The following is a 71,413-nucleotide window of genomic DNA, read 5'->3' as shown; positions in this document are numbered from 1 at the left end:
AGGATCCGTCGTCCATCTCGCCGTCCCGCCGGTTCAGCCGCCCCGTCCTCCACCTCCAAGGAGCTACTCCGATGATCGCCTCGTCTATCGCGGCTGCTCCATCCCCATAGCGCTGCCTTAACCTGCTCCACCGGAACCGCAGCATCCTCACCGACTCCTCGGACGAAGCCTAGGCCTACTCGGCGCCACCAAAGAGGTTGTACACTCATCGCATCGCACCTTCTCCTTAACTCGACCTCCCGGCGCCGACGGTGCTCCATCCCGCACCCCCATGGAGCGGCTACCTTGAAGTCAGCACCGCGGGCGACATCTCCACGGCGGCTCTCCCCCAGTGCGAGGCCCCTTCGGCGGCGGCGGCCATACCAGCCGGATCTGCTGCTGCTGCTCCGGCTCTTGCTCGCTCGCTCGCGCTGCTGCTGCTGCTCCCGCTCTCGCTCGATCGCTCGCTCGCCCAGCTGCTGCTGCTGTTGCTCTCCCCCTCGCTCGTGCTGCTGCTCTGCTCCGATTAAGCCACATTTCAGTCGACTGAATCGACTTTTGGGTCAGTCAATTTTCAGGGGTTGGGGGGCTCGCCAGAGTTAAGGAAGAACCACCCGCAGTGGGGACGGGGGCTCGCCGGAGAGGTACCCCACTATCTATCTTAGGGTTCAGGGTGGGGGCGGGGGGCCTAGAAGGTTGGCCGGGGCGGCGGTGGCGAGTTGTTTCGGGGCGGCGAGGCGGCGCTGGGGCCGGCAGTTCGGCCGGTGGTGGCTGGCGGCTCAGAGAGGTGCAGGTTGAAGATGAACTGCAGGCCCTCCCTAAACTACATGTCAAGTGCCTCTCTGCTACCATTGCGTTCAGTTTCGACAGTAGCATTCAGATTCCACAATAAATTTCAGTTTTGACAGTTAAGTTCAGAGTCAACAGTTTTTACCTCATCTGTTGTAGCCAGGTGGTTTTTGGTGATGTTAATTTTACATCCATTTTACATCATCTATTGGAGATGCTATTAGAATCCCACTTTAGATTGACGATATCTGTCTTGTGCTGCTTCAGCCTTGACGTCTTACGGCTCACTGGAGCTGCTCCAACGACAAAACGATCCATCACAACAGAGCAGTGCCCTGGACGCCGTCTACAGATTCCTCAGATCTTCCTCCACACCTCCGACAGCCACCTCTGCCTTAACTGCTTCAGCGACCAACCCAATGATGCTGAGGTCGACACGGCTACGGCAAAGAGGTTGTACACTTGTTGCATCACTTATTACTATACATTCACGTCGATCCATTAGGGCTATTTTGGTTCAACGGAAAAATGTCGATCCACTGGTTGTTACCATCACTCTAAATTTCTGCATGCTCTCCTTACATAATCTCACCATATTTTTTTTGTATGCATGTCAGATATTGTACACATTCATGCTGAACATGTAGAGAAAAACAGAGGAGTTTTGCGCGGCAATACAATGTCATGCAGACATAGCTCCATGGTGGGTTCAATGGCAAACCCTCCCCACCCCTCTCCAGATTGTAATCCAGAGGAAGATATCTATTCTGAGGCAGATTTAGACGCCGCTGACCACTCCTATTTACCCCCCAAGGTGTTTGCTCTACCTTGGCATGATGATGTTAGTCATATCATGCATATGTTGCCTTGCAGTGCCTACTTTTGACATCATATATGTCATCTGCTTAGTTTAGACATGTTCTGTAATGCCACCTGTTTAGTTTCTATATCATATATGGGAATTATGCAGTCTCATGTCTTTTAGCCAGCCATAATATATGTGAAATGTGCAATGCCATCCTGTTTAACCAGGCATCATATATTTGAATGATATCTTCCCCATCCTTTTCTTCATTACATTTCCATTTGTCGACAATGTTTGTACATTAAACTACTCTTCCTGTGAATCAGCCATTTGGGTGGGAGATGGAAAAAATCTGGAGTGAAAACAAGGCCTTCAGAGCAGACAGTGCTACCTGTCGAAGAAGATCTCTTGTTGGGTCACGATAGCTCCTCAGAGATGGATTCAGAGACAGATGACCAGTCCTATTCCCCCACTGAGGTGTATGCTCTAACTTGGCACAGTTATACTGCTCATATCATGCATACGGTGTCTTGCATTGCATAGTTTAGACATCATATACACAATATTCAACACCATGTTCTTAGTTCAGACATCATATCGAATGCCCTCTGTTTAGCATATAAATCACATATGTGAATTAAATGATGTGATCCTGATTACTTAGATAACATGTAGGTGAATTATGTCATGCGATCCTGTTTAGTTATTCATCATATCTTTGAATTATGTTATGCTATGCTATCCAGTTTAGATAGACATCATATATGTGAAATTATGTCATGCTATCCGTTTTAGTTAAACAATATACATGTCATGCCCTCTTTTTTCCACACTATCTATTGCATCTGTCTCTCATACAATGTCTGTACATTCAGCTATGTTTCCTGTTTATCAGCCATTTGAATTGGAGCGGGTGATGCCAGTATCTAGCGGACTAAAAACACGGTCTTCAAATAAAATAGTGCTACCTCTTGGTGGAGATAGCACCCCGGTTGTACATGCACAAGAACCAGCCCTACCACACATAACCCAAACTCTCGCAGATTGTACCACTACTGCGATGGACAGAGAACCAGCTTCACCCAATCTAACCCCAGCCGATAGTAACCCAGTTCCTGTTGACACAGCACCATCTCCACCACAGAGCTCCCAAACAAGAGCAGTTAGTAAGGCAGCTCCAGTTCCCAAAGGGCCAGTACTATCACGGCGAACCCCAACTCCACCAGTTAGTACGCCTATTCCTGTGGAGGAAGCACAACCAGCTAGTCGTAGTTTAGCATCTATCGCATTTGATGTTGTTAAATCGTATGTGCGTATCTTCCCATCTTGGAAATATTATACTGAAGATGAAGGAAAATGCCAGTTGCAGGTGTTTGTCCAAGAGTTATGTGTAAGTAATGTTATTCATGGCAATTACTTTGCTTCGTCCCATACATCCTACCTCCATGATGGTTATAATACAACAATTTTTTCCATTTTTCTCTATAGAGAAGGACCGATTTGGAAACTCGGGATGAGGTAACCTGTGCTAATACCTCTGCTATCTTCAAGAATGCTTGGTGGCAGTATCGGAATTACCTGAAGAAAACGTACTTCACCGGCAAAGAAACTCATCAAATTCCCTTACGTTCTCCTGAGACACATTTACTGGACGATGACTGGGAACGCCTTGTTCTGTACTGGTCCCGAACCAAGAATGTGGTAAGGTCTATGAGCTCATTTTCTATTTTTAAGTATTATATTCTTGCGTCTTACTGTACTCTGTTCATGTAGAACAAGTGCCTAAACCTGAAGAACAACTGTTCTAATTTAAGATTCCATTGCTATTATAGTTCAAAAAAGCGCTAGGCGTTAATTGTGCGTTTTGCCAATGCCTTGTGCTTTACTGACCAAAGCGCATGCTTATGCGCAGTTATGCACAGATTATGCATAGTTATGTGCAATGCGTTTTGCCAACGCCTAGAGCCTAGGCGCGCTTAAGCGCTCGCTTAGGCGCGCCTTTTTTAACTATGATTGCTTTGCTCTTGTATCATTGTATTTACTCATACAAACTTATTTTTAAATTGAAGGATCCAATCGAAACTCCAATGGCACAGCAGGTATGTTCACGCATGTTTCTTTAATAGGTTTGCTCTTATCAATAGCTCTGTTGATTTCAATTTCAATTGTGTATACAGTTGACTTTCATATCATGCACATTACTAGCATGACAACAGAGCCAATAGTGTTGTTGTACATGTAGACCCGTGGTACCCATCTGAAATCTTGTTGTGCCGTGTAGTTTCCCACGCTTTGTATTCTTTCACTGCTGCTTTGTCTTGAACTGATATGATTTGAACCGTGTCTCTATTTTGATTTGGCAAGACAATGCAGTGACCATAGGACATAGATATATGTTTGTTTGATGCTTTTATTATGTACTAGTACTTGGCAATAGAAGACTTGGTAGTTTAATCCTGTCCACCTTACTAATGAACTGGTTCACCGAAATGAGTTTCATATACTAGTACATGCTAAACTTGTTATGTGTCTGCTTGTTTCTTCTTTTAGAATGCTGACAGAATATTGGGGAAGAGTGCCTTATTAAGCAATGGTAAAGGAAGTAATGCAGATAAGGTTCAGGATAGTGACACATCCTTGTTGGTCTCCAACAAAGCTGATAAAACAGCTTAGGAAGACTATCTTGAAGACAGCGAGACAACCCCAAAGTCCTATCTTGGTTTAGTGTTCGAGTTACTGGCCACTACCGCTTGCACAAGCTATTCAAACTCACTGTCTGAATCAGTTCGGTTTCTTGAGTCTCAACTACAAGCTGAAAGACATCGATTAGCTGTGCTGCGACAAGAAACGGAAGGACTGCGGAAGTCCCTGGAGCATTCAGATGCATACTTTCTGGTGCAACAGCAAGCGTTGGAGGATTTTAGCGCCAAACAGGACAAAGCTAATCAGCTTGCTAAGCTTATTGCCAGCATGGTGGATACCCAGGATAACGTTTCTTGAGCTCTTCTGAAGTTGTTTCAGTTATGCTCTTGTTTTGCTGCCGCGTTTATTTGCACTGGTGGCCAATTTTGACGGCCAGTGTATGTAATGTGCTGCTTCGTTCCCTATATTTGCACTGGTGGCGAACTTTGATGCCCAGTGGATGTAATATGTGTAATAGCGGTAATAGGCTAGCGTTAATTGCTTGCTTATTTATTTCCTTATTGTCTTGTTTAGTTGTTTGCTTGTAGTCACTGCAGTTCTTTTTCTGTTTTTTTCTAGTGGCCACAATAGCCTATTTTTGGTAACTAGGCCAAAATAATCATGGCAACACACGGACTGTTGTAACCATGGGCCTCCTGCAGGCCGTATGATCCATGGGCCTTCGTCCGGCCGTAGGATCCATCGGCCTTCTATACGGGCCTTAGGGTCCATGGGCCTTCTACGGGCTGTAGGGCCCATGGGCCTTCTACGGGCCGTACGATCCATGGGCCTTCTACGGGCTGTACTATCCATGGGCCTCATACGGGCCGTAGGATCCATGGGCCTTCTACGGGGCGTATCATCATTTCGCCAATCATGGGCCGTACTATTCGTGGACCATAACGGGGCGTTAATAGACCATATTTGATAACTCTATGAAAACAGCCCAACGGGTTTTTTTGACATGAAAACTGCCCAACGTATTAACGGTCCGCAAATGGGCCAACTGTAACGACGGGCTGAATTTGGCCCACAAGCAGAAAATGACAGTAACGGGCTGTATGTAACCGAATTCTGCAAATGAGCCCAAGAATCAATGGGCCCTGAGAAGGCCGAAAGATAACTTGGGCTGGAAACGATCCAATGGAATAACGGGCCGTTAATGGGTATAAAGTGATACACTGTTCATTACGGGCCAGTTTCACCACAGGCCGTTAATGGGCCAAGAGTTACAAAGGTCCTCATATGGGCCGAAAGAAGTCATGGGCCACACATGGGCCGGAAGTTAAAACGGGCTGAATCATATTGGACGGCCTAGATGACGCTAATGGGCCTAACTCGGATAGGGCGTAACGGGCCCTGGGTTAGCGGGCTGTAAATGGGCTATATGCGAACAAGCCGTTAACAGGCTTTCCGTGGGCCGGCCCGCCACCTTTTGACCAAGTCAAATGGGCCGGCCTTTTCACCGGAATGGGCCTCTGTTGGGCCGTGCCACGTGTCGCCGTATCATAGGCGCCTTTGGTCCAATGAGCGGATGACATCTGTCCCAACGGTGAGCTGACACGTGTTTCCTCCAGCCAATGATGATTTTCGCGTGGAAAATCCCCATTGGTCGGGGCTGTTAACGGGTTATCGGATCCAAAACCCGACCCGATAGCTTAACGGCGTTCCGTTACGGTGGATGCCACGTGTCGGTCACCCTTGATGAAAGCACTTCTGTGACGCGCGATTTATCGTCATGGAAGTGGACACTTCCGTGATGATAATTTTGGTAATGTCATGGAACACTTCTACGACAGCACAGGTATGACTATCTTGATTCTGTCATAAAATCGTCATGGATGTACATGCATGACAAAAAACGCGACCTACTGTGACAAACACGTATCATCACGGAAGTGTATTTTTTTGTAGTGGGAGGTAGAGCCGATTGGATGCATGACACGCGGTGTTGATGGCTTCGGCCCAAAAGTTGTAAGGAGACTTGAACTCCGCCATCATGGTCCTTGCCGCATCCATCAACGTCTGGTTCTTCCTCTCCGCTACACCATTTTGTTGAGGGGTGTATGGTGCGGAATATTGATGCTTGATCCCCTCATCACTAAGAAACTCATCCAGGGTGTAGTTCTTGAACTCGGTGCCATTGTCGCTTCTTATAGTTAAGATCTTTGCATTGTATTGACGTTGGGATTCATTTGCAAAGTCAATGACGGTTTGTTGGGTCTCACTCTTCCTCTTGAAGAAATATACCCAAGTGTATCTTGAGTAGTCATCCACAATCACCAAGCAATACTTTCTACCCCAAGACTATCAAAGGATGGAGGCCCAAAGAGATCCAAGTGAAGGAGCTCCAAAGGCCTCTTCGAGTAAATGATAGTCGTGGGTGGGTGAGCCTTCTCATGTAGCTTTCCTTCAATACAAGCACGATCTTTAGCAAAACTAACATTTTTTAGTCCATGAACATGGTCCCCCTTGAGAAGACTTTGCAAAGATCTCATATTGACATGGGCTAAATGGCGATGCCAAAGCCATCCCACGTCAACTTTAGCCATTAGGCATGTCGCGGTCTTAGTGGGTTGCTCCAAAAAGTTAATCACATATAGACCGTTCTCGACATGCCCAACAAAGGCTACTTTAAGAGTCTTGATCCACAAGAGGGCCACGGTATCAATATCAAAGAAAGTGGCAAAGCCCATGATTGCAAGTCGACGAACGGAAAGTAAATTGTATGCAAGGGACTCAACAAGCATGACCTTCTCGATCGTGAGATCATGAGAAATGACAACCTTGCCAAGTCCCAATACCTTAGAAGACGAGGCATCACCCCACTCGACGTTGGTGGGCATAGATGGAATCTTGTGCACGTCCACCACCAAGTCCTTGCTTCCGGTCATATGATTTGTAGCTCCACTATCGAGCAACCATGATCCCCCACCGGAAGCAAACACCTACAAGAGATCAATGCTTGATTTTAGGTACCCATTTTGTAATGGGTCCTTTGATGTTAGTAACAAGGGTCTTCGGAACCCAAATAGACCATTCAATGTACTCATAAGGAGAACCAACAAATTTGGCAAAAACATGTCCATCACTAGCACGACACGACACGTAAGAAGGGTTAAAGTCGCCGGCTTTGTTGAGAATGGAAGCGTTCCCCATCTTGGCATCACCACCCTTCACGGTGTTCTTCTTCTTCTCCTTAGTAGCACCCTCTACCTCCTTCACAAAGGTTTGCTTAAGAGGGGGAGGTCGTTTGGCCTTGTCATTCTTCTTTTTGATCTTGGACTTGGGTGCGTACCCAACCCCTTCCTTGTCCACAGCTTCCTTTTGATTGCTCAAAAGGTCATTGAGGTTCTTCTCGCCTTGTATGTAAGACACAAGACCCTTCTCAAGCTGCTCCTTTAACTTAGCATTCTCCTCAACAAGATGCACATGCTCACAACATGGGTTAGTAGCATTTGCATTATCAATTAACACCATATGAGGAAATGTGGCTTTCTCCTTGGTTAGCTTTACTTGGAGTTGATCATGAGACTCCTTGAGGCTAGCATGAACACCCTTCAAGACTTTGTGAGCCTTGTCGAGAATGTCAAACTCCTCTTTGAGTCTAGCAAGATCAACCCCAAGCTTGGCCTTCTCGGAGTTTAGCACACGAGAAACAACAAGAGCATGATCAAGATCTTTCTTTAACTTAGCATGATCATCGTTGTGTGACTCCTCAAGAGCCAAACGAAGACCACGCTCTTCCTCAAGAGCATTGGAAAGATCCGAAATCTCATCGGCATAGTCACGACTATGCCCCTCCATCTTAGAGATGGTATCTTCATGAGCCTCGATCATGTCATTGGCTTCACCAAGTTGTTCCAAGAGAGCAACGAAGTGCTTCTTGGATTTACCCTTGAGTTTACCCATAAAGGTCTCAAAATCATTCTCCTCCACATTTGTTCCCTCATGTTCATCAATGCTATCCGTCTAAGAAGGATGATTAATGATGGTAGTTTTGATGTTGGGGGTTACCTTGTTGGTGGCTTTAGCCATGAGGCACTTGGTGGTGATGCTCTCATTGGGTGAGTCGAAGAGAGACACTCGTGGAGTCGTCGCAATGGCAACGGAGTCCATGGAAACCGACTCACCATCTTCATCATCGTCATCATCCTCATTGTACTCTTCTTGTACCATCAATGCCTTGGGAGGAGTCTTCTTGATGAAGTTGCTCTTGTTGGGGAACGACTTGGCCTTGTCCTTTCGGATGAGCTTGCCACCATTGTCTTCCCTCTTCTCATGGGCACTCCGCAACAAAGTGGCTCACATTGCCACAATTGAAGCAAGTCCTCACTCGTTGCTTGCCCTTTGCGCCACTTGAATTGTTCTTGTTGAAGTTGGGCCTTGAGTTCTTCTTTCTCCAAAATTGCCTTGAAGCAAGGGCCATGTGTTCATGATAGGCATACTTCGTATCTTCGAGGTTGCTCTCATCTTCTTCCTCTTCATCCTCTTCCTCCATACTAACCTTGGACTTTAGAGCAAGGTTGGGCTTCTTTACTCTTTGAGAGCGTAGTACCGCATTGTCGGCGGTCTTGTCCAAGATGCTCATAGCAACGAACTCATCCAACACTTCACTTGAGGACAAGGTGTGGAAGTCCGGCCTTTGACGAATGACGGAGAACATGGCTTTGTGGTAGGGCATCATTGCCTTGAGGAATTTGCACTTGATCCAATTGTCATCCATGTCCTTACTTCCATGATCTCGGAGAGAGACCGTGAGTTTGGTTACCCTCCGATAAAGCTCACGAGGTTCTTCATCTTCTTTCATTGCAAACTCATCGGCTTCATCTTGCACCACTTCATAGTTGGAGCACTGAATGCTTGTGCTTCCCCGATAGAGGGACACCACTTGGTGACACGCATCTTTGGCCATGGAGTAGGGCCGGAGATGAGGAAGATCTTCGGGTGGGATTGCTTCTTGGATGATGAAGAGAGCATTATCATTGAATTGATTATCCACGGCTTCTCTAGGAGTGAAGCTGCTTCGGTGATGCGGATAGAAACCTTCTTCAATGATTCTCCAAAGGTTAGTGTTCACATGATTTAAATGACGCTTAAAGCGATAGACCCAAGAATCAAATTCTACATTCTTCTCAATCTTAGGGGCCAGGCCGGCATGATTCAAATGAGTGGAAGGAAGCGGTCCACCATAGACAAGTGGAGGTTCCACATGGGCAAAGATGCCGGTGCCATTTTTACCACTAGAAGAAGGAGCTTTCTCGCTAGTAGCTTCCCCCTTGTCGGAGGTAGCATCCGTCACCTTGTTAGCGGGATCACCCACTTTCAACGGTGCGGCGGAAAGTTTAAGCCCTCCTAAGAATTTATTAAACATGCTTTCGACCTTGGTCGTCATGGAGGTTTTCAATGTGTCCAACGCCACATTGAATTCCTCACGAGAGACCGCGGTTCCCCCATCTCCCGTAGATGAGACCGGATTCGCACCGAAGTGCTCCTCCACACTGTCTACGACGTCAACCATACTCTTCGGATGGTAAAGTCCTTAATAAAGAGACGAGGCTCTGATACCAATTGAAAGGATCGATATAGTTGACTAGAGGGGGGGGTGAATAGGCAACTAACAATTTTTAACTTTTCTTTACCAATTTAAACTTTGCATCAAAGTAGGTTGTCTAGACATGCAACCAGGTGAGCAACCTATATGATGCAACAACAACAAGCACAAAAGCAAGCAAGAGATATAACACAAAAAGGCTTGCACAAGTAAAGGCATGAGATAACCAAGAGTGGAGCCGGTGGAGACGAGGATGTGTTACCGAAGTTCCTTCCCTTTGAGGGGGAAGTACGTCTCCGTTGGAGCGGTGTGGAGGCACAATGCTCCCCAAGAAGCCACTAGGGCCACCGTATTCTCCTCACGCCCTCACACAATGCGAGATGTCGTGATTCCACTATTGGTGCCCTTGAAGATGGCGACCGAACCTTTACAAACAAGGTTGGGGCAATCTCCACAACTTAATTGGAGGCTCCCAACGACACCACGAAGCATCATGATGACCCACAAGTATAGGGGATCTATCGTAGTCCGTTCGATAAGTAAGAGTGTCGAACCCAACGAGGAGCAGAAGGAAATGGTAAGCGGTTTTCAGCAAGGTATTCTCTGCAAGCACTGAAATTATAGGTAACAGATAGTTTTGTGATAGGATAATTTGTAACGAGCAACAAGTAACAAAAGTAAATAAAGTGCAGCAAGGTGGCCCAAGCCTTTTTGTAGCAAAGGACAAGCCTGGACAAACTCTTATATAGAGAAAAGCGCTCCCGAGGACACATGGGAATTATCGTCAAGCTAGCTTTCATCACGTTCATATGATTCGCGTTCGGTACTTTGATAATTTGATATGTGGGTGGACCGGTGCTTGGGTGTTGTTCTTACTTGAACAAGCATCCCACTTATGATTTACCTCTATTGCAAGCATCCGCAACTACAACAAAAGTATTAAGGTAAACCTAACCATAGCATGAAACATATGGATCCAAATCAGCCCCTTACGAAGCAACACATAAACTAGGGTTTAAGCTTCTGTCACTCTAGCAACCCATCATCTACTTATTACTTCCCAATGCCTTCCTCTAGGCCCAATTAATGGTGAAGTGTTATGTAGTCGACGTTCACATAACACCACTAGAGGATAGACAACATACATCTCATCAAAATATCGAACGAATACCAAATTCACATGACTACTAATAGCAAGACTTCTCCCATGTCCTCAGGAACAAACGTAACTACTCACAAAGCATATTAATGTTCATAATCAGAGGGGTATTAATATGCATATAGGATCTGAACATATGATCTTCCACCAAATAAACCAACTAGCATCAACTACAAGGAGTAATCAACACTACTAGCAACCTACAGGTACCAATCCCAGACTTAGAGACAAGAATTGGATACAAGAGATGAACTAGGGTTTGAGAGGAGATGGTGCTGGTGAAGATGTTGATGGAGATTGCCCTCTCCCGATGAGAGGAGCGTTGGTGATGACGATGGCGATGATTTCCCCCTCCCGGAGGGAAGTGTCCCCGGCAGAACAGCTCTGGCGGAGCCCTAGATTGGTTCCGCCAAGGTTCCGCCTCGTGGCGGCGAAGTCTCGTCCCGAAAGCTTGCTTATGATTTTTCTTCGGACGAAAGACTTCATATAGCAGAAGATGGGCACCGGAGGGCCAACAGGGGGCCCACGAGGCAGGGGGCACGCCTAGGGAGGTAGGGCGCGCCGCCACCCTCGTGGACAGGTGGAGGCCCCCCTGACGTATTTCTTCCGCTCAATATTTTTTATTATTTCCAAAAATAACTTTCGTGGAGTTTCAGGACTTGTGGAGTTGTGCAGAATAGGTCTCTAATATTTGCTCCTTTTCCAGCCTAGAATTCCAGCTGCCGGCATTCTCCCTCCTTATGTAAACCTTGTAAAATAAGAGAGAATAGGCATAAGTATTGTGACATAATGTGTAATAACATCCCATAATGCAATAAATATCGATATAAAAGCATGATGCAAAATGGACGTATCAACTCCCCCAAGCTTAGACCTCGCTTGTCCTCAAGCGAAGGCCGATAACGATAAATATGTCCACATGTTTAGAGGTAGAGGTGTCGATAAAATAAAATACGGACATGAGGGCATCATGATTATTCTCATAACAGCAACATATATGGATATTGTCATATGATTCCTTATGCTCAAGTAATAATCTATTCACAATGAAAAGTATGAATCAGAAACTTTATTGAGAACTAACAAACTATAATCTTAGTCATTGAGGCAATTGCAATTTATCATAACATCAGAAAGAGTCTATGTCAGAGCTTTCTAGCAAGTCCACATACTCAACTATCATTTAGTCTTTCATGATTGCTAACACTCACACAATACTTGTGGTTACAGAGTTTTAGTTGGACACAGAGAAAGATAGGGGCTTATAGTTTCGCCTCCCAACCTTTTACCTCAAGGGTAATGTCAACAATAATAACTCATGCTAACCCACATCCAATTAGATATATATATATCAGGATCTTTCCAACATCCTGTGCTTGCCAAAGGACAAAATGTTAAAAGGAAAGGTGAAGATCACCATGACTCTTGCATAAGATAGAAGATAATAATAATAGATAGGCCCTTCGCAGAGGGAAGCAGAGGTTGCCATGCGCTTTCAGGTTTGGATGCACAAAATCTTAATGCAAAAGAACGTCACTTTATATTGCCACTTGTGATATGAACCTTTATTATGCAGTCCGTCGCTTTTATTTCTTCCACATCACAAGATCGTATAAAGCTTATTTCCTCCACACCAATCAATCATACATATTTAGAGAGCAATTTTTATTGCTTGCACCGATGACAACTTACTTGAAGTATCTTACTCAATCCATAGGTAGGTATGGTGGACTCTCATGGCAAAACTGGTTTAAGGGTTTTTGGAAGCACAAGTAGTATCTCTACTTGGTGCAAAGAATTTGGCTAGCATGAGGGGGAAAGGCAAGCTCAACATGTTGGATGATCCATGACAATATACTTTATCTCAGATATAAGAAAACATAACCCATTACGTTGTCTTCCTTGTCCAACATCAACTCTTTAGCATGTCATATTTTAATGAGTGCTCCCAATCATAAAAGATGTCCAAGATAGTATATTTATATGTGAAACCTCTCTTCCTTTATTACTTCCTATTAATTGCAACGATGACCAAAGCTATGTTTGTCAACTCTCAACAATTTTTAATCATCATACTCTTTCTATGTGAAGTCATTACTCTCCATAAGATCAATATGATCTCTTTGTTTCTTTTTATACTTTTCTCTTTTCTTTTATTCCCTCAAGATCATAGCAAGATAATCAAGCCCTTGACTCAACACTAATCTTTATTATATATAGCTCACGGACTCGATTACATAGAGGGATCATAAAGCAAAACTCAAAACTAGATCATACCAAAACTTTATTCTGCTAGATCAAGATACTACTAATAGGATCAAACTAAGAAAAAGGTAAAGGTAGGAGATGTGGTGGTGATACGATACCGGGGCACCTCCCCCAAGCTTGGCAGTTGCCAAGGGGAGTGCCCATGCCCATATGATTATGTCTCCTTTGCTGGTGAAGAAGGTGGAGTTGTTGATGATGGGTAATCGCACATCGAGCGTAAGAGATCCTCCAACTTGCGGATAATGCCCTTGAGTGCGACAATATGCCCCTTCAACAAAATATTTTCATGGGTGAGATATTTGTTTTGTATATGAGCTAACTCAATCATCTTGAAAGCTTCGATCTCAGTTGGGGTAAGAAAATTGTGATCAAGTTGAAGGGTGTCTCCTGCAGCCGGAACTTGGTCTTCTGTGGCCTTCTTGATCCCTTCATCCTTGTTGATATCCACGGGTTATTCCCTCTTCAGCTCTATCTTCATTAGCCAAGCATCGTTGTCACCATTGTTGGAGGAGGGGGACGACATGATGCCTGGCCTTGACAACCCTGACAGAAAACAGCTCGAAACAAGAACAGGGGACAATTGCGTGATACAGGAGTCAAAACCTTCGGGAGATTATATAATGAATTTTTACCGACCAAAATACATATCGTGCAAGAAAACGGAGTCCGGAGAGCGCACGAGGTGCCCACGAGGCAGGGGGCGCGCCCTCCACCCTCGTGGAGGCCTCGTGTCCTTCCCGGACTGCTTCTTATTTTTCTATTTTTCTAAATATTCCAAAACGGAGAAAAATTTCCTTTAGAACTGTTTTGGAGTCGGTTTACTTACCGTACCACATACCTATTCCTTTTCGGAGACTGAAACGTTCTGGAAAGTGTCCCTTATGTATTCCTCCGGGGTTACGGTTTCAATAACATTGGTTTCAAAATTAATAGGATTACCTGAGATATAATGTTTGATTCTTTGACCGTTCACCACCTTCGGATTTGTGCCTTCGAAGTTGTTGATTTTTATGGCACCGGAACGATAGACCTCCTCGATAACGTAAGGGCCTTCCCATTTAGAGAGAAGTTTTCCTGCAAAGAGAGTTGTATAGAAATACATAGTCACCTACATTAAACTCACGCTTTTGTATTCTTTGTCATGCCATCTTTTAACTTTTTCTTTAAACAATTTGGCATTCTCATAGGCTTGGGTTCTCCATTCATCAAGTGACCTAATGTCGAATAACCTCTTCTCACCGGCAAGTTTGAAATCATAATTGAGTTCTTTAATAGCCCAATATGCCTTATGTTCTAGTTCGAGGGGTAAGTGACATGCTTTTCCATAAACCATTTTATACGGGGACATACCCATAGGGTTTTTATATGCAGTTCTATATGCCCATAATGCATCATCAAGTTTCATGGACCAATTCTTTCTAGATCTATTAACAGTCTTTTGTAAAATTAATTTGAGCTCTCTGTTGCTCAATTCTACTTGACCACTAGACTGCGGGTGATAAGGAGATGCAATTCTATGATTAACATCATATTTAGCAAGCATTTTACGAAAAGCACCATGAATAAAATGTGAACCACCATCAGTCATTAAATATCTAGGGACTCCAAACCTCGGAAAAATAACTTCTTTAAGCATCTTAATAGAAGTGTTATGATCAGCACTACTAGTTGGAATAGCTTCTACCCACTTAGTAACGTAATCAACAACAACTAAAATATGTGTATATCCATTGGAGGCAGGAAAAGGTCCCATATAATCAAAACCCCAAACATCAAACGGTTCAATAACAAGTGAATAATTCATAGGCATTTATTGACATCTACTAATATTACCAATTCTTTGACATTCATCACAAGACAAGACAAACTTACGGGCATCCTTGAAGAGAGTAGGCCAATAAAAACCGGATTGCAATACCTTATGTGCAGTTCTGTCTCCAGCGTGGTGTCCTCCATAAGCCTCGGAGTGACACTTGCGTAGGATCTGTTCCTGTTCATGCTCAGGTACACAACGTCTAATAACACCATCTACTCCTTCTTTATAAAGATGTGGGTAATCCCAAAAGTAATGTCTCAAATCATAGAAAAACCTTTTCTTTTGCTGGTATGTGAAACTAGGTGGTATGAATTTAGCAACGATGTAATTAGCATAATCAGCATACCATGGAGAAGTACGAGAAGTATTTATGACATTTAATTGCTCATCAGGAAAGCTATCATCGATAGGTAGTGGGTCATCAAGAACATTTTCTAACCTAGACAAGTTGTCTGCAACAGGGTTCTCAGCTCCCTTTCTATCAATAATATGCAAATCAAATTCTTGTAACAGGAGAACCCATCTAATGAGTCTAGGTTTAGCATCTTTCTTTTCCATAAGATATTTAATAGCAGCATGATCAGTGTGAATAGTTACTTTAGAATCAACAATATAAGGTCTGAACTTATCACAAGCAAATACAACTGCTAAGAATTCTTTTTCAGTAGTAGCATAATTTCTTTGAGCATTGTCTAGAGTTTTACTAGCATATTGAATAACATTTAATTTCTTATCAACTCTTTGCCCTAGAACAGCACCTACAGCATCACACATAATTTCAAAAGGTAAATTCCAATCAGGTGGCTGAACAATAGGTGCAGAGATCAATGCTTTCTTAAGTATTTCAAATGCTTCTACACAATCATCATCAAAGACAAATGGTATATCTTTTTGTAATAAATTAGTCACAGGCCGAGACATTTTTGAGAAGTCCTTAATGAACCTCCTATAAAAACCGGCGTGACCAAGGAAACTTCTTATACCTTTGATCTCCTTGGGACATGGCATCTTTTCAATAGCATCAACCTTGGCTTTATCAACTTCAATACCTCTTTCAGAAACTTTATGCCCCAAGACAATACCTTCATTAACCATAAAGTGGCACTTCTCCCAATTCAAGACAAGGTTAGTTTCTTCACATCTCTGCAAAACTCGATCAAGGTTGCTCAAGCAATCATCAAAAGAGGATCCATAGACGGAGAAATTGTCCATGAAAACCTCACAAATCTTTTCACAAAAGTCAGAGAATATAGCCATCATGCATCTTTGAAAGGTAGCAGGTGCATTACATAAACCAAAAGGCATACGTCTATAAGAAAAAGTACCGAAAGGGCAAGTAAAAGTGGTCTTTGATTGATCATCGGCTAACACCGGTATTTGAGAGAAACCAGAATAACCATCTAGAAAGCAAAAATGTGTATGTTTAGATAATCTTTCTAGCATTTGATCGATAAAAGGTAATGGGTAATGATCCTTTTTAGTAGCTTTATTTAATTTGCGGAAATCAATTACCATCCTATAACCTGTAATAATTCTTTGCGGAATCAATTCATCTTTATCATTAGGAACGACAGTAATACCTCCCTTCTTAGGGACACAATGGACAGGACTTACCCACTGACTATCAGCAACGGGATAAATTATACTTGCCTCAAGGAGCTTTAGTATTTCCTTTCTTACCACTTCTTTCATCTTAGGATTCAGCCGTCGTTGATGATCACGAACTGGTTTGGCATCTTTCTCCAAATTTATTTTATGTTGACATAGAGTGGGGCTAATGCCCTTAAGATCATCAAGAGTATATCCAATAGCAGCGCGGTGCTTCTTCAGAGTTTTCAATAATCTCTCTTCTTCATGCTCTGAAAGGTTAGCACTAATAATAACAGGATATATCTTTTTCTCATCAAGATAAGCATATTTAAGAGTATCAGGTAACGGTTTAAGCTCAAACACGGGATCACCCTTGGGTGGAGGAGGATCCCCTAGGATTTCAATAGGCAAATTGTGTTTCAGGATAGGTTCATGTTTAAAGAATACTTCATCTATTTCCCTTCTTTCATTCATAAACATATCATTTTCATGGTCTAGCAAATATTGTTCTAAAGGATCACTAGGAGGTACGGCAATAGAAGCAAGACCAATTATTTCATCCTTACTAGGCAATTCCTCTTCACGGTGTTGTCTACGAAATTTAGAGAAATTAAACTCATGAGACATATCACCCAAGCCAATAGTAACGACATCCTTTTCGCAGTCTATCCTAGCATTAACTGTGTTCAAGAAGGGTCTACCAAAAATAATGGGACAAAAGCTATCTTGTGGGGGGCCAAGAATAAGAAAATCAGTAGGATATTTAGTTTTCCCACACAAGACTTCAACATCTCTAACAATTCCAATGGGTGATATTGTATCTCTATTAGCAAGTTTGATGGTAACATCAATACCTTCTATCTCAGCAGGTGCAAGTTTGATGGTAACATCAATATTGCTTTTACAAACCACAGTTGAAGCTTTAGCATGATCCTTTATTCTAACAGGGAAAGGTGGTTTCTCAACATAAGTAGTAGGAACAATAGGATCATTATAAGTGATAGTCTTTTCTTCAACTTTAATAGGTGCAGCTACTTTTACTTCTATGGGAGGATGATATTTAAACCACTTATCCTTAGGCAGATCAACATGAGCAGCAAAAGATTCACAGAAAGAAGCTACTATCTCAGAGTCAAGTCCATGTTTAGTGCTAAATTTACGGAAAACATCGGTATCCATAAAAGATTTAACACAATCAAACTTAGGTGTCATACCTGACTCCTTACCTTCGTCGAGATCCCAATCTTCAGAGTTGCGTTTAATTCTATCCAATAAATCCCATTTGAATTCAATAGTCTTCATCATAAAAGAGCCAGCACAAGAAGTATCGAGCATGGTGTGATTGTTATCAGAAAGCCGAGCATAAAAACTTTGAATAATTATTTCTCTTGGAAGCTCATGATTGGGGCATGAATATAACATTGATTTAAGCCTCCCCCAAGCTTGAGCGATGCTTTCTCCTTCGCGAGGCCAAAAATTATATATATAATTGCGATCACAATGAACAAGATGCATAGGATAAAATTTCTGATGAAATTCCAATTTCAATCGTTTGTAGTTCCATGATCCCGTATCATCACATAGCCTATACCATGTCAATGCATCTCCCTTCAAAGATAAAGGGAAGACCTTCTTCTTAATAACATCACCGGGTATACCTGCAAGCTTAAATAATACACAAACTTCATCCACATATATTAGGTGCTCATCAGGATGCTTTGTTCCATCTCCTGCAAAAGGATTAGCTAGCAGTTTTTCTAACATACCCGAAGGAATTTCAAAGTAGACATTTTCATTTTCAGTAGGTTCAGTAGGTTGAGGAGCAATTCTTTGCTCTACTGGTCGGGGTGAAGATACCCCGAACAAGCCCCTCAGAGGATTACTTTCCATAGTAACAAGTGACAGTACATTTCAGCACACTATATAAATTTTTCCTTACCAAATTCCACCCACCAAAGGCGCTTCACTCCCTGGCAACGGCGCCAGAAAAGAGTCTTGATGACCCACAAGTATAGGGGATCTATCGTAGTCCTTTCGATAAGTAAGATTGTCGAACCCAACGAGGAGCAAAAGGAAATGATAAGCGGTTTTCAGCAAGGTATTCTCTGCAAGCACTGAAATTATAGGTAACAGATAGTTTTGTGATAGGATAATTTGTAACGAGCAACAAGTAACAAAAGTAAATAAAGTTCAGCAAGGTGGCCCAATCCTTTTTGTAGCAAAGGACAAGCCTGGACAAACTCTTATATAGAGAAAAGCTCTCCCGAGGACACATGGGAATTATTGTCAAGCTAGTTTTCATCACGTTCATATGGTTCGCGTTCGGTACTTTGATAATTTGATATGTGGGTGGACCGGTGCTTGGGTGTTGTTCTTACTTGAACAAGCATCCCACTTATGATTAACCTCTATTGCAAGCATCTGCAACTACAACAAAAGTATTAAGGTAAACCTAACCATAGCATGAAACATATGGATCCAAATCAGCCCCTTACGAAGCAACGCATAAACTAGGGTTTAAGCTTCTGTCACTCTAGCAACCCATCATCTACTTATTACTTCCCAATGCCTTCCTCTAGGCCCAATTAATGGTGAAGTGTTATGTAGTCGACGTTCACATAACACCAACTAGAGGATAGACAACATACATCTCATCAAAATATCGAACGAATACCAAATTCACATGACTACTAATAGCAAGACTTCTCCCATGTCCTCAGGAACAAACGTAACTACTCATAAAGCATATTCATGTTCATAATCAGAGGGGTATTAATATGCATATAGGATCTGAACATATGATCTTCCACCAAATAAACCAACTAGCATCAACTACAAGGAGTAATCAACACTACTATCAACCTACAGGTACCAATCCCAGACTTAGAGACAAGAATTGGATACAAGAGATGAACTAGGGTTTGAGAGGAGATGGTGCTGGTGAAGATGTTGATGGAGATTGCCCTCTCCCGATGAGAGGAGCGTTGGTGATGACGATGGCGATGATTTCCCCCTCCCGGAGGGAAGTGTCCCTGGCAGAACAGCTCTGCCGGAGCCCTAGATTGGTTCCGCCAAGGTTCCGCCTCGTGGCGGCGAAGTCTCGTCCCGTAAGCTTGCTTATGATTTTTCTTCGAACGAAAGACTTCATATAGCAGAAGATGGGCACCGGAGGGCCAACAGGGGGCCCATGAGGCAGGGGGGCGCGCCCCCCACCCTCGTGGACAGGTGGAGGCCCCCCTGACGTATTTCTTCCGCTCAATATTTTTTATTATTTCCAAAAATAACTTTCGTGGAGTTCCAGGACTTTTGGAGTTGTGCAGAATAGGTCTCTAATATTTGCTCCTTTTCCAGCCCAGAATTCCAGCTGCCGGCATTCTCCCTCCTTATGTAAACCTTGTAAAATAAGAGAGAATAGGAGTATTGTGACATAATGTGTAATAACCGCCCATAATGCAATAAATATCGATATAAAAGCATGATGCAAAATGGACGTATCACTTCACCACAATGGACTATGGCTCCGCGGTGACCTCAACCGTCTAGGGTTCTCAAACACCCAAGAGTAACAAGATCCGCAAGGGATTAGTGGGGGGATCAAATTTCTCTTGGTGGAAGTGTAGATCGGGGCCTTCTCAACCACTCCCGAGCAAATCAACAAGTTTGATTGGCTAGGGAGTGAGATCGGGCGAAAATGGAGTTTGGAGCAACAATGGAGCTTAGAGTTGGAAGAGGTAGTCAACTAGAGGAAGAAGACACCCCTTTTATAGTCGAGAACTAAATCCAACCGTTATCCACCTAACTAGCCCGCGACTTGCCGTACTACCGCCCCTGACAAGCGGTACTACCGCACGGCCACACGGTACTACTGCGAGTGACCGCGGTACTACCGCTGCTACGGCAGGAACTAGGTCAAGCCTGAAGCACAGAGGCTGAGAGCAATACTTCCGCAGGCGCGGTACTACCGCTCCCCCTTGCGGTACTACCGCAAGGCAGGAATGGCCTAGCCTGGGAAGGACGCGGATGAATAAAAATACATCCGTGCCTACTTCCGCTGAAAATCAATCGATGCAAAAATCCGACACGGTAGTACAGCTGGAGGAGCGGTACTACCGCGTGGCGGCTGAGCCAGGCCAAGGCGCGCGGTACTACCGCGCACAAGGTGCGGTACTACCATGGAGGCGCGGATGTAAAAAAATTACATCCGCCCCTACTACCGCATTGCAGTGGCACTTGGCCTGGGGGCCACGGTACTACAGCTCCAGAGGAGCGGTACTACCGTGGGCTCCTGCGGTACTACCGCGCCGAGGTCCGGTACTACCGCAGGTGCCTGCGGTACTACTGCTCCAGGGAGCAGTACTACCGCAAGCCCAATATCAGCAACCAAGACATAATGCATAGAGGATAAACGGAGGATGCTCCAAAGCGCAGGGGAAAGGTGGAGACAACGAAGAAAATGTGTACGTGATGATTCCACCCGAACCTTTCCGAAGCGGACCCCCTCTTGATAGTATGACTTTCCTACGACTCAATTCCACCGAAAAGAAACGTAAAAGAACGCCGTCTTCAATAGTCTTCGAGGGGCACCAAACCGTCTTGTGCCTAGCGATGAAACGTCTGAGAAACTCAAGGCACACGATTAGTCCACAAAAGCATTGTCATCAATCACCAAAGCACCTTAGGATAAATATGCCCTTACACATGCAATCTCTTTAATTCTATAGTTTCAATAACATTAATTATCAGGCTTGATTAATTATTATCTGATTGAACTCTATTCTCGTACAGGCCATGAAGCAGGAGCCGGGGAATGATTTTATGTGCATACTACGTTTGCGAAAACATTCGCATGATGACGTCCGAAAGGAGCACATCTGATAGACAGATATGGGTACGTTTGCCAGAACACACTATACACAATTTTTACATCATTATCGATATCTAGTCACACAACTAATACATGCATATTGATCTCCTTAACAGTTCAATGAGGTGCGGCAGAAGCTCCTACAAATGGATCACGTACGAGCAATTGCAGAGGAAATAGCGGGATTTTTGCTCGACCAAGTCATAGATCCTAGAGGAGAATTCCATTACCCGCTACCGCACTAATGCCTCCATGTAGGAGAAATTGTATATACCAAATTGTATATATATATATATACGTACATGCATGTGTATGTGTGAATATGGTGGTGCGAGACATTCGATGATATGTATATATATATGATCGGTTCTACGAGAAATTCTATTTATATATATATATATGCATAACGTGTACGAGATGTAGTATCGTAAAATACCAGCAAACGAAAAAGAATTAAATGGAAAACACAAAATTAAAGGAAAAATAAAAAATAAAACCAAAACCCCCCAAACATTTAGTACCGGTTGGTGTTACCAACCGGTACTAATGGTCTACACGCACCCTGGCCTGGCTCGTGCCACGTGGTGGCACTTTAGCGCCGGTTCGTGACAAACCGGTAGTAAAGGGGGGGCTTTAGTCCCCACTCTTTAGTGCCAGTTGTGGAACCGGTACTAAAGGCCCTTACGAACCGGCGCTAAAGCCCGGTTCTGCACTAGTGACAGTTCATAACAATAAACTGCAATGTTTATGGGAAACCATACATGTCAAGAATATAGGCACTATCTCCTTGTACCCATAAACCGCTATCCAGCATGCATATATAGCTAAAACTCCACCCACAAACTGCTATCTAGCATACATCCGGAATATTCAGTAATAAAATGGAGTATCACATCACACTATGTTGACTATTGGGTTCTCTACACCTCATCCATTAACATGATAGCAAGATCAACTATCTTTTTATCCTTAGTGGCAAGGATACAACGATGTGCTTTGTATTCTTATTGGCAGCGAAAATAATCATTGAAAGAAATCAACCCCAACTAATCCTCACAACTCCCTATCGCAGAACATTCATCTAAACATGAACAGTGAAAAAACTAATAGATCGGAGAGCATATGCATAAATAAACAAAATAAATCCATATATAATATGATCACAAAGTGAAAATTCATCACACCGCAACAAAAATACTGAAGATTACATCAGATTGATCACAAGCATGTTAGGCTCGGTGATGATCTCCCCCTCCGGTGGAGTAGAAAATGACTCCAATTTGGATAGCCTCGGATCATGTCCATGCAGTGGCAGAAAAATTATGCAATTAATATCATGAAGATGTAGGGAAGGCATTGGACATGGGGTCTACATGCCCCTCCACGTGCACACCCCTCCATGTGCATGAGGCCTAGGGCGTTTGGACCCTGGCAATCCCCCCCCCCCTTCCGTGCTTCTTCGGCCCATCTTGCTCCTTCTTCGATGAAAACTTCTGTCTTTTTTCCTGATTTTTATCTCCAGAAAACACCCCTTTTCATGTTAAACCAAAAAACACTAAAAACATCTGCTATCACGTTGGCACTAAATTAATATGTTAGTCCAGAAAAATGATAAATATGCCTATATGACATGAGTATAGCGTGAAACATTTTTTTAACAAAATCACAAACATATGCATGAGTAGGGGTGGAGTCGATTTGGAGTTAAAGTGAACAATATTGTCTTGTGATAATATGCAATCCAAAGTTTTATATTCCGCACCATATATATTGTACAAAATCAATCAAAACAACACCAAGAGTGAGGCGGGCTTCAAGCTAAGCATATGGAGCATGTCAAAAGATGTATACGGATAGGGTGTTTTGAATACATATGTACTCCCCAAGTTACCCGAAGTTGGTGATGAAGATGGAGACAAATTCTGTCGGCAGACACATTGGAGGAGGCAAAATCTAGGTTGCTCGGCGAAGAAAGAGACTTTGTTCCGTTACAACCTCCTTTACCGTGGCCAAAAATCAGGTATGTTCCCATCTTCACATACAAATTGCATCCTATTCTCCCCGTATTTTTATATAAAATAACTAAATTTCTTGATTATGGCTCCTTTCCTAATTCCAATGTCTCATCAATCAGCTAGTGTAATTCTCAAATAAAAATATGATTTGACAAGATATATTCAATATATATCAAATAATAAGTGAAAATAGACATGTTTTCCCCTTTAAATTTCTGATGCAAAATACACGTTTCCCGGTTCCATTTTGTACTGAAGGCCTAACTAATATGTTGTTTCTCAGAGAAGAATATGGTGGCATTGACTGGATTTGTTGATTAGTCCATAATTCCCGTGAAACCCAGTGTATTGAATGCAACTACCTGCGACATGTATTGGATGCCAATTGTGCTTGCAATCTCCGGGTAACTGATATTTTTGGGAAAAGTAAGCACATTTATTAGTCATAACACAGATGTTAACACAATCATGGATGTATGTGTAAAGCTACGTTGAGGCACTATCTAAGAAACACGTGTGGGTCTACTTGGTGGAAACTGTGCCATACAAAGAAACTAAGAGGTATGAGTTTCAATATTTTTAGTTTTTTAACATGGAAAGTGGCTTGGCATTGGCAACAAGGCAATGTTGGCATCTACACATAAATCAAATTCACTTTGTGTCTTGGTCCTAGGAAGAAATAGTAGCCTCCAAACGATATTTTTAAGGAAAGAAGTTATAAACATCAACTTGGCTAAGTATCATTGCAGGCATTCATACCTTCAAGAGAAGGGATATATGGAGATTTCGAAATGGATATAACATTGACATTTGGAATGATTCTTGCATCACATCAAACCGATGTTCGGAAGTCATACACATAGAGAATTAGCAAGGTCATACATTTATTTTGTGCAGTAGAAGTTTGTCATAGTATGTAAAATTCCCCTAAGTTCTAATGGCTTCAGATATTTTATGTCTTGGCATCACGAGTAAGAGTGGCATATGTTTATTAGGAGTGGCGTATTATTTGAAATGGAATCGTAAATTTAGAGGAGCTAGGAGGCATACTCTAGTCTTTGTTATTCTATTGCTACTTATTTGGAAAATCTTATGGAGTCTGTCGGTTTTAGTCAACATAAAATAGTCTATTGCTCACAATAGAAGATTAGTGCATAATGAATGTGATAGGAAAAGTATATAAAAAAATTGGTGCAAAATTAATAACCAAAAAGAAATGGACAACCATTGGTTTTGCAATTAAACAAAGTTCTACTAGATGTGAACACTCATAAAAAAGTGCAAGGATGGTTCAAAATTAGCATATACTCACATATGATATATTTACCAAAAAATAACAGTGACCATAATTTAGCAAGTCTACATATCTTAGTACTCATTAAAGACTAGAAGGTTTTTAGTTGACTCAAATACCAAAAGTGTGTAATTTTAGATCTTAATTATTACAAACAGTGGGACAAGGGGTGAAATAAAAAAATTACAACCCTTTCCTTCTATAAGGGGAGTGGATCCTCATATCATCCAGTAACGCATAGATAGCCAACAACACCAAAAAAATATCAACCTTTTGGTAGACCATTTGAGCTTACCACTTAAGATGCACCTTTTGAACTATATGTAAGTACTTACCACAAATATAACCACCTTTTCCTATCAAGTACCACAAACGTTCGAGTCAGCATAGGCGCCCATGTCTTCCCAGTTAACGTCCATCCTAAAACTAGTTCCTGACCAGGCAGATGATATGCCTCCACACCCTTAGAACTGCAATTTATTACAACATAGTGGAACCACTGCAGAACAACTCAATCCCTAACTCAACCACTGGGAATCCTGTGGACGCCCCAACACAATTGTTGTACTCCAGTGACAATGACTTCCCCATCCGTGAATCGATTGGCTATGATAACTCGGCATATGCTCCTTCGAACCAGTCACACTACAAGGGGAACCTAGAGACGGATGCTTACTTGGGCTATAATGGTAATGTTGTAGGCCAATATAACATGGAATACGATGAGTTTATCAATGCACCGCAAAAATTCTTCCTGTGGGAATGTTGATGATATTGATGCATGGTTTGAATGACTTCTTTAGATGCCAGTTAGTGCTTCCATTTAAATGCTATATCATGGAATAAGTTATTATACTGCCATTAGGTGCCATTATCAATTGTACTATGCCTATTCTAGGCGATAATAAACATATCAACATGCTCAGGATATTGGGCCATGAAGTTTGTTTTGGTATGACAATACTAATTTTTATTGCACCGTGTTCTTCATTTTGATTTAGTTAGTGTTTCTATTCAGTAAGAAGCGTGCTATTTTTCAACCGCTATTGGTGAACAAGAGCAATATGAAATATTCAACCATGTTTCACCTATTTAAAGCTTAATCCAGATTGTTGAAGTAGGGTTATATATTTTAGCTCATGCCTCTATGCCTAAAAAATTATCATACGTCGGGACCTCTTTAGCATTAATGGTGATGAAGAAAGAAAAACAGAAGAAATGGAAAGGGTGAGGAGAAAAAAAAAGGTTGGGTTTAGAGCATTTGAGTTGAGAGTGAAACACAAGCCCAAGAGTGAAAAGGAGAGGGGCCAAAACAAACCAAGCAAAACTGAGCCCATTTGGTTCTGTTGACACACAAATCCTACCCCGCTCCTCCTCTCCCCTCCCCTCCCCGAGCCGCCGCCGGAAGTGACCATGGCGGCGCCCTACCGCCGTCTCCTCCTCCTCCGCCGCCTCTCCATCTCCATCTCCCAATCCCACCTCGCCCCGCACCCCCAGCCCGCCCCGCTGCTCTCTCCCGCCCGCCACTTCGCCTTCTCCTCCGCGGAGGAGGCCGCGGCCGAGCGCCGCCGCCGCAAGCGCCGCCTCCGCATCGAGCCGCCGCTGCACGCCCTCCGCCGCGACCCCTCCAACCCGCCGCCCCCGCGCGACCCCAACGCGCCCCGCCTCCCCGACACCACCTCCTCCCTGGTCGGCCCGCGCCTCAGCCTCCACAACCGCGTGCAGGCCCTCATCCGCTCCGGCGACCTCGACGGCGCCGCCGCCGCCTCCCGCGCGGCCGTCTCCTCGCGCGTCCGCCCCACCGTCTTCACCTGCAACGCGGTCGCCGCCTCCATGGTCCGCGCAGGCCGGCCCGACGACGCCGTCGCCCTCTTCGCCTTCTTCTTCCGCCGCTCCAACATCGTCCCCAACGTCGTCTCCTACAACACCCTCATCCTCGCCCACTGCGACGCCGCCCGCGTCGACGACGCGCTCCAGGCATACCAGGAGATGCTGGACGGCCTCACCTCCTTCTCCCCCTCCACGGTCTCCTACCGCCACCTCACCAAGGGCCTCGTCGCCGCCGGCCGCGTCCAGGACGCCCTCGACCTCCTCCGTGACATGCTCAACCGCGGCCAGGGCGCCGACTCCATCGTCTACAAGAACCTCATCGACGGCTACGTCGCCCTCGACGACTGGGACAAGGCCTTCCAGCTCTTCGACGAGCTCCGGGAGAAGGCCACCGTCTATGACGGCGTCGTGCACACCAGCTTCATGGAGGGCTACTGGAAGAAAGGCATGGACAAGGAGGCCATGGACAGCTACAGCTCCCTTCTGGACAAGAAGTTCAAGATGACGCCGGCCACCTGCAACGTGCTGCTCCAGACACTCTTCAGCCACGACAAGCACAAGGAGGCACACGACCTGTGGGAGACCATGGTCGACAACCACAACCCGCCCAGCTTCATCGGCGTCAACAGCGAGTCCTACACTGTCATGGTCAACCAGTGCTTCAAGGAGGGCAGGTTCCAGGACGCCATCGAGGTGTTCCACAGACAGCCGAGGAAGAGTGTGCAGATGGACGTCGCCTGCTTCAACAACATCATCGGGAAGCTCTGCGAGAACGGGATGCTAGCAGAGGCGGAGCAGCTCTTCGAGGAGATGGAGAGCAAGTCAGTGCTTCCAGATGTGTACACCTACACTTACCTGGTCGACTCGTGCTTCAAGGATGGCCGTGTGGATGACACCATGCAGTATTTCCACAAAATGGCGGACGGGAGGGAGCACGGGCCAAAGTTCAATATCGCTTTCTTCAATCGGATGTTTCAAGGGCTTACAGAAGCTGGCCGGATTGATGATGCCTTGAAGGTGTATGGAAGGATGCCTGACAAGGAGATTAAGCCGTCCACGGCCACCTTTGAGATCCTGGTTAAGGCGTCCTGCAAGGAAGGGGAATTGGATAGAGCACGAGACCTGGTGAGGGACATGGCCAGAGGCGGTGTTGTCGCTCCTCCTGAGTTCCGTGAGTGTATTGTTGAGATTTTCAAGACTGCTGATCGCCAGGAAGAGATCGAGCAAGCTTTTGATGAAAAGCCAGTGCCACCACCTCCTTCGCCAAGGCCAGAGTATCGCCCTCGGAGTCTACCTGGATTTGCATCTAATCAGACGCCGGGTAGCTACGCACCTAACCAAGGCAAACTGGGCTATGGTTCTCAACCATTTCATCATGGCAATGCTGTACCTCAAATCCTGCGACCTGAGGGGATGTCTTCTGAACCCCGTCAGCCTGCGTTTGGAAGCCAGCAAGTTCAGAAAACAGAAGTTGGTGCTTCTAATACATCACAATATGGGCTTCCTTCTCCTCAAGGATCACCACCTGGGACGTCCCTGCCTCAAGGTCATCTGCCGGAGTTTGGTTCCTCTCGTCCTTGGCAGCAAGCAGTCGGTGCTTCTCAAGTGCAACAACCTAAATTTAGCTCGGATTCACCGGTGCAGTCTGGATTTGGTACCCCTCAACCGCAACAATCAACGCATATCTCTCATCAGACTCAACATGCCGGGTTTGGCACACCTCGTCCATGGCAGACAGGGTTTGGCTCTCAGCAAGCGCAGCAGCCCGGGTATGGCTCTCAGCAAGCGCAGCAGCCAGGGTATGGCTCTCAGCAAGCGCAGCAGCCTGGATATGGCTCTCAGCAAGCGCAGCAGCCAGGGTATGGCTCTCAGCAAGCGCAGCAGCCAGGGTATGGCTCTCAGCAAGGTCAACAGCCAGGATATGGCTCTCAGCAAGTGCAACAACCAGGATATGTCTCTGACCAAACGCAGCAGCCCAGGTATGGCTCTCAGCAAGCGCAACAGCCAGGATATGGCTCTCAGCAAGCGCAACAAACAGGGTATGGCTCTCAGCAAACGCAGCAGCCAGGTTATGGCTCTCAGCAAGGGCAGCAGCCAGGGTATGGCTCGCACCAAGCGCAACAGACTGGATATGGCCCGCATCAAGCGCAACAGCCTGGGTATAGCTACCAAGCCCAACAGCCAAGGTATGGCGCTCACCAAGCGGAACAGCCAGGATATGGTGCTTATCAAGCGCAACAGCCTGGGTACGGCGCTCATCAAGCACGACAGCCTGGGTATGGTGCACCTCAGACATCACAGCCACCTTTTGGTCTTCCTGAAGCACCACAATCTGGCTTTCGCAGTGCTCGGACTCTACCAAGCTATGGCCATATAGGAAATCAGCATGATCAGTTTGGATCTCCTCCTCAGGGCAGACAAAAGGTTGACACTCAGCCAGCGCAGGACTCTGGTGCTCCTGAAGCACCACAATCTGGTTCGGGCATTGCTCAGAGCTTGCCAAACAGTGGCCACATTGGAAATCAACATGATCAGTTTGGATCGGGTGGAATAAAATTTAGCACCCAGTCACCTCAGGAGGACTTTGGTACTCAGGCATCAGATGAAGTGGCTGTCAAGTACGCTGAGCGATACTAAAATGGCAACCTTGTCCTCCAAATCAAACATGGCCTAATTTGAGGAGCAGGTACTGCAAGCATGTTAGACAGTGCTCATTCCATTTCATTCCACGATGCCACACCCCCTTATTTTTGTTGTTTGTGCTTCTGTTTTAATTTACTTGTAGACCCCAATGATGATATTCGTGGTGTGCTGCTTGCAGGGCATTGTGAAACAATTCTGTCGTCTTTGTTTGGAGCAAGGTGCTACATGGATGCAAATGTCTGTTAGCCGATCAAGAACAGCCGGAGTTAGGCGATCAAATGGGTTTGGCTGTAGTAATTTTGAGTACCATTATTTGCCTCAGTTACATTCGGCTAACTTTGGTCTAGTATAGGCTTGTAATAATTAGGCATGATAAATCACATGCACTATGAGTTGATCTACTCGAATAGGATTGGAGGGCAACATAATTAATTGCTGATCCTAATGCCCTTTATTTAGTGGAACGGTTTATGGAAATGTAATGAACAACTCAGTAAGACCAAATTTTGTTTATCTTAATCAGGCAGATTCATCAGTAACTAAGAGATTGTGTTTGCATTTCTTGTACTAATTATCCTGCTGTATTAACTGATATCATCGATCATCTTGAAGTCTGTCCTGATTGGTACACAAATCTGGATTGGATGGCAAAAAAATGCAGCAGGCCAGGTCAGGTCCTCACATAGTATGTATGTACAACCCCTTTTCTCCTCCCTATCTGCTATACATATCCTTCTCACTTTGATAATAGTTGGCAATGCCGGAGGGGAGCTTGCATTGTCTGTGTGCGCTTGGTGTCTTGGCCTGGCACCTGTATCAATGCTTGTATGTGGTTAGTTGCATCATAGCAGCAAAAGTAGTAAACTAATCTCCCTGTCCTTTTTTTGCAATGCATAGATGATGATGATGATGATGGTGATATCCAAGTAAGTAGAGTATGTTTGTGTTTGTGAAAGAAAAGAAAATTAAGACGTGTTGTTGGATGTTGGGGTTCAGTTCATACAAGGTATAATAAATTTTACGTACATGTAGAGTCGCGCAATGCATCTTTAATTCTTATGTTTTATTTATTTATCTTGCACAAGAGTACTTACTAGGAAGTAAGGAAACAGAAGAAGGGCTCCCGTTGTTTGCCTGATGATTTGCTTACATAAGTGTCGTACAACAAGGTCCTGGAGCTCTTTTTCACTGTTAACGATGATTTGCTAGTAAATGTCACCAAAAAGGTCAGGTTTTGGCGGTGGACTAGAAAATATTGCTCTTCTTTCTTTCTTATGTGAATTAAACAAACAGTTAAACATGGCTACATACGGACGCATTCATTTCATTTTTATTTTTCCTGAAGTTTTCTGGTTTGCTAATTCACACAATCTGTTCTGCTTCGCCTGAATCTAGGTAGTTAATTTGCTTCACTTGGTGTGTGTTGGTTGAAGAGGAAGAGTTGCCTGAATCCTGTGTTAGTGCCACACTACTGGACTGACAGAAGAAGCAGGAATTTTCTTACTTCTGTCAGGCAACTAGGAGATGTCTGACTGAACGTTCTGGCTGGACAAACTAGGAGATGCCTGTCTGTTTGTTTGTTTGTAGACCACGTCACGTGGTAAAACTTTCTAGTGTCAACAAGAGGACTCTTGTTGTACGATCAATGAATTTTTTAAATTTATTATTTGGAGAATCCATATAACCGCTAAAGGTTCTGTTTGATGATTCGCTGGAGATGATCAGAGCGCCGGGTGTGGATTGGCGGTGCTGACATGGCATTTTCGATGGTAACGTGTCTGTCAATTGCTGACATGGCTCACTTGGTTGGTGTGGCAGACTGACTAGTTGAGAGCTGATGGTTGTAAATTAGGGTCAGGTCAGGTCAGTCAATAATTCCCATGAAAGCAGCCATTCATGAAAACCAATAAGGTCTTACTAGATGAGTTTCAAAGCTAGCAACTTGACATTTATTACACCTTGTAATATCACAGGTAGTACTTCCAGAGGGATTGAAATGTCCGCAAGCGGTTGTTCCTTTTGAGACTGAGCAACATCTTGAGGTAATCATATCTTCCCATCAACTACCTCAAAAGGGAAATTTAACCAAAATATCACTTTGTACGAACATACGTACGTATGTATGCAAATTCACAACTGATGAAATTGAGTTACTTTGGTTTAAAGTTTCTTATTTAGAACAAGAAACAAAATCCAAAAAATCAATAAGATACGCGTGCGTGTTCTGAACCTTCTTATTGGTTAGGTCAGGTCAGTCAATAATTCCCATTAAAGCACCCATTGGTTAAAACCAATAAGAACGTCCTACTAGATGAGTTTCAGAGGTATGAACCCCACACCACGGTGCCTAGCTAGCAACTTGACATCTAGCAGCATCATTTCAGAGGTAGTGCTTCCAGAGGGATCGAAAAGTCTGCAAGCGGTTGTTCCTTTTGAGACTGAGCAACATCTTGAGGTAATCCCATCTTTTACCTCAAAAGGGAAATTTGCTCGTACCGAGTTAATTACCTCGAAAGGAACATTGTTCTGGCTTGATATTGTTTTCCCTTCATCGATTCTTAGTTCTGATGATGATATATGCCACTGAATGCAGACTAGCTATTCATACCTCGAGTTAACTAGTGCTCCCTTCTTATATTTCTTTACAGAGGGAGTACTTTGGAAGGAAATTTGTTTGTGGCTTTATATTGTTTTCCTTTCTTGGATCCTAGCTCTGATGATGATTTATGCCACTGAATGCAGACTAGGTATTCATACCTTGGTGTTGTTGGCAGGACGACAGCGGTGATAAAGAAGAACATAGTCGGAGAGCACAATGTTCCATTCCAGGTACTTTGCACATAGAGAGTGGCGAGCCATGTTCCTTGGGTCTTGCTGCTCCCTATCTCATCGTTCTGTGAACTGCAGATGTACTATGAGTTAAGCCCGATCGATCTTCATGCTGGCGGAGCAGCTGATGCTGATAACAGCAGTGCTGCTCTTTTTCGGCTCGTATCTTTCTTTACGGAGGGAGTAATTAGTATGATGAATGAATTGATGATCGGATGACCCCTGGGGGTGTATTAGCTTTGGAGAGTTTTCTGCACAAAAGAAAAGAGAATAAAATTGGTTAAAAGTGGGATTTGAACCTAGTGGGCTGGTTCCAGCACGAGGAACTTAACCATTTGAGCTACGCCCAGTTCACATATTGTCCTTTGTAATTATGAACTATAATATGGTTTGTCAAGTCGTAATAGCTCATCGCGTGCACAGTTGTTGTGCCAGGTTCTGGGAGATTGTTTATCTGTCTTGCCATTATTACTCGTATTTGTATTGTTTGGTCTCTATACTCTGTACTATGCACATTGCTCGCAGAGGTACGATAAGCGAACAACAAAGAATGTTTCACGCTGGCCCTGATTTGAGATCTCGAGAGAATAGGTGGAAAGTGCCCACGACATCGGATAATATGATGCCCGGCCCGGCCCGGTCCGACCCCTCGAATCATGTCATCCATGCAAATTGCAGCTACCATTAGTCTGGTAGTGATCATATCAGCAAGTTGGCACTCAACAACTGTGCACAAGATCTGCGTGGTAAACGATGCTGCATTGATCTGAATATCTCTGCACGTACGGCTATGCATGAAGCATGATGACAGATGGAGGTGCAACACTAAAGCTGACGCGTTTGGTGCCCGCGTCGTGTATAAATGGGACCTCTGCATCGCTCTCAGAACTCACACCATTCTCCCCCCACCAAAATCAAGCACCACAGCTATCCTACGTGGTTCAGATTCCAGATCGCCAGTGTGCACTGCACTCTGTTCTCTTCGGCTAGCTCCACTTCCACCATCATGGCCAACTTCGCCGTCCAGCTCAAGGATAGGTTTTTCGGCCTTGTCGACCGGGTCGCCGGCTGCGGCCGCGCCGGGGTCAGGGAGGAGGCCCCCAAGTCGGCGCCGGCGCCGGCCGTGCAGGAGGTATGCTTAATTAGACATTGTTTTCTACCGTACAAGACTTGTTGTAGCTGGAGAAGTCACCGTACTGCTTGTTACTCTTGCAGCACGTCGAGATTCGACCGAGAGGCCCCAATGTGTCAGGAGGATCGGAGGCGGGAGTCAATTAGACAGTGTGGATGCTACTCGTTTGTTACTGTCTGCTGATGTCTGGAGTGTTATCGCTTCGTTTCAGATTCACGTGGCTTCCCTTGTTCTGAAAGTTGAAACAAATGCTTTCCTTGCTGGTGTTCTGAATGCGTGAAGTGTGCTTGTGCGTGCGTGGGTGTGTTTTCAATGTTCAACAAGTTTTTTCTTCATACCTCAAAAGTGGTAACAGAAGTATTAAGCTTAATGATTTCATTGTATCATGTATGTTTGATGAAGCAATAATTTATTTGATCCAAATTTCACACGCTCACACGCAGTGGCGTAGCTTGAAAGCAAAAGTTGGGTGGGCCAGACTAAAGAAAAGCATAATTTTTTTTTTCAAATTCGCCATCATAAGGGCATGTTAAAAGACCGGGCTAGGAGATATACTCTCCCTATGTGCCGAAATACTGGTAGTTGGGGGAACTTGTACTAGTTTCCGCCAACTACAAGTATATCCGTACAGAGGGAGTATATAATATATACAATACGTGTAATAAAGTACAGTTCAACCATCAAGCACTATTAAGTTATCTGCAAGAAGCTTCACCATTTCAAGAAAGCTTGGAATGTAAGCCACTTAACAACCGCAATTTACACTTTCAGCCGCAAACGGTTTCTTGGCACTTTCTCCTTGCCCTTCACAACTACAATATTCTCCGTGTGGCATGGTTGTTTCAGTAAGGCATGACCACCAGTGACTGCATTGTTGTGTGGTGAGCATGGTCCAGATCCTATGTGGGTCAAGAATGCACAATGTTTTCGATGAACCCTCTTCCAACTGTCAAATCCATATATTGTGAAGACATGAGAACCACCTCACGTATTCTTTTGTTACTGGAGACGAAACAATATTAGACAATACACACAATTTTTGTCCTCTAAATACTCTAGACATGATGGAAAATCACCAAACCAACTATACTGGAAGCGGCGGTGATGCCCTGGTTCACCTTAAGGGCAATACATGGTCTTCCTCAACTTCACTTATGTCATCTCTTTTCCTTCTAAAAGCCAAATCGATTCTTCTCTAAGTCTGATTTTCCTTGCCCATGACTACCTATGTTGCAATTTGCATAAGATCAGATCATCAGTCTTTATTTATAACTAGCAAGACAGATCACTGGATGTATGGAGGCCTATTGCTTATCAAATATAGAATTTGGGGGAAGATTTATACCTGCTAGCTACCTGGGGCTGTGTGCCCGTGTGTGAAGTGTGATGCGGCAGGGGGCTAATTCATGTGTTCGCCAACACAGAACATGGAAGGGGATCTCGCTCAGGTCATGCGCCAGCCATTGAGTTGGAGGAGAACAGCCAGCCGCAAGATTAGATGGCCGGCAGCACGCACGGCATTGGTCGGTGGACGATGAGCGGCGGGAGGGAATAGGGCAGGGGCGGGGCGAGACGGCGGGCAGCGCTCTGGTGGACGGTGCTCCCTCCCTGTCCACGGCGGTCAGTGTCGGCGGCGTGGCTACATGCTGAGACGAAGAGGAAATTGGGAATTGGGGAAGGTGCGTGACTGCCTACGCGTGCGTGAGACGAGAGGAAAGGATGGGGATGATGTGTCGTGCGTGGGCTGGGCTAAGACGACATGTAGGTACAAAAAATTTGGCCAAATTCCTGGGCGGGCCATGGCCCGGGTCGGCCCCTACAGAGCTCCACCCCTGCTCACATGCTGTTCAAAAGTTATACATGCATCCGTAGACTTGAATGTTGCTAGTAGACAACACACACACACACACACACACACACACACACCCACACACACACACACTTCCGCATAAGTACACTTGAATGGAGCACTAGTAGGCGGCCAACACCATCCCCCTCCCGCGATGCTCTGTGAGCGTCCGGGGGAAACTTTAGCCACTAACTCGTCTCAAACCCCCTCTGGTCCTTCCCCCCTGGCCGCCGCTGAGAGGCGCCGCCGGGTGAAGTCCCGTCGGCGGCGGTGGCAGCGGGGCCTCTCTCTTCCCCTTTGCAAGCTCGCAGAGGCTTGCACGGGACAACCGGGCATGTGGACTCACTGGGCTCACGCGAGGCCCATTGGTGGTTCTGGCCCGCTATTACTCTTGCAGCACGTCGAGATTATAGTGTTGTAGTTTCTACTGTACAATGATTACATTGTTGTAGCTAGAGAACTCACCGTGCTGCTATTACTCTTGCAACACGTCAAGATTCGACCGAGAGGCCCCAATGTGTCAGGAGGATCAGAGGCGGGAGTCAATTAGACACCGCGGATGCTTCCAGGACGTAATTCTTCTGTGCAGCAATGAGGATAATCCTCAAGTTACAGACCCAGTCCGTGTAATTGCTACCATCATCTTTCAACTTTGCTTTCTCAAGGAACGCATTAAAATTTAACGGAACAACAGCACGAGTCATCTATCTACAATTAACATAGACAAGCAAAATACTATCAGGTACTAAGTTCATGATAAATTTAAGTTTAATTAATCATATTACTTAAGAACTCCCACTTAGATAGATATCCCTCTAATCCTCTAAGTGATCACGTGATCCAAATCAACTAAACCATGTCCGATCATCACGTGAGATGGAGTAGTTTCAATGGTGAACATCACTATATTGATCATATCTACTATATGATTCACGCTCGACCTTTCGGTCTCAGTGTTCCGAGGCCATATCTGCATATGCTAGGCTCGTCAGGTTTAACCTGAGTATTCCGTGTGTGCAACTGTTTTGCACCCGTTGTATTTGAACGTAGAGCCTATCACACCCGATCATCACGTGGTGTCTCAGCACGAAGAACTTTCGCAACGGCGCATCCTCAGGGAGAACACTTATACCTTGATAATTTAGTGAGAGATCATCTTATAATGCTACCGTCAATCAAAGCAAGATAAGATGCATAAAAGATAAACATCACATGCAATCAATATAATTGATATGATATGGCCATCATCATCTTGTGCTTGTGATCTCCATCTCCGAAACACCGTCATGATCACCATCGTCACCGGTGCGACACCTTGATCTCCATCATAGCATCGTTGCGTCTCGCCAACTTATGCTTCCACGACTATCGCTACCGCTTAGTGATAAATTAAAGCATTACAGGGCGTTTGCATTGCATACAATAAAGCGACAACCATATGGCTCCTGCCAGTTGCCGATAACTCGGTTACAAAACATGATCATCTCATACAATAAAATATAGCATCATGCCTTGACCATATCACATCACAACATGCCCTGCAAAAACAACTTAGACGTCCTCTACTTTGTTGTTGCAAGTTTTACGTGGCTGCTACGGTTTGAGCAAGAACCGTTCTTACCTACGCATCAAAACCACAACGATAGTTTGTCAAGTTAGTGCTGTTTTAACCTTCTCAAGGGCCGGGCTTAGCCACACTCGATTCAACTAAAGTTGGAGAAACTGACACCCGCCAGCCACCTGTGTGCAAAGCACGTCGGTAGAACCAGTCTCGCGTAAGCGTACGCGTAATGTCGGACCGGGCCGCTTCATCCAACAATACCGCCGAACCAAAGTATGACATGCTGGTAAGCAGTATGACTTATATCGCCCACAACTCACTTGTGTTCTACTCGTGCATATAACATCTACGCATAAAACCTGGCTCGGATGCCACTGTTGGGGAACGTAGTAATTTCAAAAAAATTCCTACGCACACACAGGATCATGGTGATGCATAGCAACGAGAGGGGAGAGTGTTGTCCACGTACCCTCGTAGACCGAAAGCGCGCGGAAGCGTTAGCACAATGCGGTTGATGTAGTCGTACGTCTTCACGATCCGACCGGTCAAGTACCGAACGTACGGCACCTCCGAGTTCAGCACACGTTCAGCTCGATGACGTCCCTCGAACTCCGATCCAGCTGAGCTTTGAGGGAGAGTTCCGTCAGCACGACGACATGATGACGATGATGATGTTCTACCGACACAGGGCTTCACCTAAGCACCGCTACGATATTATCGAGGTGGACTATGGTGGAGGGGGGCACCGCACACGGCTAAGAGATCCAAGGGATCAATTGTTGTGTCTAGAGGTGCCCCCCTGCCCCCGTATATAAAGGAGCAAAGGGGGGGAGAGGCGGCCGCCAGGAGGAGGCGTGCCAGGGAGGAGTCCAACTCCCACCGGGAGTAGGATTCCCTCCTTTCCTAGTTGGAGTAGGAGAAGGGGGGAGGAGGAGGGAGAGAGGAAGGAAAGGGGGGCGCCGCCCCCCTCCTTGTCCAAATCGGACTAGAGGGGGAGGGGGCGCGCGGCCTGCCCTGGCCGCCCCTCCTCTTCTCCACTAAGGCCCATCTTGACCCATTAAACCCCCGGGGGGGTTCCGGTAACCCCCGGTACTCCGGTAAAATCCCGATTTCACCCGGAACACTTCCGATATCCAAATATAGGCTTCCAATATATCAATCTTTATGTCTCGACCATTTCGAGACTCCTCGTCATGTCCGTGATCACATCCGGGACTCCGAACTATCTTCGGTACATCAAAACACATAAACTCATAATATAACCGTCATCGAACTTTAAGCGTGCGGACCCTACGGGTTCGAGAACTATGTAGACATGACCGAGACATGTCTCCGGTCAATAACCAATAGCGGAACCTGGATGCTCATATTGGCTCCTACATATTCTGCGAAGATCTTTATCGGTCAAACCGCATAACAACATACGTTGTTCCCTTTGTCATCGGTATGTTACTTGCCCGAGATTCGATCGTCGGTATCTTAATACCTAGTTCAATCTCGTTACCGACAAGTCTCTTTACTCGTTCCGTAATACATCATCCCGCAACTAACTCATTAGTTGCAATGCTTGCAAGGCTTATAGTGATGTGCATTACCGAGTGGGCCCAGAGATACCTCTCCGACAATCGGAGTGACAAATCCTAATCTCGAAATACGCCAACCCAATAATTACCTTCGGAGACACCTGTAGAGCACCTTTATAATCACCCAGTTATGTTGTGACGTTTGGTAGCACACAAAGTGTTCCTCCGGTAAACGGGAGTTGCATAATCTCATAGTCATAGGAACATGTATAAGTCATGAAGAAAGCAATAGCAGAATACTAAACGATCGAGTGCTAAGCTAACGGAATGGGTCAAGTCAATCACATCATTCTCCTAATGATGTGATCCCGTTAATCAAATGACAACTCATGTCAATGGCTAGGAAACATAACCATCTTTGATCAACGAGCTAGTCAAGTAGAGGCATACTAGTGACACTCTGTTTGTCTATGTATTCACACAAGTATTATGTTTCCGGTTAATACAATTCTAGCATGAATAATAAACATTTATCATGATATAAGGAAATAAATAATAACTTTATTATTGCCTCTAGGGCATATTTCCTTCATCCTCTGCCGTGGTATCGCGCCTGCGCTGACGCCGCTTTCACACTCGCCGCCGGGAACCCGCCGGTTCCCCGCAGTTTCGTGCGCCGCCGCCGCCAGGGGAAGACGCAGCCACCACGCGAGGGGGAAAGCCCCGCCTCCGCCATCACTGGCCATGTTACGGGCGTGGCCTCTAGCGGCGGCAGGGGAGAGAGGACGTGGGAGGTGGCCTTTGGGCCGGCGGCGGCAGATCGCCCCCCGTGTCGCCTAGGTTAGGCGACGCGGGGGAAGCAGGCTCGATAAGGTCTGACCTTTAAAAATGGGGGAGAATTTCACTTCCCCGACCTCTGCACCAACTAGGGATGCATACGGCCATTTTAGTATGAGTATCAAGATTTTTTTTTGATGAGTGGTTCCACCACACACCAAACTTGATTCTCAATGGGAAAAACCCCATGCATCATCTGTCAATTCTAGGAATTGAACTCGGGTTGTTTGGCTACACAACCGCATGCCCAATCACTAAGCCAAGGCTCTCTTTGCACCTAAAAATGTTAATATGTGAGCTTATATAACCATAATGGTTTGCATGGGTTATGCTATATAATACTGGACATGATGATGTCAGTACAACCAAAGCACACATGATTGGTTGTCGAGCATAACCCAAACATGAATTGGTAAAAAAATAACAATAAGGTAATGCATCGTATACCATATCTTTTTAGCTTCTCTGCATGATGTGTGGTACATAAGGAAGACCGGCTTATCAATGATTGTACATGCCTTTAGAAAGGCGGCATGGGCTGTCGGGCCCTCGTTGCAAACAAGGCAGTCCTGGTTGTTCTCACTCCTGACAACACGCCGAACTGTTTGTTTTTAAAATTTACAGAAGAGAATTAGAGTTTTAGAAACCAACACCCAGGAGAGAATTAGCCACAATTCTTTTTAGGGACTCAAATATAAATAGTAAAAATAATTCCTTATATAGCACTATTTTAAATGCTGTTTCCCTATTTGACACTAGAAAACTTTTCCTTCCTTATATAACACCAAATCTAAATTTTGTTCCCTTTGTGACACTTTCATCAATTTTGAGTACTAACGGTGTTAATTGACATGTGAAAAGACAATTTTACCCCTAGTTCATTATTCACAGAAAAAAAGGCAATATATATTTTTTGTGGTTACATGAACAATGAAGTTTCACTGCGCCATGACACCGTTAGATATTTCAGGTCCATGGAGAAACAGTATATGTGCAGATGCTGAGATACTATAGTCTATAGGACAATAGATAAGCCCTTTTTTTTCTACGAGTGTAGAGCATACCTTTTGAGCTCGATCATCTCCTGGCTCCTGCCCTTATGGACTGATGTGCTGGTCGCTTGGTGCATGCAGGCGCCTCTGCATCTTTGCAAGACACCAATATGTAGATTGGTTGACTTGTTTTTGAACGGCTAATTAACAACAAGAAATGTACTGCATTGACTGCCTGATTGCACACGCGAAAACTAACATCCAGCTTAAATTATGTTGGCAACTTTGTTTTGTTTACTCGACCACTAAGCTTTCGATAGCCATTGTTAAGCTTGGTTGGCCTAATTAGCCCGGTCCCATGTACAATGCCGATAGTGGCCGGAACCGTATAGTTGCTGCCGCCACGTACAGAAGGACAGGAACCGGCCGGACGGAGGACGGGCATGTTGGTTTCTAAAACTCTAAATCAAGTCGTCGGAAATTGTGTGCGTGCAAAGTTAGCTCAAAGAAGCAGACTAGCAAGCAGCTTGACTGATTTCTGTATCAATAGCACACACAAGCAACATCATAAACTTTGCATACGTGCACGTAGCCTGGGCTGGCTAAGCTTAGCTCTCTAGCGAGGCTATCGACCTCATGGATCCGGTTCACGCTAGTACAGGCCAGTTTCACGTGTACGTGTGCATCAGGTATAAAAACGGCTCTGCTTTTGTCCGCCACCTTCCACGACCATGTAAATAACGGCTTCTTTGGTCATTTGAATAATTCTTGTCACAAATTGCATCAGGGGTAAAGTCGTATTTTCAAGTGCCATTTAACACCGTTAATAGTCAAAATGGATGAAAGTGTCACAAAAGGAACAAAATTTAAACTTTGTGTTATATGAGGAAGAAAAAGTTTTTCAGTGTCGAATGGGGCAAGAAAATTTAAGATAGTGTTAAATAAGGAATTCTCTCTAAACAGTAACCCAGTAAAGTCAGGACTGCTTTATTTTTTGAGCAACAGTCAGGGCTGCTAGTATACATGGGCTGTTGGTCTCCCACGTAAGCCGGGTTCCTTGACGTGGACCATCGCCTACCTCACGCCGCCCCTTCTTTTGCTGCTGCCTGCTCTGCTTTGCTCTCACTCACGCCCCCCTGCTCTGCTACAGTGCCAGTGCCAGTGCCGTATATTACTCCGCCGCAGACCAAGAACCAACCGCACCGCCGGACGACGGCGAGCCCCATCCGCCCTCTTCCACACCTCTCATCCCCCCTCCCAGGCAAGCTCCTCACCGCCCCCCATGGCCTCCGCCGGCTAGCCATCGATCCGCTCCTTCCGGACTCCCCCCCTGATCCCAGATCCGCTTCCTAGCCCACGATCCCCGACTGCCTAGCGACCTAGCCAAGCTGGTCCAGAATGGCGGCATATCAGTGCGAGCTTTCCTCGGCCATCGTGGCCGAATCCGAGGACAGGTCGTTCGTGTTCAAGGTGCGTGGATACTCAAGGGCCAAGCAGCTGCTCAAGTGCGGCGAGTGCATCACCTCGCCCCCGTTCACCGTCCAAGGCCACGACTGGGTGCTCAGGTATTATCCCAACGGCCGCTTGGCAACAGGTGCTGCTGCAGGTTACATGTCCCTGGTTCTTGACACCGCCGACGGCAAGGATGTGACCGTCAAAGCCAGGAACATCAGCGTGCTTGACAAGAATGGCCTGCCAGGCCGCTACTACGGCACCATGTTTGAAAACATCATGTTTGAGACGCCTGTCTCCTTCACCAGCAGAAATTCGTATCTGTGCCTCATGGTCAGGAAGGCAGGCTTGGAGCACTCAGGGGACATAATAGAGGACTCTTTCAACATCAGATGTGATCTCACTCTCAAGGATATCGGCGAGCAGTTTGTCGTGGTCCCTCCGAGCGACATGCATCTGCATTTCGGCAGCCTTCTGGAGAGCATGGATGGAGCCGACGTCGCCTTTCTCATCGGCGGGGAGAGGTTCTCGGCTCATAGGCTCGTGCTTGCTGCCAGGTCATCCGTGTTCAGGGCAGAGCTCCTCGGCGCCATGAAGGAGAAAACCGACAGCCTCATTGAAATCAGTGACATGGAACCTCATGTGTTCAGGTCCCTGCTCCATTTCATATACACCGACTCGCTGCCTGATCTTGAGATTGAGATGGCCAGCGACCAAGGTGAAGGACATGGAGGAGGTGTGGTGATGGCTAGCCATCTACTCGTGGCAGCAGACAGGTACGACATCGAGAGGCTGAAACTGATATGCGAGCACAAGTTATGCAGCCACATTGATACCAACATGGTGGCGACAAGTCTGGCCTTGGCCGAGCAGCATAGGTGCCATGGGCTTAAGGTAGCTTGTCTACGGTTCCTTGCTTCTCCTTCCAATTTGGAGGCCATGATGGCGAGTGATGGCTATCAGCATCTCAAGAGGAGTTGCCCATCTGCCCTTAAGGACCTAATTGCTAGTCTCCTGCCGGTCACAATGAAAGCGGCCAAGGATATTATCATGGAAATTTAATTTACTAGCTAGCGTGGCTCCGCATCTAAATTAGGTAAGTATATAATGTGCATGTTTCATCTTACTAGTTCTCTAGGTATGGTCGGGTGTGTGCATCTATCTATCTATCTATCTAAGACTGTAATGCAAGTACAATGGGACTGATAGCGATAGGGTATCGCCAATATATTCTATTTGCTGAGATGAGATGCATGAGGGTTGAATCGGGCTTTCCTCTTGATGCAGTTTATTATGTTGGTATGGTATGTAAAGACTTGAAGTGCTCTATCTATATATGTGAACCTCTGTTGTACTACTTGATGCCTTGTTTCAGCTTGCAATCCTCTAGTTCATCTTACCTTGTTAAAAGTTAAATTGCTGAACCAGCTAGTTTTTTTGGCGCTGCTTTTGGTTGAGCTTCTCATTGTAGATGGCAACATATAATCCTGTTTGTTCTGGCTGGCTTTGGGAGTGACGATAACCTTTGCTAGCTTTAGAGTTGCAGTTGCTTTTGGGTGAGCTCCTCATTGTACAAGGCAACAGGTTCATCATATAATAAATCCTGTTTGTTCTGGGGGAGAAACGATAACCTTGCTTTGACGGACGATATTTCGGTGAATTTCGGATCGGTCTCTCACCTTGTGGTCCCGAGCATAGAGTTCCTGACATGATTACTGCCAGCGTGCTGCCTGCCTGTCCGAACTGAATCTATCTGTTAGTATGAGTGTAGTTTTCTGCTAACTCAAGTTTATGCGTTGGCAAGTCCTGCGTGGTGGCAAGAAAGTTTTAGAGGGTCCAAGCTGTAGCAGTAGACGTTTCAGATTTCAGAGTTTTGTTTTCTGAAACTAGTGCCGCCTCTGCACCTGGGGATGAACAAAGCTAAGTGTAGAATGAACACTGAAGTGGAACACCTTTCAAAACAAAACACTGAAGTGGAATACTGTGTGTCTGCATCACACTGTTCTATTCTACACCGTGTCGAATTGGCACTAGCTAGAGGTGTAGGAAAAATTGTTGGCACTCAAGTCATCACGCAGAGCAACAAGCCAGTCAGCAGCTGTAGGTTCTTTATTGTCAGCTCACGTGCTCTGAAACTTTGAGAAACATAACCACTGTTAACACTAACTGCAACTGCAACACGCGTGAACAAGTTTCGCAGCAAACACGGCTGTCGGTGAAATCAGAAGCACAAACAAGTGATGATAAAATGCTAGGATGGCGATTGATTGCACACCTGCAACTGTACTAGTCATGTACAATAGTATTATACTGTAGGTACAACAGCATGCCCAAGCTGCCTACAACACTGGTCAGTATAAGCTACAGTAGACTATAGACAACATACTACTCAAGCGGATTATTCTGAAACTCTGAGATCTGCGTCAGCTAACCTAATCTGAGTGAATCAGCCAGTGTTTACGCTGCTGCTGTTGCTGTTGCTTTTGGACTGCATAAGTTTGGGGCTGAAGATTTTCTTGTGTGCTGTCAACATACTACTCCCTCCATAACTTAATGTAAGACTTTTCTGACACTTGTCATAGTGTGAAAAAAAGTCTTTACGGAGGGAGTGTACATAGCAAAGATCAAAGATCCGACAAGCATCACATATTCATTCAACAGCAGCTGATGGATTTCGAATCGATTTGTCACCTCCCTTCCCTTGTGATCCCTACCCTACCTAGCATATTTGGAGTTTCTGTCATGCACTGCCAATCTGAACTGAATCCGTTAGCACGCAGGCCTTTGAGAATGAATTCAGAGTTTTGTTTTCTGAAATGAAACTAGCTAGTGCCGACTGCCGAGTGAGAGAGGGGGGCCTCTAGCCTGTGGCATAGAATGAGCACATTTTTCTTTTCTTTTCTTTTCTTGTCTTTGAATGTGGAAGAATAAATAAATAAATTGCTTTCTGAAACTAAATAAATAACTCGAGCACTGAACTGGACTCATACATACAGCTGGTATCAGTCCAGACATGATTTTCTGAGCTTGTTAGAAATGACTTCTAACAATACAACTGAACTGAATCCCGGCAAGAAATTCACACGGTCCTAGCACCCACCAACCTTTTTAGAGGTTATTATTACATCATTACATCAGTGAAAATTTAGTGCAGACTGGGGAGCAAAGAATAAGCAGCAGTACAAAGTGATCAAGATGACCGCCCGCATGGGAAGGAATGGAACTTGTATTCATATTTGACAAGCCAAAACTACGGGTTGGACCGACGGCTGTGAATGAATGGGTAACTACTCAAATTGCTGCTGATCCGCAGGCAGAGATGTACTGCAACACACGTGGAAAAAACAATCTCACAACAAACCGTTAAATCACAAGCACAAACAATGATAAAAAAAAAGCATGATAAATTGATTGCACATCTGAAACTGTACGAGTCATGTATATATAGGTCCAAAAGCATGCCCAAGCACTCTAGAGGTAGCAGCATCAGCTTGCAGAAACTGGCTTGCTCTGCCTACAATACAATACTGATCAATACTACTGTATGAGCTTAGACTAGAGATAACAACGGCTCATGGGATCGGAACAATAGAGGGCCGAGTTTCGATTTGTCCAAAGGGCATCTATCTATACTCACAGCACAGGTCAAAAGGGTGAATTGACGCACTTGAGACGTCAGTAAGAGAAAATCTTGCAGAAACAACAACGGTTTCAAGCTTCAGAGATTTCACTTGACGAGAGAGCAACCCAAGAATAAAAATACATAAGCGACCAGCGAAGTAAGGAGCTCCAGACACCAAGTATGCGGGAAAATAAATGCCGGGATCACTGGGACTACCAGCGAACCTACTATCCAGCCACCCGCAAAGAGCCCAAGCCTGCAAGTACACAGGAGGATTAAACACCCTATACGTGCGCGACTAATAACGACCAAGGGAGTACTCGTATGTTGCTATGCAGGTGCTAACTAACCCTGTAGCAGACGCCCTGGCAAGGTTTTTCATCTTGTCGTTGAGGAAGTATATGCATGAGACGAGTGCCAATGCAAGCTGCAAGAGAAAACCATCAATGTTAAAAAGATTGTTACAACCAGCAAGACCTATAATTGGTATAATAGGAGGCTCAATCTATCTTTTTTCTGCCTAATGGTTCCAATCCCCAAACGCAAGAGAAATAAACAACAGTCTTAGGCTGTAAGTGATCTCTAACAGGTTCAATGCTTAGGAAAAAACAAGTACTGAATCAGTTGGGAGAAGCATATATATACCTGGAAGGTAGGTCCAGTCTCAGCAGAAGTTGCGATGCTCCACCCAGCAATAAAGCCAAAGAGAGCAAACCTTTTTGACACGACATCCATCGATGGCACCTCGAAGTGTCCAAGCAGTGACTTAACCCATGATGGAGATTCTTCCACTTGCTTCTTTAATTTGCTTTTCAGGTTGATTTTCGATTTCTTACGGTGTGAGTAGCTTTTCATCATTATCTTATCATAAGCACCTTCAATTGCCTCTTCGCTTTCTTCATACCCAGCGTATTGTTGAAGAAGGAAGTTTCTTGCACTATTGATCTCTTCTTCAGATGCATCACGATCAACACCAAGAAGCATGTAAGGATCCCATGTTTTTTGTCTTGGGAATACGGGAACATGCTCTACAAATACACATTAAATCGGCTCAAATAGAAATATAATTGCTGAAGATGGTACGACAATACCTTACAATACAACACAAAACTGATGGAATCTCATAAGCTCTAGAGAAAAAACATGAAGTGACATAAGAGCAGTGAACAAGAAAATCATACAGAAGAGTATTCAGAACCCAAGGAAATGACAAAAGGCATGCATTCCAGGTTCATTCACCACAGGTTATGCTATACTTTGTTAATTCAGTCTCTACCACTCATTCGCAACTAGCAAAAATGCAGGCTTCAATTGCAACATTTACAATTCGCCAGTGAAAATGCCAGGACAGCAAAATTATAATCCAACAAGAGTCTGTTGCAGCTAAATAAACGAAAATGACGATTTGGTTTCTTGTTTTGACCACTGGTTCAACAATACATAACACAGAATGATAACAAATCTAGTGAAGACAAAAATGATTTACATATGTACTTTACAACCTCTGGTTAATGAAACGCAGAATGATAACAAAATTACAGGAAGTTATGTTCAAAGTCTCACAATACTAAAAAAGCGAGACCAGCCAGGAGCCCTTGGCGACATCTTTCTTATAGAAGAAACAACCTGAGCGTCCCATGGAGTCCGAGACTCGAACGTGCTTACCAACAGAGCTAGCGATGGCTCTGTCCTCAAAGTCTCACAATAGGAAAAGTGGGTTTCATACCTAGAACTAGAATCCACCTAGGTTTATCTCAGTAGGCCAATGAACCTAAGAAATAGCTTTGGGCAACCAGTTTGTAGATACATATGAAGGATATGGCTGGTCTACGCCCAATACAGATAGGGAATATGTGTTGATTTCACAGGTCTGCTTGTTTCTATAACACTTGTATCTCACAAAATGGCAAAAGGGTACTGCTTGATTCTACAACACTTGTATCTCACAAAATGGCAAAAGGGTACTGCTTGATTCTCCCGTGAAATTCGTCTGCTTCATGAAATTGATTCCAGCTATGAAGGTCAAGGACAAGTAGTGCAAACAATTAACAGCAACATGGCAACTTCCAAGCCAAGACCGGTACTGGAAATCAATACAGCAAACATGGAAGTGACTTCGTATTGCCATCAAGCACCCTTGGTACTGCCGCTCGCGCAAATTGCTGCCACTACTTGTTTTAGTACTGAAATCGCCGTATTTGGGAGCCATACACCATTTGTAAGGGAAGGACTTGCCATTATTGAAACTTGCACGCAGTCACATATTCCCATATGACGTCTATCATGAAGGCTAGGATTCTGATTTCCACATCAGTTTCCATTTCACAAAATTGCAAGGTCCTTTGGTGTGTGAACCGCGACCACGCGTAATTGTTTTCTTTTTTAACCACGATAAGCCGATAACTAGCATTAGCGAATGAACTGAAACAATGGCATGAACTGATTCCTCGACTATGTCACAGTTAATATCGCATCGCCAAACCATACAAATGGTGTATTGCAGTTGCTATTTAACAGTGGTGGCCAGGGGTTTCAGCGGCAGGCGGTTAGCCGGGCATCGGATGGAGGATGGAGGGGCGGGGCAGACGCAGGTTGGAGAAAGAAGAAGGCTACTGTGGAGAGGGATTCGACTGAAACTTTTTGTTGTTTTTGTTTTTCAGTTAACTGACGCTTAGGTGCTCCTTACAGTTATCTGAAATTTCAGCATTGCTCTAGCAGCTGCCAAACCTATATCATCTTAAAAGTTTACCCTTGGCCTGAAGGGGGTAAATCTGCAACACAAACATGAGGTGGAGCAAGGGGGGGTTGTTACCACTGCCGGCGCCGGAGCCGGCGCCGGTACCGACGGATAGGCTCGCGGAGCAACAGGCGCGCCGCAGCCGCGGGAGCGACACGCCTCGTCGTCCTAGCAGCAGCACGCCATCATCCGGCTCCGGCCCGCCGCTGCGGAATTCCTCCACCAAACCCACACCAACCACATCCACATGGTCCAGTTATTAGCTCATAGAAAGGCAAAGATGGAACTGAGGCGAGAGGAATCGCAGATACGTACCCGTGGTAAGGCCTTGGGAGCCGCCGGATGAGAAGGGACGCCTGGCTCTGGCTCAAGGCGACGGCGGCCTGCATCGCCGACGGATGGATAGAGCAAGGCGGAGACGACGAGGGTTTTTTTTTTTTTTTTTTTTTTTTTTTTGAGAACTTGGAGACGACGAGGTAGGTGGTGGGTTGCCGTGTTACTACTACTTTATACGGGCCAGGCCGGTCTCACTCTCACCTTGTGGGCTGTGGCCGACGAGCGATGCTACACGCACGGAATATTTTTACTGGGTATTACGGAGTGGCTTAGCTGGCTGATTTTGACTGGATAGAAATAAACTCACGGGCCCACCCGCCCTGAAAATCAGGGGGGGAGGGGGAAGAGTAGTTTGGAAAGAGTCCGTATTGCTAAGTAAACTGCCCGTGTGTCTAGGATTTTCGGTGGCCGACTGGCGGGCCATCACGGCATCCCCACCAAGTTGACTAAAAATAATTCATCTCAAAAAAGTTGACTCAAATAATAATCAAAAAATAAATATACCGACGGTCACTCAAGTTGAGCCTGAAACACAAAAACAGTCCTTGTATCAATATAATAATAGAAGACGACGTGACGTGATTGTACCATCACTATTGCACATATAACGCTCGTATGAGCCGTGTTTGACCATTCCACGTAGGTAGGTAGTTGTGATTCAGTGATACTTGCAAGGGGTGATTAGTGTAAAATTGCCAAATCCCTTCCCCGCCCCAAATTTCTTATCCCCACCTCAAAATCCCTTGCGTGCAACGCAGCCATCCGCCAGCCACCGCCGTCCTCATACTCGCCTCCCTCATTCTCGCCGAAATAAGGCCTCTGTTGCACCCCGCTAGCTCACCTCTCTCTGCTTTCTGCCGTACGGCAGTCCCGGTGCCCTTGATATGCTGCGTCGACTGCCGGAAGAAGTTAAAGATGTAGCGTGTCGGCGATGGAGAATTAAGAAGGGTGGTTCTTGTACAAATGCGTGAAACATGGGGTTATCATTGAATTTCAGCCTGATTTTTCTTGATTTTGGTGGTTTTTGACAGAAAAGGTGACAGTTTGAACCTTGCATATGTTGTTGATTTCTGGCACTATGAATTGGGCTATGTTGTGTACCTTGTTTATAACAACTTTCTTACTGGGCATGTTGATGTGGATGCCATTGGCGTTGCAGAGGGCAGAAGGGATGAGCTTGAGGCTGCAATGGAACATAGTGCAATGAACGCATGCAACAGTAAGCCTAAGATGGACATTAGGGGTCAGCAAGCTAGGGTTGACACGATAAAGCCGCAAGTTTTTGCACTGTTGAAGTTAGGGAGAGAGCTTGTGGTACCGATGAGGTTGCTAGCTACAAGTCCTGATGATATGTGTTGTTGGTGTGGTGTTCAATCCGAAGAAGTAATGCAGTGAAAGTGTGTGTTGCGTAGGCCTCAGTTAGTAGGTGCATTTTGAGCTTAATGATGTAAGATGAAGCTGATGATGTCAAGTCAGAATCCTGTTGTTCAGGTTTATTTTGAAGCTAATGATGATGTGTCCTATTTATGATATCATGTATGAACATGTTATTGGAGATATATGCAGTTTTTGCTCTATTCTCTCGCGTGGTTGTGAGTATGCAATTTACTGTTGTCAAGATTAATGAATGGGAAGTGGATGTGATATGCAGTTTATTTTTGTGAAGCGAATACAATTTTTTTACTTGCAACCATTCTTTGACTACTTGTCTCATCTTTGCAAATAACATATCCTTTCTACCCACTTGTAGTTTGGCGGGATTGGTATCCATATGAGGGATATAACCATTGACCATTGTTAATAACACCCCTTACCCGAGCCCCGTTTGACCTAAAGTATTTACAGTTCATCATTTAGTATATGGATACCAAATGTTCCCCGCCACATTATTCGAGGCGTGTGCTTCCCGCACAATGTCTCCCAGTTGTGTACTAACAATGATCATGGTGGTTATCCACCCCCTCTCGTGCACACGCACGCACGCACGCACACACACACACGCACTCACGCACGCGCGCGCGCACACACACACACCTCCTCCCCTCACATGAGTGGTGATCGGAGGAGAAGCCACCCCGGTTTATTACACCGTCAGATTGTAATCTCAACAAGTCAACATGTATAAGACAACAAGTAAAACAAAACTCCAGATATTGCAGTCCAAGTCATTGCAAACCATAACAAGAATGAAGCAAGCAAAAGGAAAAGATCACGGTCCGCCACTCATTCATCTCAGTAAGTAAAGAGTATATACAAGTTTCTTTTTTCGCCAATAAACATCAGAACCAACAAGGAACGAACATAGATAGCACTTTTCATTTGTTGAGGCACACATGCAAGCATACACAGAGAACTATGTTAAATCATGCATATATATTAAACTAACTTATTCGTGCGCAACAATACTAAACCACCGTACTAAATTTCCATGATAATATCATTTGCCGCTTTCATTGTATCCGGAAGGAGACTAGCAATTAGCTCCTTAAGGGCAGACGGGCAACTCCTCTTCAGATGCTCGTAACCATCACTCGCCATCATGGCCTCCAAATTGGAGGGAGAAGCAAGGAACCGTAGGCAAGCTTCCTTGAGTCGCTTGCAGCTATGCTGCTCAGCTAAGGCCAAACTGGTAGCCACCATGTTGGTATCAATGTTGCTGCATAACTTGTGCTCGCATATCAGTTTTAGCCTCTCGACGTTGTACCTGTCAGCTGCCACGAGCAGATGGCTAGCCATCACCACATTTTGACGCGCCTCACCTTGGTTGCTAGCCATGTTCTGAAGATCGGGCAGCGAGTCGGTGTATATGAAATGGAGCAAGCACCTGAACACATCGGCTTCCATCTCCTTGATTTCAACGAGATTGTTGGCTTTCTCCTTCATCACGCCGAGGAGCTCCGCCTTGAATACGGATGACCTAGCAGCGAGCACAACCCTATGGGCCAAGAACTTGTCCCCGCCGACAAGAAAGGTGACGTTGCCTCCATCCATGCTCTCTAGGAGGTTGCCGAGATGCCGGTGCAAGTCGCTTGGAGGAACCATAGTTTTTTGATGGAGGGTATTATTATTCTTGATGACTGTTAGGTCGCACCTGATGCTGAAACAGTCATCTATTATATGCTCGGGCCGCTCAAAAACATCCCGTATGACAAAGTAGTCACATGTTGAATCTTTCCGTGGGAAGATACAGTCAGCGACGGCACAACCGAGTTTCTGCACTGGTAGCCCGTCCTTGTCTAGTATACAAAATTTGACTTGGGCCTTGATATCCTTGGCATCAGCTGAATGAAGAACCAGGCTGACGAGTATGTTGTGACCAACATGTTTTTCCGAGTCACCACCGTTTGGGTAATCCACCATGACCCAGTAGTGACCTCCAACGCTGAAAGGGGGAGAAGCCATGTACTCACCCTTGTTGTATAGTCCCTTGGCTCTTGAGTGTCCATCTACCTTGAGCAAGTATGACCCTCTCTCATCTATATTCACGGCAGAAACCTTGCACTCATCTGCCATTGAGAAGAGATTGACAGAGAAGAGATTGGCTAATGGATAATGGTGTTGACGTCCACTGATTCTCGACGAAATTGCCCAAGATGCGCTGCTTTTTCTGACGAAACACGCTGGTTGATTGTTATTGCTCTGCTGTGTTGATTACCAACCGAACCGACTAGTAGTACACAGCTTATATGACATACAAGCCAACTTGTACTAGCCGGACACAATTTGGCATTGTATACTAACTCAAATACAACGGCTAATTAACTCTGGCTATGGAAACCTCATCCATCGATCAAGATTTCTCCTAACATCAATCTATGGCTAGAGGCCTTGTCCTAGTACATGTATGTATGTATGTATGTATGTATGTATGTATGTATGTATGTATGGGACCTCCAAACTAATTAGGAATGTTACTCCGATACGGGGACGAGTTTGATGAGAAGCGGATCGACGGCTGGACGTGACCTAGACTCATTTAATAAGCCTTAAGGGCATCTACAGGTGGACCTCTTAAACCTGTCTCATGCGTTCGGGCGAGCCGCTCGATCACTGCCCGATTATGTTTTTTCAACCCAGACGGACGCCTCAAGCGGGACTCAAACGCCCGGGCTGACCGGCACTCTCCATATCCAGTCCAAATACGGGGCGGATATGGGGGCGCCGGGCACGCCCGTCACGTCGGACTTACGAAGGGTCCCAGCAGGAAACGCCCTCAAACCCGGCGGTTCGAAACTCGTCTCCTCTGTAGGACCGGTGGTGCCGTGTGGCGTAGCTCCGGTGGGCCGCGTAGTGCATTGCCCGGCTATTTAAGTGGACCGGCGGCATCGAAACCCTACCATCCATCCACATTTTCATCTTCCTGTCCGCCGCCGCCGCCACTTTTCACTCCTCACGTCCGCCTAGTAGCCATGCCCCCACACCGCAGGGTGATGAGCGAGCCATTTATGACGCTGGAGCACCGACTCGAGCTCCTTGAGTAGATCCGGGCTAGACGCGAAACCCGGATCGCCGCGGGGCTACCTCCGGATGCAGTGGATCCGGAAGAGTTGGAGGAGGAGGTGGTGGTGGAGCAGGAGGACGAGGAGGAGGATTTTGAGGAGGACTTTGAGGAGGAGGGGGATGAGCCGGAGGAGGAGGATGTGGAGGACGCCGGTGACGAGGATCTGCAGGCGGAGCAACAAGCCATCCTCGATTCCCTCCGGTCGGAGTTGGCTGCGGAGACAAGACGCCGTCAGCGGCAGGAGATGAAGGCGCAAGAGGCCGCGGAGGAGGCGGAGATGTTCGCCTACATGGATGAGGTCGAGCAGGAGGAGGATGAGTCGGAGCCCTCCTACCCCGCCCGTCCAGCCGGCGCCCGACACCATCGTCGTGGACATATCCGACAACGAAGAGTAGTTAGGGTAGCATGTAGGATTTCTTTTGCATGCTTTCTATGAATCTAGGGGATGAAATATGAGAGAGGCAGATGCAAAATGACTAATTTGAGGCGTGACCAGTCAATGCCCGCAGACGCGCCCGGGCGCGTCCGCGGCCGTTTGAGTGGCCGGATTTGCAAAGTTGCTGTAGATGCTCTAACTAGCAAGGAACATAGACGGTACTAATTCGGAAAATACATGGATGAACCCAGATATACATGAATCCACTTTGGAAAACACGTTCTATGAGTGCTCAGAAAATTTCATGGGAAAATAATTGTTCGTTTGGCCTGTGCAAAATGGACAAAATAAATTGTCACGGAACACTATTTACGACCACTGAAATTTGTCTTTCTGGCCAACACAAAATTAAAACAACATTTTTTCCGCAGAACTTTGCGCCAGAGTCATATTTTGCAAACATGTACACATGAAATTTTGTTTTGAAATTTTAAAACACATTCAAAATACCTTTTTGAAAAGCGGTTTCATATGTACCCGGGTTCAGGACATGCCTTCTCGTACTATTTCAGTTAAATTCCTTGCAAACCATAACTAGAACTGAGGCGAGCAAACGAAAAAAACAGTACAACCAACATGCATCTCAGCAAATAGAAAATCCAAGCAACAACCAATCAGTCACATTATACCTGCAATCCAGACATGTATATATAGATAGAAGATTTTTGTTTTCATCAAAACCAACAGGCAAAACGAACATCGATAGTGCTTTTTCGGTTGTGGGCAGGTACACATGCAGCCATACTTTTTCTTTCTTCCAGATTTCTGCTTCGGTTTTCTCGGCCTTTGTTTTCCGAGCCGTTTTTTATTTGTCTTTGGTTTCTGCAAGTTACTTTCTCTTTGGTTTGATTTTTGTTTTCATTTGTCTTTTTCTTTATAAATTACTTTTGTATATGAATTTTCCTTTTCTTTTTTATGTTTCTTATGTGTATGAATTCTTAATTTTTTCTTTTATTTTTAATTTTTTTCTTGTTCTAATTCTTTTAAGGAATCTAAATATATGTTGAACATTTTTAAAAACAATTTTAGAAATTTATAAATGATTTTAAAATAGCAGTCGATTTTTTTTCAAAATATATGTAAATACTAAAAGATATTTGTATGCGAAAAGTAGTTTTACTACTATCAATGTTTTCATTAAATACATGGTGATTTTTATTGAGCACACATTAAAAATGCATTTTTTAATAAATATATGAATATGTTTTCAATAACATGCATTCTTTTAATACAAGTTACTTATTAAAACTATAAATATATTTAAATAAATAATGAAATTATTTTTTAGAATACACGATGAATAATGTTTACATGCATTTCAAACAATTTTATAAATGTATGAAAAATAAAAAAGTCCAAATATAGTTTTAAAATATTTCAGAAAAGAAAGAAAAACATGAAAAGTAATTTGTAAGAGTAATCTTCTATATCTAAATAGCTAGCCCTCACTAACATATTTATCTCAACATGCAAGCATGCCACCTCATCACTCAACATGCATAGGAAAAGGCCCACCTCAACATACAACTATGCATATTAAAAATTCACTTCAACATTCGAACATGCTTGCATAAATTACATTCTATTATGCTATTTACATTTGATTCTTATATACTTTCAAGAACTATCATTTCAAATATTCATGTTCCATATAACCAAAACCTCATTCAAATATTGCAAAATATACCCGCAGCAACGTGCGGGGCATCATCTAGTAATAGAAACAACCATCACCAACTCAACCATTGTAATTAGGACCGATAATATGGCTTGTCAAGTTGTAATAGCTCATCGCATGCACGCTTCTCGTGCTAGGTCATGAGATATTGCTTTTACTTATCTACTTATTTGTCTTGCCATTATTATTCGTATTTGTATTGTTTGGTGTGTACACTGTACTTTTTTTGCGGGTAAAGTCTTGCATTACTCAAGTCACATTGTCCATACAATCAGTTTTGGCTAGCTCCGAAGAGTCTACTGGGCGAGAACCAACCCAGGTCACCGTTCTACTCTCAAGTCTAAAAAAATTAGCTAAGCTATTACCAACCTTATTTTGATTGTGATTTACATGAGTGACACAAGAATCACGAAGACACATAAGGTGCCTAATATCTCTAACTATGGAAGAATAAATCGATCTATCAAGATCCGTAGCTTAAATCAGCTTGATTGCCAGGATGGAGTCCATTTCGATGATAATTTGCAAGTCACTTCTCTGAATGGCTCCATGCAAGCACAAAGTTCAGCTTCAAGTACTTCCCGACATGAAAAAAGTTGTCTACAAGCTGAGTAGGTAATGCTACCTCTATCATCTCACAACACCATACCTGCTCTAGCCATACCATCCTCTGCACCATACATGGTTTGTACTTTGTACTATGCTCATTGCTCGCAAAGGTATGGTAAGTGAACAACGAGGCATGTTTCACGCCGGCGCTGGTTTGAGATCTCGAGAGAATAGGTGGAAAGTGCCCACGAGATCGGATAATATGATTCCCGACCCGGCCGGCCCGGCAAATCATGCCATCCATGCAAATTGCAGCTAGCATTAGGGCATCTCCAAGGAAGACGCTCCTCTGCTGTGCCCTACGTGCCGTTGGGCCACTGACATGTGGGCCAGGGTCCTGACGGGCCCACATGTCAGTGATGAAACGGCGGGCTGCCGTACGTCATAGGATCCTCATCGCATCTCCAATGGCACGCCGTTAATTTTTCCCGCATCCATTTGCGGACAGGGGATCAATTCGTGGACACTCGTGCGGGAGGCCACCAACCAACCGTAGCCGCATTCATTTTCCGCATTTAAACAAACCGAACGAAATTCTTGCAAACCAACCAATATTCATCAAGGTCGGATAGAAAATAGCACAAATCATCCATACATAGCATGCAAATTAAGTCTACACTACTAGAAAAAGGGCTATAGATGGGATTGACACTAATGGCGCACCAGACAAGACTAATGGCACCACCTTTTCATACGCCATTAGAGATGAAACTACTAATGGCGCACCTAGCCCAGGGTGCGCCATTAGTATCATTTTTTTTAACTAGTGCGCCTGTCCAAACATACTAATGGCGCACCTGGGCCAGGGTGTGCCATTAGTATCAAATTTTTTTTACTAGTGCGCCTGTCCAAACATACTAATGGCGCATCGAGAGACAGTGCACCATTAGTAGTTGAAACTACTAATGGCGCACCTGGACGAGGGTGCGCCATTAGTATAATTTTTTTTTTAACTAGTGCGCTAGTCCAAACATACTAATGGCGCATCCTGCCCACGGTCTGCCATTACTAGTTGTAACTAGTAATGGCGCACCTGGCCCAGGGTGCGCCATTAGTATAAAAAGTTTTTTTTTAACTAGTGCGCCTGTCCAAACATACTAATGGCGCACCACCAGGAGGTGCGCCATTAGTAACCTGGATTACTAATGGCGCATCTAGAGTTGGTGCGCCATTAGTAAGTGGGCAGCAACAAGATATTTTGGACAGCCTCTCCTACCCACACTCACTTTCTCCCCACTTCATTCTCTCCACCTCCTCCTTGTCTCGGGTGCCTCCTCTTTTTCACCTCATTTCCACCATAGATTCATTTAATTTAAGTGGTTAAATTACCTTGTTTTGATAGGTAAGTAAGGGGGGAAGCTATATTTATGTTGTTCTCCCTACAACAATGTGCACATGCATTTTTTATGGCCTAGCTAGATCTATGTATGTTCGTGGTGTTGCATATGTTTGTGGTGTTGCATATGTGTTTGTGTTTGTAGGTGTACCGGTATTTGAAATGCGATAGTTGCCAATATTTTGCCGGAATGTTGATTCATTTCCGTTTCGGCGAGAATTTTGGCATTAAGCATTCTTTTTGGTCCTATTTTTAGGGAAAGTCATGCCAAATTTTTTCTTGGTTCTAAAATATCGTTTTGCTCTACCCCGCAGGCGACCATGGTCCGCATGATGACCGAAGGCATCGTGAATAGGTTTTTGAGGTCCGCGAAGGCTGAGATGCTTCAAAAGAACGAGACGGAGATAAGATGTCTGTGTCGAAGATGCAAGCTGAAGAGCCTTATTGCGGACCCGGAATCCTGGCAGGTGCGGGACCACCTGCTCTTGCGTGGTTTCATGGATGGCTATCGGTGGCAAGGTGATGAAGATGACTACGAAGTCGTCCATGGGGGCCGGGCAAGAAATGAGGAAGGGCAGCAAGACAACCACCGCGGCTCGGGCGGGCGAGAAGACGAAGAATCCCCAGGAGATGATCACGATGGTGATGCTGTACACAGTCATGATGTAGAAGATGCAGGACATGATGATGAGGAAGATGCCGGAGTAGACGACGGGCATGATCATGAAGATGATGATGCCAGCGGAGCAGACGACGCTGGACCATCGATGGGCTGGGTGCAGGACCCTCATATTCAAGAGGTGCTTCTCAAGCAGACGGATAACGCAAGAGCTGCCGCCCGAGAGAAAGCCAAGATGGATCAACTTGAGTTAGACGCGGTTACTCCATTGTATGAAGGATGCAGGCCCGAGGATACCCGCCTGAAAGTAACGCTCATGGCTCTGGAGATGAAGGTAAAACACAAAATGACCGACGCATGCTTCGACGAGAACATGTCATTCTGGCACGAACGTCTTCCCAAGGGGAACAAGTGCCCGACCAGTTTCGAGGAGGCGAAGAAAATCGTGTGTCCTCTGGATTTACCGCACGTGAAATACCATGTGTGCATGAACAATTGCATCATTTATCGGGACGAGCACGCGGAGTCTACCATATGTCCGGTGTGCGGCGTCACTCGATACAAGAAGAGGAAGAAAGCTCCTCGAAAAATGGTGTGGTACTTTCCGATCACTCCTCGTCTGCAGCGGTATTTCGCGGACCCTAAGGTAGCAAAGCTCCTGCGTTGGCACGCGGATAGGGAGGAGAAGAAGCGAGAAGATGACGCAAATGATCCGGAGATAGATAAAAAAGACAAGATGCTGAGTCACCCTAAGGATGCGAGCCAGTGGCAAGCGTTGAACTTCGAAGACCTAGAATTTGGGAACGATCCAAGGAACATCGTGCTGGGCGCGAGCACCGATGGAGTCAATCCGTTTGGCAGCCAGAGAAGCACACATAGCACCTGGCCTGTGTTTGTGTGGATGTACAACCTTCCCCCCTGGTTGTGCATGAAGAGGAAGTACATTCATATGAGTATGCTAATCGAAGGACCGAAACAACCAGGGAACGACATCAATCTATATCTGGGGCTGCTGAAAGAGGAGCTAGACACGCTGTGGAAAACGCCAGCCAATACGTGGGACGCCGCAGAGAAAGAATATTTCCCTATGAGAGCCGCGCTGCTCACGACGGTGCACGACTATCTCGGTTACGGATATCTCGCAGGGCAGGTGGTCCACGGATTTTCTGGATGCGTTAGGTGCATGGATGACACAACGTATCGCCAGCTAGATAGAGATCCCGGGTCTTCGAAAACCATGTTCATGGGACATCAAAGGTGGCTTCGCGACGATGACCCGTGGAGAAAACGCAAGGATCTATTCGATGGTGAAACCGAACCCCGAGGACGCCCGCGTACGAGGAGCGGCGAGGAAATAGACGAGCTGTTGAAAAATTGGAAAGACTGCCCACTGCCGGGAAAGAAGCAAAAGGCGCCAGAGCCGGGAAAGAAGCGAAAGGCGCCAGAGCCGGGAAAGAATCGAACATGACGACGATGATGAAGTAGCAGCATACACCACAAGAAGAAGCAGGACCACCCTACCTAAAGGACGTCCGTTCCACAGAAGAACTCCATTTGCGAAAAAGAAGGGCAAGAAGATTGTGAACAGATAGCTAGCTAAGATCGATTGTATTTAAATCGTAGCCTTCATTTCTCGATTGTATTTCATGGGCACTTTTTGAACTATCATGAATATTTTTAAATTTCATGGACACTCGATCTCGATCCCCCTCCATCTTGATCGCTAGCTATCCCACCTCGCCAGATCCGGTCCCCCTCGCCGCCGAGCACCCCCCGGTCCACCGGCCCCCCGCACCCCGCGCACCCTCCCCCGCTCCACCGGCATTACTGTTTGATGATATTTTTAAAAAAATTATTATTGTCTTATAAAAAATTATTACTGTCTTATAAAAAATTTATTACTGTCTTATAAAAAATTATTACTGTCTTATAAAAAATTATTACTGTATTATAAAAAAATTGTGGAGCCTGGGAATCGGACCCAGTACCTCCTGGTGTGAGAACTGGCTGCTGACCAGTCGAGCTAGTAGAGGGGACTTGGTGTGGATCAGGTAAGGTGGAAGATAACCTGTTGGCTCGAGCAGAAAAAAAAAGATACTAATGGCGCACCAGGGTGAGGTGCGCCATTAGTATGGATGTACTTATGGCGCACCGAGGGGTGGTGCGCCATTAGTATTGTGCCCTCGCCCTCGCCTATCCCCGGCCCAAACCTATCCCCTCTCTCTCCCTCGCCCTCGATCCCCTTCCCCTCTCCTCTCCCGACGCCGCTGCCCCGCCGCCTCGACGCCGCCCCGTCGTCCTCGTCTCCGCCCCGACGCCCCGACGCCGCTGCCCCTTCCCCTCTCTGCCCCGTCGTCCTCGTCTCCGCCCCGACGCCCCGACGCCTCGACGCCGCCCCGTCGTCCTCGTCCTCGCCCTCCTCCTCGTCCGCGCCACCGCCGCGCTGCTCCGACCTCCTCCTTGTCCCCTCCGGCCTCCTCCGCCTCCTCAGGTACTGCCCCACCTCTCCCTCCCCCTCCGGCCTCCTCCTTCCTCTTTGAATTCAATTCCCGAGCTTGAACTAAATTCTTCTGGTGATATATTCTTCTGGTGATGTTTTGTGATGGACTGACACACTTGTTGAACTAAATTCATATATAGTCTGACGAAACTGAAACTCCAAAATTGTATGGCCACAAATTAGTTCTCCTAGAATTGGAGTACCTTGATGTTGAGAATGCAGAGTGTATGACCACAAATTTTGTCATTCTCAAATTAGTTCTGTACTGGAATAATAGTATTAGCACTAAAATACAGGTATGAGAATGCCCATGCCTGTGGTCCAGCTATGTATTGGAGTATTTGACACTGTTGACCTGATTTTGGCCCATTTGGCCTAACATTTCCATAAATATCCTTTTGCACTTTCTGTGTTTGAGTCATTGAGAGATGGCAAGTTGACTAGTGATACATGTCCAAATGTATTTAGCTCAGCAAACAAAAAATTCTGGGGCTTTGGTCTGGTACCACCAGCCACCAGGACCCACCATGTTACCATGGGGCTTTGGCAGTGTTTTCTCACTTTCTGGGTGGGGTTACCATAACCTTGTTTGCTAGCCAGTATATACCAGTGTTCTGTTTGCCTAGTGATTTGAATTCATGATTGAACTTTTGAGCTACCTTTAGTCAGGTCTGCTGACATTTGACAGCTTCTGTCGATAACTTACTTTGATATTACATTTTTCTGCATGATGATGAATGCTGATCTGTGCTTCTTCTTTTATTTTGAGATTAAGATGTGTCCTTGTTCTTGCAGGAGTACCTCCATTTCTTCTGTAACCCTCCACTCTGCCACAGAGACATCAAGTCGAGCAACATTCTTTTGGACGAAAACTTTGTTGCCAAGGTTCGCTCCTGTGACATGCTGACAACCTCTAGCTTTGTGGCATTTAGGCTGTGATTCATGCTGAAAATTTTCTCCTCGATCCTGTATATTTAGGTTGCTGATTTCGGCCTTGCGCACGCATCGAGAACTGGTGCTATCAGCTTTGAAGCTGTCAACACAGATATACGCGGAACTCCAGGTTTGAATTTCGCCTGTAGATCTGAACTGTTTGGAAGTTACTTTGTGTCTCCCACTATGGATAGCAGAAGGTCACTGAGTGAGTAAGTGGAGCAAGTACTATCAAACATAGACAAGAACTCGTGCAGAAATGCAGTATAGTTTTTCCTTTTTCTCATTTTCTTAGTGGAAGAAATGTAGTTTAGTGGGAGGTAATCTGGTGATGCAATGGCACAACATGGGTAAGAAAAGGAAGCATCTTGTGCTTATGAGTCATAGAGCAGCATACATACGGAGCATGTTACTTTGCTACCTGTAAATTCCTGGCAAACCTCAACCACTAGTAGTCACATGGAGTAACATCCAAATCCAGTCTCACCATGCTTTGGATCACCGACACATCCCTTCTCTCTATACTCCAGCACAATAATCCTCAGACAAACAAGCACCAGAAAGAAGAACTTGAGCAGAGTATAGGACTACCACCTTCTCACTAGTAGTTTCAGTATGGTTTCAGTATAGTTTCAGTAGCCAATTTGCTATTCACTTTGTGCTATTAGTTTGCTTCCATCTTTGTGCCCACTCTGAAGAGTATTCGTATATGCTTGGAACTAAACAGAATTATACAATGAACTTCTGCAGGCTGATCTGAGTTGGACCATCCTCTGCAGCCAACTTCTCTTCGGCAAGAGGAAGAAAGGAGAATCAGGGTACGGATATCATTGCATACCTGCGCATATATTTCTGTTGTGAGCATAACTCCAGAATTTATTTATCTGTGATTCGTATTGGGTTAATAATCTGCAGCTAGTTGTATTTTTAATTCACTAGCCTTTTACTTATACATGAGAGAAGTGGGAAGCTAAGTCAATAGGAGCTAGACTCAACCCTTGGCTTGTTACGTGAGATCAAACTAGTACCTAGTGCGTGTTTCATGTACTGAACTTGGATTTCCGGTGTTTTTGTAACATCCATGTAAGGTTTCGTTCGGTATATTAAATCCTATGAAATTATCAAAGTGTGTTGTACTATGTTGGACAGAATTTTATGTTTGGACTTGGGTGAATGTAAACAGACTTATACTCTCAGATTTTGTCATAGTTGATGGTGTGAGGACTTATAATGTGATAAAGTATATACATTGTTGCAACACCTATATAATGTGATAAAGTATATACATTGTCATCTAAGTTTTTCATATGGCAAATATGAAGAAAAGCATCAACCTATACCTGAGGAAAAAATCTGAAGCTAGTGACCTGTGCAAAAAACAGAAAATTAAAAAATCAAAAACAAGAGCTTTTAGGACTTCATGTTTTGAAACCAGTTAAATCATATAGTTTCTGTTATTTTTTCTCATGCTCCTGTTCTCTGAACATATTAGCTAGGACAAACTTCAGTCTTTTTTTTGTTTGTAACAGAAACTACAGTAGTAAATATTTCCTGAAGTAAATATTTTCAGTCATTACAAATATGATACTGCTTGGAGATGATACTGCTTGGAGATGATACTGCTTGGTGTATTTTCCATGTTGTGATGGAGGCCTTTTTTGCCTTGTCCACCCGAGAGGCCCTTGAGTTTGCCGGAATGTCGATTAACTTCCGTTCCGGCAAATTCGGGTACTCCATATGTCCTATTTTCAGCAAAGGTCATGCTGAAATTTTCGGTGAATTTTAGCATGACTTTGCTAAAAATAGGACATATGGGGTACTTGTGACTAATGCATGGGCCGGGGTATCTTAGTAGTTAATTAAGTAGGATCAAGTGCCCCGGCGTACTTGTGACTAATGCATGGCTTTTAGGGTGCCTCGGTGTCGATAAAAACCGAAATGATGAAAGCTTAGGCTTTTAGGGTGCCTCGGCGTCGAAAAACCCTCAATGATAAAAGCTTAGCTTTTAGGATGCCTCGGTGTCGACAAACCCTAAATGATGAGACCATGATCTTGTTCCTTGACAATAACCAACTTTTTGACCAAACTTTGTTCCTATTTAGAGAGAAACATGGCCAACAACGATGAGGCGGGGGGTTCGAGCGTCAAGCCATTCTGGATGCTGTCCCAGGAGATGGAGGAACAACCTCACTTTTATGAGGACGCCGCCTTCCCCACCGATCCTGAGACCACTAATGGTACCGCCGAGGATGACCCCACTGATGCCACCACTGATGGTGCCGCCGAGGATGCCACCACTGATGGTGCCGCCGAGGATGCCACCACTGATGATGGCGGCGCACGCACAGATGGCAGCCAACCGAAGAGGCAACGGAAGGACCGGCGCCCGACCGTGCTCCGCACCCTCAAGGAGGAAGTTACTGAAGTGGACTCCGACGGGAATCCAACGGCGCCCAAACGAATAGTCAAGGGGTACTCGCTTCAGCTCGGGTGCATTCTCCGGAGCACCGTCTCGATCAACACCGAGAACCTGAGGCATCCTGACCGAGGGAATTTGCGCAACCTCCTCTTCACGAAGCTGCACGAACGATACAAGTTCCCCGCTGAATTTGAAAACACAAGCCTCAAAGGGAATAAAGTGAACAATGCTGCCCTCATGAAGATGAGCAAGGCCCTGTCTACTTGGAAAAGCAATGTGAAGAGAATGGTCGAGAAAGGTGAGAGTTATGAGAAGATCAAGGAGAAAAATCCTTCGATCACCGAAGATGAATACAATGACTTCAAGATCAATTGCTCGAGCACCGCAAACTCTGAATCAAGTAAGTGGGGGAAAGAAATGCGGGAGCTGAACTTAGGGGAACACACACTCGGTCCCGGCGGTTACAGAGTGGCGGAGCCTATATGGGACAAGGAGGAGGCGGACCGTGCCGAGCAAGGCCTACCGCCCCTCTTCGATAAATACGGTGACAAGCAGACCAGGAACTTTGTCAGGGCCCGGTACAAGAAGGACCCGAAAACAAAGGAGCTTACCACAGATCCGAAGACCAGGGCGCTTGAGCTTGTTCTGGTAAGGAATACACCCCCTCGTAATTAGCTCCATATGGTTGCATTCTAATTAATGAAGCCAAATTTCTAAATGGTTCACATTCCTTCCGCAGGCGACTGAAAGCAGTAGCGCGGGGTCGACTAAGAGCAACCCTTGGGACACCACTCTAAATAGGGCGTTGAATGTAATGAAGAACAAGGATAAGCTCAGTAAGCCGACGTCAGCTGGTCGTGTGGCCGGCAAAGGCTTGTCAACAAATGGTCTTCATACTATGACACTGCTGGGCGAAAGGAGAAAAAGACCAGCTCGGAAAGCCAGGCGCGCGAGGTTCAAGAACTCAGGGCACAGGTGGCGCGGATTCCGGAGATTGTCCAAGAGCAAGTGCAACAACAACTCGGAGCGACGATCACCGCCATTGTGCCTACCTTGATCCAGGGGATTAGTGCGTGGATTGCGGGCGGCCAACAGGGGCCGCCCCCGATTCCTAGCTTCACGGCCAGCAACTCGCAGAACGCGATGGCGGGGCCATTGGTGTCTCCGGCGGAGCCGGCATTGGTGTCTCCGACGCCGGCACGGGAGCTTAATGCACCCGGGTGTACGCCGGCCGGCACCTCTGCAGCAAGCGGCCCCTCCGTCAACTGCACGCCCGCCGTTGGCGGTGCCTCGACATTAGCCGAGCTCGACGCCATCATCACGGTAACTAATTAAGCCTCTCTCGGCCGAGGACTTCATCTCCTTGCCTTTGACTGGGCATCCCTAACGCCCTACATGTTTTCGCAGGGCGCCGCCGACGTTCCGTGCACTCTCCTGCACTTCGTGAACAACGAGTTGGTCGATGTCGCCAAGGGCAAAATCGTTCAATCGGGCAACCCCTTGTTCCACGGTACCCAGATGCCACCCAACTTGTTTAGGGTTCAACTGGTTCGGGTGCTGCCAGGCTGCGACGAGGTGTTACCTCCGATTCGACCAATGGGGGCCGACGATGATGACGTGATGAACCTCAGCGCCTGCCTGAGCTGGCCCCTGCTTTGGCCGAAGAGCCAGATTCGTTTGGGGGCGGGGGACACCACCCCAAAGACAACACCGCCAGTCGTGCCGGCGCCAAGTCGGCCCCATGGCAAGACCGCCGCAACGGTGCCGGACATCCCTATGCCACTGGATCCAAACATGCATATGGCACAGGATCAGAACGACGACGACGACGATACATTTGCCAACGTTGATCAGTACTTTGCCGATCATGGGGATGGTGGCGACTTCATGGGGCCTCCTTCTCAAGAACCCAACCCAACAAAAGACGTGTGCGATCTAGCTGGTACCGCGGAGAAGCCAAGTTGCAACAGGCGTCGTCTGCAGTTCAACTCTCAGGAGACGCCTCCAGCTGCCGACTTCACCGAGCCTCAGATAGGCGAGGTGCGAAATATGATCAGCCCCAACACACTCAAGAAGGCGGTCTGTGAGCAGAACTCAGTCCCATTACAGGAGATCAAGAAGAAGGCACGCAAAAGAAAGACTAACAAGGGTGCGGGCCAGCCGGCACCGAGTACGATCCGTGCTCAGGACGGGCCACCTTCAACTGCGGATATCTCGAGGAGGGTGCATGTGGCGGGTAGGCCGATGCTACCGAGAAATATGCTCGATGCTGCAAACGGTGCTATGCGGAGTCTGCATGACAGTGTGCTTTCTTTGGAGAAGCGGCGTCTCCGAGAGAAGGATGTGGCATACCCGGTTTTCGCGGCCAAGGTGCCAGAGGGCAAGGGCTTTGTGGATAACGCCATCGGGGGTACGATCGTCCTGCGGTTTGATGACATCCACGCTATGCTGAACCTTCATCCGCTGCACTACACCTTCGTTCGGCTATTTTCGCTGAGTATGGAGATGCGGATCATTCGCGACAAGACCCCGGACATCGTGATAGTCGACCCCTTCTACATGCGTGCCAAGATCTTGGGCAGCGCTGGGGACCGGCAAGTCGCGAGTTCTTACCTCGAAGGCGTCATTCTGGCAAACCAAGATAAGGACAACTTCCTCGTGCCTTACTTTCCCGAGTAAGTCCTCCCCTCAACCGCCCCGTAACATAGGAATTCTTAGATTTCGATCGTTTTTCTTTTAACATTCCGTGTTTTCTGCAGTGACACACATTGCACGCTCATCCTCCTAAGCCCCAAATATTCCATGGCCACGTATTTCGACCCGGACCGTCAGTCGAACGTAGACTACACAAATGTCAAGAAGGTTCTTGATGATGTTCTCCCCGGCTACGTCAAATCTGGAGGCACCTTCACCAGGCCTATTCGTAAGTACGGCAAGCACGTGTTCTCCCACAACACAACGTTCTGCTGCGTCAAGCAGCCGCCTGGCGGTCAGAAGGGTGCCTACTACGCCATCCATCACATGCGGGCGATCGTACGGGACCATCATCAACTACTGCTACCGAGTAGACTCAAAGATTGGGCCGCGAGCGTGTCGGCAATCCAGGACGCGGACATCAGACAAGAATTCTTTCGCATCCAGTCGGAGTTTGCGGAAATCATCCATCAAGATGTCCTTCGTACCTCGGGGCAGTTCTACCTCAGAAATCAACCGTCCAACAATGGCATCGACACAATCCTACAAATGCAGGCTGACAACGCCCGTGGTTTCATGACTCCCACGATAGACGGCGGCTTCATCCACGCTCCGGTCCCTTGAGTCGAGTCGAAAGCAGTGATGCTGTGTCTAGTTCTGAAACATCGATTGGCTCATGTTGTAATTAAACTTTAATGAACTTGTAGTATGTCTCTTTGGTTTCGAGAGTCCTTCAACTTAGATGTAATCGATGCTATTAATGTCTTGCTTTTCTCTTCCGATCGTTCTGTTGCATACTTATATATTGCTTATGTATTGTCTGTGAATTGGTACTAACGTTTTGTTTGGCTACTGCATAGCGATGCCGTGGTATGTCGTGTACAAGGGTAAGGTTCCCGGAGTCTACAACGACTGGGAGGAGTGTCGGAGACAGGTTCACCGATTCAGCGGTAACAGTTACAAAGGGTACGCCACTAGGGCCGAGGCCGAATCTAGATACGCCCGCTATCTAGCGGGAGAGGGGAGGGAGCGTTGGAGGAACCGGATGAAGACGAGTTTCATCGTGATGATGCTCATCGTGATGACCGCAGCTCTCTTCTATGTGATGGTAGTTTAGATGATCGATATCGACTTGTAATGTGAAGACAAACTCGCGGTCTCGATACTTGTAATATAATGATTCATACTTATACATTTTGTTCGGTCTTTTCAATTCGGAGACTAATATAATGAATTGTATTCGGAGACTAAAATGATGAATTGTATTCAGAGACTAATCTTTTATTGTATTCGATGAATCTGTTGTTGACGTGTGCTGTCTATATTTTGTCCAATTATACATTTTGTAACCTGTGCAAAAAACAGAAAATAAAAAAATAAAAAAACCTAATATTCATACTAATGGCGCATCACATCACAGTGCGCCATTAGTATGCCAAAGGATACTAATGGCGCATCACTAAACAGTGCGCCATTAGTATGCCGAAGTTACTAATGGCGCATCCATCTGCAGTGCGCCATTAGTATGCCAAAGCACCTGGTATACATGGCCCCCTGGGAGGCATACTAATGGCGCACTGTAGTATATACTAATGGCGCATCTGGGGTGCGCCATTAGTATACCAGATACTAATGGCGCACCAGTGGTGCGCCATTAGTAAAATATACTAATGGCGTGCTACTAATGGCGCACCACTGATGCGCCATTAATGGCCAGATTAGGTGCGCCATTAGTAGGCCTTTTTCTAGTAGTGCTAGTACAAACGATGTCTCAAATTCGACTAGATTCAGATGTCCAACAAATTTTTCATCGGCAGATCATGTCTTTCCACACATACTCCCCCTTCAGCTTCTTCCAACAGTGTGTGCACGTAAGTGGCCGTCCCTCTGCCCAGTGGTACACTATGGCAGCGCGTGCGGGCTACATATAAAGTGTAGACAAACATTGAGTGAATAAATGAATCAACAAATTGAGCAAGAGGAAGCAAAACTTATAATCTCGTCCTTTGGCGCATGCAATGGCCAGCTTGCATCGAGTTGACGTACCGCGTCGCAAAACTTGGTGATGCTGGTCTGCATAGTGTGCCAGCGATACGACAACGGCCTCATGTTGCATTGTTGAATGATGTACATGTCATAGGGTGCAATGTGCTTTCGTGTGTGAAACTTTTCATGTAGTTGCTGCCAGAAGGCCTCCCCTTTGCTCCTGCATACGAAATCCGCGGATACGGCCAACCACGCATGGCACAACAACTCATCCTCCATGGCCGAGTAGCTCACCATCCTTCGTACACTAGAAAACAACATAGCATTTGAGAATAAGCTCAATGGCATTTGCCCGAACACCTGTCGGGCGTGGTGTCAGTCATGGAGGTCTTTGATAGGGGGGTGGAGTATACCTAAGTACAAACGGCTTCAGGGTGGACAGCTCCGTCGTAAATGCGAGCACACGTGTCGGTGCTGGTTGCGGACGTCCGGCAATCCCTCCGTGACGGTCGGAGCAAAGGGGAGAAGGGGCGGAGGTGGAGGGTGCGGATGCAAAGTAAGGGGGAGAAGGGGCGGAGTGAAAGGAAATGGGACCGGGAGGAGGATTGGATGGCCAGGGGTGTCGGAGTCCTACGTGTTTGTTGTCCGGACTCCCACAAATCTCCTCCACTTTGTCTCTAATCTGCAGAACAAAACGCGTCCGGATACAGACCCACGTTGAATGACTTTCATGGTCCGGACGTCACGGTCCGGACGGATGCGATTAGCAGTCCGCCTTGGAGATGCCTTTAGTCTGGTAGTTGAATGACTTTCATGGTCCGGACATCACGGTCCGGACGGATGTGATTAGCAGTCCGCCTTGGAGATGCCTTTAGTCTGGTAGTGATCATATCAAGCAATGGATACAGCTATAGGACAGCAAGTTGGTACTCAACAACTCTGCACAAGGTCTGCGTGGTAAACGATGCTGTGTTGATCTGAATATCCATGCACCTACGGCGTGCGGGCCTCCCCACATGCATGAAGCATGATGATAGATGGAGGTGCAACACTAAAGCTGACGCGTTTGGTGCCCGGCGTCGTGTATAAATGAGACCTCCGCATCGCTCTCAGAACTCACACCGCTCTCACCCCACCAAAATCAAGCACTACAGCTACCTGCGTGGTTCAGATTGACGAGAGAGTAGCAGCGTGCAGGTGCATTCTGTTCACTTCGGCTAGCTCCACCTCCACCACCATGGCCAACTTCGCCGCCCAGCTCAAGGATAGGTTTTTCGGCCTCGTCGACCGTGTCGCCGGCTGCGGCCGCGCCGGGGTCAGGGAGGAGACCACCAAGTCGGCGCCGGCGCCGGCCGTGCAGGAGGTATGTTCACATTTTACCCGGAAGGCGGGAAAACACAATTCGACAGTGTTTTCTACTGTACAATACTTACAGAGTTACAGTTGTGTAGCTAGAGAACTCACCGTGCCGCTCATTACTCTTGCAGCATGTCGAGATTCGACCGAGAGGCCCCGGTGTGTCAGGGGGATCAGAGGCGGGAGTCAATTAGACACCACAAGTGCTACTCGCCCACATTCATGTGGCTTCCCTTGTTCTGAAAGTTGAAACAAAAGCTTTGTTTACTGGTGATTTTGAATGTGTGAAGTGTGCGTGTGCGTGCGTGCTGTGTTTTCAAGTGTTCAAGAAGATTTTTTGTTCATGCCATGACATGACAAATTGAGTTTGATAATTACATTGTAACATTGTTATTTGATGAAGCAGTAATTTGATCAAAATTTTACATGTTGTTCAAAAGCTATACATGTATGTCATGGTAAACGGCTACCAACTTTTCAAGAGAAATGAAACAAATTCACCCCAATGAAGTAAAGAAAAAATTGTGGCTGACATGTTAGTTATTCTTGTTGAACGTGAAGTGGCCTGTCAGATTAGTGTTGTAAATAATCACTTAGTAGAAGATGGCTTGTCCAGCATCATGATGGCTTCGACGGCAGAAGGGTCAGGCAATATCAGTGCATTGATTGCTCCTGAAGATGGGACTGCGGAAGAAGGCGACGACGGATTCTACAGCGTGCGTATGCGGTGCACGCTGAGAGTTTGGTAGACTGGTTGGTGCTCCCGACTAGCCGGCGGGCAGCTTGGTGAGGCCACCGGATTTCTTGGTGTGCGTGACGCGAGGTCGGGGCATATCATCAATTTTGTGGGTAGGACGCCATTTTTTGCCAGGAAGGTGGCATTGGATTAATTTATGAATTTATTTTGTAAGGCCTTGTTGAATAATGTAATAAAGATGGTTGTCTGCATCGCTCGGGGTAATCCTCTTTTTCGGAAAAAGAAGATGGCTTGTCTATTCTATAGTATGCAAATGACACCATACCTTTTTTTGGATCATGACCTAGATAAAGCTAGAAACCTCAAGCTCTTATTATATGCTTTTGAGGAGCTTTCATGTCTTAAAGTTAATTTCCATGGGAGTAAACTTTTCTACTTCGGTGAGGCCACACTTTTGGCATTTGAGTATGCTGAGATTTTTGGTTGCCAGCTCAAACAGTTCCCTATTCTATCCCTGGGTATTCCAATTTACTATCGGCATCTAAACTGTCTTGAGTGAAAATATGTGGTAGAGATACTTGAGAAACGACTGGCCGGTTGAAAGCCAAACTCTTGTCTTATCGGGTCGGTTGGTCTTGATCAATTCCCTCCTAAAAATATATTGTTTTATACATGTTATCCTTCTTCCACCTATCGAAAGGGGTTCTTCAAAGATTGGATTACTTTAGATCCAGATTTTTCTGGTAGTGTGATAATGAATCAAAAAAATATTAGGTAGCTAAGTCAAATGTGTTGTGTCGTCCTAAAAGTGAAGGGGCGGGAGAGGGGGTGGGTGGGTGGGTGGGGGGTGTCTTGGAATTCAAGATCTTGAGATTAAAAACATTGTCCTTCTCAGTAAATGGGTATATAAACTACTATCTGAGAATGGAGTGTAGCAGGAAAACGTTCGTCACAAGTATGTGGGTACCAAAGCCATTTCTCAACTCCAACAAAACCCCGTGATTCACATTTTTGGTATGCCATGATGAAGGTCAAGGATAGGTTTTTAGCTTTTTCCAATTTGGCACTTTTTCGGTTAGGGGCGGCTTTCGAGTTAGGTTCTAGGAGGATAATTTGCTTGATGCCACTTCACTTATGGTGCAATACCCGAGCTTGTATCGGATTGCTAGTCATAAACTTTTCACAATCGCATAGGTCTTGGGTCAAGCAAACACTGATATTTCTCTCTGTCCTATTAGGGCGTCGCCTCGCACGTTTGGAGCACACTCAGCTGTCAAATGAACCAGACAGGTTTTGAGGAAACTTGCATGAGAATGGTAGGTTTTCAGTCAAGTCCTTATATGAGGCGACTGCCCACATCGGTGTTCATGCTGATAATAATAATAAAATGAATCTCAAACTACCTCTTCGAGTGCAGATATTCCTCTGGCTTTTAAACAAAGGTCTGATCTTGACTAGGGATAAGCTGGCACACAACAATTGGCAAGGTAA

At 45.5% G+C, this 71,413-nt stretch overlaps 4 protein-coding genes and 3 long non-coding RNA genes across 8 annotated transcripts; 4 read left to right on the top strand and 3 right to left on the bottom strand.

The window, feature by feature from the left end:
* Positions 1-26,147: 26,147 nt before the first annotated feature.
* LOC109745539 (uncharacterized) lies at positions 26,148-32,550 on the top strand. 2 transcript variants are annotated; one of them, XM_073509284.1, is made up of 8 exons: positions 26,148-29,263; positions 29,748-29,781; positions 29,901-29,973; positions 30,186-30,214; positions 30,458-30,514; positions 31,262-31,330; positions 32,031-32,117; positions 32,196-32,550. In XM_073509284.1, exons 1-8 carry the CDS (start codon positions 26,229-26,231, stop codon positions 32,334-32,336), a joined length of 3,525 nt encoding a protein of 1,174 aa, XP_073365385.1. In that variant the 5' UTR covers positions 26,148-26,228; the 3' UTR covers positions 32,337-32,550. The 2 variants fall into 2 exon arrangements, with proteins under 2 accessions (XP_073365385.1, XP_073365384.1); XM_073509283.1 differs by lacking the exons at positions 29,901-29,973; positions 30,186-30,214; positions 30,458-30,514; ... (1 more) ...; positions 32,031-32,117; positions 32,196-32,550 and having other exon boundaries at positions 26,150-29,331; positions 29,467-29,827.
* A 139-nt stretch (positions 32,551-32,689) lies between these two features.
* LOC120973831 (uncharacterized) lies at positions 32,690-33,685 on the top strand. Its single transcript, XR_006670786.1, has 2 exons — positions 32,690-33,249; positions 33,333-33,685. It is a non-coding gene; the product is annotated as an uncharacterized lncRNA (long non-coding RNA).
* A 223-nt stretch (positions 33,686-33,908) lies between these two features.
* LOC120973830 (uncharacterized) lies at positions 33,909-34,964 on the bottom strand. The gene is made up of 2 exons (XR_005769345.3): positions 34,595-34,964; positions 33,909-34,474 (listed from the first exon to the last, which is right to left on the bottom strand). It is a non-coding gene; the product is annotated as an uncharacterized lncRNA (long non-coding RNA).
* Positions 34,965-41,075: 6,111 nt separating this feature from the next.
* On the top strand, positions 41,076-42,820 carry LOC109745532 (BTB/POZ and MATH domain-containing protein 1). The gene has a single exon (XM_020304660.3). The coding sequence runs from the start codon at positions 41,410-41,412 to the stop codon at positions 42,523-42,525; it is 1,116 nt and encodes a 371-aa protein (XP_020160249.1). The 5' UTR covers positions 41,076-41,409; the 3' UTR covers positions 42,526-42,820.
* Positions 42,821-44,850: 2,030 nt separating this feature from the next.
* LOC109745531 (protein CHAPERONE-LIKE PROTEIN OF POR1, chloroplastic) lies at positions 44,851-48,299 on the bottom strand. Its single transcript, XM_020304659.4, has 5 exons — positions 48,138-48,299; positions 47,898-48,028; positions 45,731-46,113; positions 45,436-45,512; positions 44,851-45,341 (listed from the first exon to the last, which is right to left on the bottom strand). Exons 1-5 carry the CDS (start codon positions 48,209-48,211, stop codon positions 45,191-45,193), a joined length of 816 nt encoding a protein of 271 aa, XP_020160248.1. The 5' UTR covers positions 48,212-48,299; the 3' UTR covers positions 44,851-45,190.
* Positions 48,300-50,485: 2,186 nt separating this feature from the next.
* On the bottom strand, positions 50,486-51,671 carry LOC109745529 (BTB/POZ and MATH domain-containing protein 2-like). The gene has a single exon (XM_020304658.3). It carries the CDS (start codon positions 51,669-51,671, stop codon positions 50,577-50,579), a length of 1,095 nt encoding a protein of 364 aa, XP_020160247.3. The 3' UTR covers positions 50,486-50,576.
* An 8,469-nt stretch (positions 51,672-60,140) lies between these two features.
* On the top strand, positions 60,141-61,964 carry LOC120973829 (uncharacterized). The gene is made up of 2 exons (XR_005769344.3): positions 60,141-60,722; positions 60,816-61,964. It is a non-coding gene; the product is annotated as an uncharacterized lncRNA (long non-coding RNA).
* The last annotated feature ends 9,449 nt before the right edge of the window (positions 61,965-71,413 follow it).

This window comes from Aegilops tauschii, chromosome 2 (assembly GCF_002575655.3).
Source record: "Aegilops tauschii subsp. strangulata cultivar AL8/78 chromosome 2, Aet v6.0, whole genome shotgun sequence".
Taxonomy (NCBI): domain Eukaryota; kingdom Viridiplantae; phylum Streptophyta; class Magnoliopsida; order Poales; family Poaceae; genus Aegilops; species Aegilops tauschii.
Note: the sequence above shows the minus strand (reverse complement) of the source record. Positions and strands in the feature narration are given on the sequence as shown.

What these genes read in the sequence shown, in the direction of transcription:
- LOC109745539 (XM_073509284.1), top strand. Translation starts at nt 26,229, where the DNA reads ATGGCGGCGCCCTACCGCCGTCTCCTCCTCCTCCGCCGCCTCTCCATC. An exon ending in ATGATGATGGTGATATCCAA is followed by an intron (nt 30,215 to 30,457) that starts GTAAGTAGAGTA and finishes TCGTACAACAAG; the next exon opens with GTCCTGGAGCTCTTTTTCAC. An exon ending in TAGTAAATGTCACCAAAAAG is followed by an intron (nt 30,515 to 31,261) that starts GTCAGGTTTTGG and finishes GTAATATCACAG; the next exon opens with GTAGTACTTCCAGAGGGATT.
- LOC109745532 (XM_020304660.3), top strand. Translation starts at nt 41,410, where the DNA reads ATGGCGGCATATCAGTGCGAGCTTTCCTCGGCCATCGTGGCCGAATCC.
- LOC109745531 (XM_020304659.4), bottom strand. Translation starts at nt 48,211, where the DNA reads ATGCAGGCCGCCGTCGCCTTGAGCCAGAGCCAGGCGTCCCTTCTCATC. An exon ending in CTCCCAAGGCCTTACCACGG is followed by an intron (nt 48,029 to 48,137) that starts GTACGTATCTGC and finishes GGAATTCCGCAG; the next exon opens with CGGCGGGCCGGAGCCGGATG. An exon ending in AGACTGGACCTACCTTCCAG is followed by an intron (nt 45,513 to 45,730) that starts GTATATATATGC and finishes TTTCTCTTGCAG; the next exon opens with CTTGCATTGGCACTCGTCTC.
- LOC109745529 (XM_020304658.3), bottom strand. Translation starts at nt 51,671, where the DNA reads ATGGCAGATGAGTGCAAGGTTTCTGCCGTGAATATAGATGAGAGAGGG.